This window comes from Athene noctua, chromosome 4 (genome assembly GCF_965140245.1).
Source record: "Athene noctua chromosome 4, bAthNoc1.hap1.1, whole genome shotgun sequence".
Classification (NCBI taxonomy): domain Eukaryota; kingdom Metazoa; phylum Chordata; class Aves; order Strigiformes; family Strigidae; genus Athene; species Athene noctua.
This window is the reverse complement of record NC_134040.1, coordinates 31,082,821-31,154,909: the sequence shown is the minus strand read 5'-3', so window position 1 is coordinate 31,154,909 and position 72,089 is coordinate 31,082,821. Positions and strand designations below refer to the sequence as shown.

At 43.6% G+C, this 72,089-nt stretch overlaps 1 protein-coding gene across 2 annotated transcripts; it reads right to left on the bottom strand.

Annotated features, from left to right (window-relative positions):
* Window positions 1-33,133: 33,133 nt before the first annotated feature.
* Window positions 33,134-68,859, bottom strand: PDGFRA (platelet derived growth factor receptor alpha). Of its 2 annotated transcripts, none has more exons than XM_074904829.1 (23): window positions 68,746-68,859; window positions 61,531-61,591; window positions 59,807-60,121; window positions 57,080-57,343; window positions 56,216-56,346; window positions 54,703-54,874; window positions 54,410-54,599; window positions 53,773-53,888; window positions 53,160-53,286; window positions 51,998-52,191; window positions 51,450-51,544; window positions 51,207-51,339; window positions 47,011-47,115; window positions 46,192-46,302; window positions 45,765-45,918; window positions 43,721-43,887; window positions 42,459-42,574; window positions 41,386-41,508; window positions 40,661-40,772; window positions 38,753-38,852; window positions 38,522-38,627; window positions 37,574-37,809; window positions 33,134-36,498 (listed from the first exon to the last, which is right to left on the bottom strand). In XM_074904829.1, the coding sequence occupies exons 2-23, from the start codon at window positions 61,577-61,579 to the stop codon at window positions 36,351-36,353; spliced, it is 3,264 nt and encodes a 1,087-aa protein (XP_074760930.1). In that variant the 5' UTR covers window positions 61,580-61,591; window positions 68,746-68,859; the 3' UTR covers window positions 33,134-36,350. The 2 variants fall into 2 exon arrangements, with proteins under 2 accessions (XP_074760930.1, XP_074760931.1); XM_074904830.1 differs by having other exon boundaries at window positions 68,739-68,843.
* Window positions 68,860-72,089: the final 3,230 nt, after the last annotated feature.

Below are 72,089 nucleotides of genomic sequence, written 5' to 3'. Positions count from 1 at the left end.
TCTGAGGAGCCTCAAAACCATCTCCTCCTGACCACCTCTTTGGATGTGGAATGGCAGTTTTCTGTTGCTGATCCCGGTAAATTTTCCAGTGGAAAAGCAGATCTTTTAGCAAGCTGTGCATGCCCAGATCAATATGCTACTTGCATGAGCTAGCTTTGCCTGCTCACCTTGGAAATATTTTGCTGTTATCCAGGGGTTCACAGACCGGAGCAAAATCTCACTGCCACAGAGTAAACTCTTTGGCACAGTAATGCACTTGGTTTGGGTTTGCCAGACAAGAGAGACTGTGATTTTGGCCATGTTCATCTGTAGATGGGCACCTGTACCCATCCCAGCACCACTGTTTGCCACTCACTCTGCAAAACTCTTTGTCCTCGTGAAAATAGAAACCCAGTGACATGTAATATAAATGGGCAAGGTGGGTTTTTAGGAGTTATTTATTTCCCAAACACTAGATGGAGCTGGGTAATTGAGGTTCATTTCCAGCCTCCCTGCATGCTGTGGGTCATGGAGGAGCTGAGGGAGGCGGTGGGGTTGGCAGTCATTCACCCTGCCACCTCCTAGAAGCTGGTTCCAGGGCTCCATAATAGGGTTTGCTTTTTTTATTAGGAACAATAGCGTTATACAGCAAGGCTAGCCTCATCCTGACATTACATGAAATAGATCAGTATTTGGATAGACAGATTTATTGTGCAGTTTGCATTTAGGCTTAACGGTTAAAATAAATAGTTCTTTTCTTCCCTTGGGAGCTGATGAGCCAGACTCACTTCCAAACAACTGAAGACTTCTGTACTTTTTGACAAACACAGTTCTCCAATTAAGAATAATAAATAGGATTATACAGTGTGAAAAGGCTCTTTATCACTATAAAGTTTGTATGTGGGAAGTGGGGGTCTCTCTTTAGTGTTCATTGTAATTCTTTTAAAATACAAACTAATGATTTTGTCACATCCAGAGTTCAGGTTTTTCAAAGGGAAAAGCTGCTTAAAGGCAGCCAGCCTTCTGAAGTAAGAGATCTGCATCTGTATGATTCCTTCTGTCTAATATATGCAGAATTAATATATATTTTTAATCAAAGTCTTTAAGATGTAATCTTTGCTTTAAGCCAGGAAAAGAAATGTCATATTTATTTTTCTTTCAGGAGAGATTTTTATTATGTAAGGTTGATATATATATATATATACACACATATTTGTCTTTAAACAAAGTGGAATAAATGACACAGGTCAGAAAAGGCCAAATAGTTTAGCACATCAGGAACTCAGTGTGACAGCTGTCTGCTAGCTGTTTTAAAAATACCACAAACCCAGTGCAGAGGAAATAAAAAATAACCTGTTGGTAAGAGAAGTTTGACCCAAAACTCCAACAGTGAGTACCTGAGTGATATCATAAAACATGAGGGCCTCCATCCTACATCACATGGCTGCAGATGTTCATATTATATATACAATCGTCTAATCTCTCTTGACTCTAGAACATCTGTGACAGATTAATTATGTATTGTGTAAAGAAAAAGCATGGTGATTTAATTAGTTTTTTGATTACAGATTTTCAGTTCCATTGGCTCCCTCTCTTGTCCTTGTAATATGAAACAGGATTTGCCAGTTTATTTTCCATATTTTTTTCCTTCCTCTACAACCCAGCTTTCTTACCAGAGCAGTTTTCCCTGTACTCTTCTCATTTTTGACACTTCTCTACAGCCCTTCCATTTCTGCTATGTTTCTTTGAGATTAAGTGTCTAGAAATGTAAATATTAATCTAGGTGGAGGGAATACCATCTGTTTCCAGTTTGGTATCCTTGGCTTTTTTGTATTCCAGATGCAGAATGATGACATGGATTGCAATATGCAGGGAATACAGTGATGATGATATTGTAAGACAGAAAAATGATGTCCTAGACTTGCTACAGTATAATTTGCACTGATATATATTGTATTTATGTCCTTTTTATCAGCATCAAGCATTTGTTTTCTTAAGAATTCCTTAAAAGCTCAAATAGTATTTGCAATTTTGTCATTTAGGTAAAATTTTGCAAGATTTCTTTTATCTCCTCGTTCTGTTTTTCTCCCAGGACAGGTACACCTCTTAGAGCCTGTTATTAGCTGATTTTGCAGCCTCCCACACTTCTAATTTACAGCCAAATCTGAACTGCTTTCTTCCACTTATGAGGTACCTCAGGTCTGCTGGGCATTGAGATGACACGGTAATTCCTATCTTTTCCTTACAGCTTGATGCTGAGCTGGCTCATCTGCTCTCCTGCTCCCAATTTCTCCTCTCAAATTGTTCTGGGGACCATCACTCTAGTCAAATGATGAGAAATAAAAAGTGAAAAATAAGATTTTAAAAAAATCTGAAATCTAGTCACAGTTTAGTTTTGGTATTTATATACTGCTCTTTGCCTTCTCTGCACTTCTGTATGAACAGAGAGTGATCTGATGAAAGATGCTCAGATCTAAGCACTTTCATGGCTCATCTCACGTGTGGTAATACACAGATTTTCAGTGCTGAACGAAGAATCTGCATATGCCATAAATGAGATTGCATTTTGCATTTTTACTGTAATTCCCCAACTTGCTTGTACTTGAAACATGCCCTCTTTCTTAGACAAAGGAGAAGCACACCAGCCAGGGCAGGAGAGTGGAGCAAGGCACGTTGCAGCTGCAGTTGTTGGAAATAGTCTTTTAACGTCCTGGCTTTATGCCCCTGTTTTCTTGGTGCCCAAGGCAGTTTCACACATTTCCTAGCAATCCATCTGTGAAAGATAGAAATGCAGCAACAATGCTCAATGCACAAGCATCAGTGAAGACAGAGGAAGAGCCTTTACTCTCAGTGGCTGAGCCCAGTAAGACACTGAGAAATTCATTCAGTTCACTTGACACATGCTGCAGAGCAAAAGGATGTTTAGGCAAAAAACCCTTTACAACACACTATAAAACACACATCTGCAAGTGGCTTTAATCACTAAGGTACCTCTGCACCAACACAGATGTGTAGAAAAACAGGGTCTTGAAAGGAAGGTTGAAGAAAAAGTGGTGGCTGACTTAAGGACAGGTTTTTATTTATAGGTATCATTTGGGATTAGAAAATTACAAATTTGTGTTTTGACACCATGAAAAGCCACTGGTACACTCTTGGAAGGTGAATTTTCAATACATATATCCTCAGTGAGTTTCAATTAGGGTATTTCAATTTTACCTAAAGTCTGCACAGTAAAATATTTATTATTACCCTCAGGAACATAGGATCTTGCTATTTTAAATAAATAAAAAATGTGGCCTGTTTGCTTAACATTCAATACTTACTTTTATAGATGAGATATATTCTTTAAATCTATAATTAATTCCTCCAGTGCCTTTCAGTTTTGAGAAGCATCATCTGTAGAAGAACTGGATATTTAGTTCAGCTGGGGGATTTTCATGGAAGCAGTGATTTAGACTAACCAGTACAAGAATGATTTGAAACTACATGTGTAGGCTATCCATATTTGAAGGCCAGTCTTTTGCTTTTTTTCCTATAGCAGCTTGGCCTTTTCAAGCTCTACCTCAAAAGTCACTCAGAGTACACTATCTTTTCAATGGTATTGACTATTTGTTGAGTATTTGGTGTATTTTAGTAGATGCCTACTGAGGCTAAGATGCTGTGTAAGAGAATCAGTGGTTACATTGAGTCTTTTTGCTATGTGCAACATGACACAACATCTGAAATCCATTGGCTACTTCTCCCAAAGGGAGGAGAGGTTTTCTGCGTGAATCACCAGGGCTGTTACTGTAAACGACTTTACAGTGGATAATGCACTATGGTGCAACCAGCAAAGAGGTGCCTTCTGGTGCAGCTCAGAAAGGACACAATATGCAGCTACTGAATCATTTCTCAAGGTACTTCCCCAGCCCTGCTAACCAGTGCAGGGCCCTGGCCTCCCACCCTCTCTGTCCTCCTTTGCAGGGTCTGGCTCCCTGGGCTCTGCAAGGACATGGTGTTTTTCCTATCCAGGGATGCAGGAGGGAGGTTTGTGATTGAGCAAAGGGATGCTCTGCTGCAGAACCACGGGCACCACCATCTCTTCTTGGCTCACACTACTACCTACATCAAGTTAAGCAAGATTCTTAATGGAAAGAGCTCACACAGTTGGACAGAAGTTGGAGAAGCAGCCCAGACAACCCAAAAGCAAGAGGATTTGCCAAAAGTCATGTGGCTGGTTTTGGGAATGCCAAAAAAACCCACCAAACCTTTTTGGCTGAAATAAGCCTGCTGCAATGCACTTCTAACTTCTGAGCTGAGTGGAATTGAATGCAAAGTGCCTCTCCCCAAAGGGATCCAGATACTGCCTCAAGCTCAAAGTCAGGGTGATGTCTGAGAGATGCTACTTGAGTTGAGTTTGATGTACTTCCAGGTAGGATTCAAGAAGTATCTGAATTTTGTGCATAAAATACACGGTTACATACATAAAGAAGATTTCTGAATAAACTTTTTAAGACTTTCACACTTCCATAAGCCCAAGGAAGCCTATTTTGTAGACAGAGAGAGAGATTCTCATGTGGGCTGCAGGTGGACCTTGGTTATTTTAGTGCAGTTTGGTGAAGAGTCTTGCTGGAAACAGGGCTAAGCTATACAACTCACATATATCATTTGGAAAAGCCTACCCTTGTTGATACAAGGATCATGCTCCGTAAACACTGTGTTTCCATAACCCAGAAAAGTTTAAGGCTGGAAGCACTTGAAGGTGGAGATGTAACCAAGGGTGTACTCTTACTCTTGCTACTTTTTCAAATCTGAGCAATGTTGCCACAGAGGCATATCAAAAGACTGACATTGTCAGGACAAACACTCAAAATTCACAAATGTTCATCTGTGTTAATTAAACCAAAAGCTGATCTGTAAGGAACACCTTCTGATACAGCTAGAAGGTTTGTGCTGAAGGAGTGTAGCAGTTCAGCCAGGGTGGAAAAAAGATTCTTATGCAATGTCCAGTGTGAAAACATGACTGACACTTTGGAGCCATAAATGAGAGATGGTATTAATATTGGTGCATAGAATGCGTTTTAATGTTGCTTCATGTCAAAGGGCCTTGGTTAGATATTTGCTACTTGACCATGAAGATCCAGGAATGAGCATAACATTCAAGATTATTAACTCCAGTGAACCCTGAAATGAGAAGCTATTACCTAGTTTACAATCTCTTTCTGAGATGGTAGCATGACTTTCCCTTATAAATCTTCCCTTATACTTTTCAATTTTCTTTTTTTTCCCTTTTTGTCCCTTCAGGTTTTCCTCATTTAAGCAATTCCATTGTGACAGTAATTAAAACTGTTCTTGACAAAGGTATTTCCTTATCAATGTGGTCTTGTTAATTGTAAATTTGTCTTCATTCATATTTTTATACTTGCTACGATAGGATGCTTTTAGGCAGAAGCAATAAAGTCATTAACATTACCACCTGGAGTTCCTGAAATATCTGCTTGTGTCCCATTTCAAAAACTCTTTGCCCTCTGGGGAAGGGGGATAAAGGAGGAACTTCTTTTTTCTTATTTGTATTTTTAATAGGCTGGAAAACCCAGTGGATTTATTATAATTACAATGCATTTGGTGTTCCACAGAATTGTAACTAATGCTACAAAGGACAAAGTTGATTTAAATTAGAGCTGTATGACTGGGTTTTGCATGCATTTCTGACCAGGACTGCATGCAGGTACAGGGCCCCCACCAGAGCTGCTAATATTAAAACCCTTTAAATTCAAAGTTGATTTGACTGTGAGTAGGAATACTGGACTATATTGTATCATATGGATTCCCTGAGACTGACTATGTGTTCTGAGTACATGTGTTGCTGGCTATCATTACAGACAGATCTGCCAATGAAGTCAGAGCAGGATGCCAAACTAACAGCTAACACTGTCATTAACTTGAGCATTTGCTGTGATTTCTTCATTGACAAACATGTTTGTTAGAACACATACCAGGCAGCAAAATCCTAGGAGGGAAGCAAGAACAAGAAAATTAAGCCAGTTTGCTTGACATGCAAATTATCATCTCAACTCTAACCAGCTTCTGAAAAAGATAACAGTCTATAAAAAAGACACATAAGAGAATACACAGAGGCCTCATTTTATTTTCAGGCAGCTACCATTCCATTTTTTCACAGTATATAAGGTAAACCCCTGCCTTTCCTAAGTATATTATTCTGGATTCTCCTTTAAAAACACAGGAGCTTTTCTCTCCATGGCTGCAAGTTTCTGTCTTATTCACCTTTTTTCTCTCGGTCTGTAATTGAACCTGTAAGGCATACTTCTTATGGTATCATGAACTGGTGCCATGGAAACTTTGGAGTTGGCCAAAAGAAAATGATTCAGAGGCTGGCAGTCATTAAATAGTGCAAAGAATATTTTATGAAAACAAAGGTTTTGAAATTTGGGACTTACATGATGATATAGAAACAAGTCTCTTTTAAGCAATGACCAGCACACACAGAGGTTCATATACTGACATCTTCCCTCAGTTTTGCAGTGATGAAGAACTGGATCAAATGGTATTAGAACTGGTAAAAGTGCTCCCATGAAGTGAAATATTGTATTATCTACATGAACTGAAATTTTGTATTATCTAACACTTAAGCAACCAGGACTATCCAGGGCTAACAAAACTTAGTCTAAAAATATTTGTTTGGGGCTAAACTCATCATTACTCAAAAAAAAAAAAAAAAAAAAGTGTGGAAGTTGAATTTCTAAAGTAAATCTATACCTTTTATGAAATGGAGCCGCAATGAAAATGCCATACATGTGTGTATAAAAGCTATTGTTTCACAAAGAAAGTGATTTGATTTGCATTAATACAATGGATGAGACTATGGCAGAAGAAAGGAGTCAGAAATGAATGGCTATGCTTTTCAACAAATTGAATCTTTCACAGCAGCACTTTTCATACATACGTATTAGGTGTAGAGACTTCCATATCAAGAAGCAAAACTGAACACAGGGAAGGAAAAATTCTATACCTTTGCACTATAATCTTAGTATTACATTGTTGCAATTGAATTTCACAAATAAAGCAACAAATATGTCCCTTTAAGAGTAAGAATAAGAAACACCAATTGCAGGTACGAAATTCATATGAAAGAAATATATTTTGTGATGAAAAAAGTCACTGAAAGTTAGTGTGTCAAAGATAGTTTTTCTGCAAGACTGATTTACACTGAATAAAATTTCCATTAAAGGCTTTGTCTAGCTAAAAAAAGCATTCTCATTTCTCTGTGTTCTGGAGGCAGCTGGACCCAACAACACAACTCAGAAATACATCTTAATGCAGGGTTTCAGCTGCTGAACCCAAGGTAACTTAGCAAAAAGCCTTTTACCAGTCTCACACTGAGGTAGTAGGGAGTGCGGGAGACTCAGACTGTGACAACGGCCTCATTTCCACCCATTTCCACCACACTGAGCCTCTGAAATGGTACCTTAGCCTAATAGCTGAGGACCATCAGGTCAAAGTGGGATTCTGGTGATTTTCCTGGTTTTTACTGTAGCTTTCAAGCAGCAATGGCACCAGACTCATCCCTGATTGCTGCCTGACCAGCCTGTGAGACATGATTCACCTCAACCCATTGACACTCTGGTGATGTGGAGAGGTCCTGGGAAAGGGAGAGGGACAGCAGCTGTGGCCTCAAGCTTGCCTAATACATCTCCCAAGTTCTCTACAGTCATCGCTCAGCTGAAGCAGAGAGGCCAAGATAAAGCACTGTTGACTTTTCCGTATTCATATTTTTAGAGAAGAAGAAAAAAAAAGAAGAGGAAAAAAACCCAATAAAAAACCCCCATGGGATCCTCCCTCATTTTCATTCAAAAGGATTTGTCAAGGGCAAAACCAAATTTTGTTTTTCTCACTTTGCCTTAAACAAAGGCTTTGCATTTAATAACTAAAAAAATATTGTAAATGGATGGAAAGCAAATCTGAACTGTCTGGTAGTGCTAAATACAGGCTACTGGAAAGCTTAGACTTACCCTTGTGGTTTTGGTTTTTAAAAAGCCTCATTTTGTTTGTGAGTGAAATGAGAAGGCCAGTTATTCAAACTGGTATTGCACAGGCCCTCTCATGGAAATGTGGCTAGTCCAACAGACGAGCAGAAGCTTACCTGATAATTATTGAGTAAGATCAGAGCCAGCCCTATCTGAACAAGGCTGGCACTCCCAGCTGGAAGTGAGGAGCATTCTGGGGAGCTGGAAAGCATCCCTAGATATAAGAGCTCACAACATTCAAATTGTTATACCTGTGGCCACAATTTCTGGATCCCATCATTCCCTTAGTGATCTTGGTGTGAGTTTTAACTGTATCTCAGTGGAAGCAGTAGGCTTTATGTGATGCTTCTGGCAGTAGATATCACTTTGAAACTCCAGATCACATTTGGGTGCTTCCATTTACAGTGTCCTCTTCTTGGTGATGATTTGACTCGAGTTCACTGCAAGCAAAAAACTGATGGGGTGTTTTTCACTTGGAACTCTTTGAAATAACTGTAGCATGCTATTGGAGCCACCCTGATGTCAGCATCTCTTTTGCTTTTGACATTTTAAATGCCAAGGTGTAATTTTCACAGCCAGTGCTTATGACCAGGTGTGATTGATATAAAGTAACCATCAATCATCTGGCAGTACCCGCATATTAAGCACTGAAGTGGCTAAATGGAATTAACTCTCCAATGCTTAATTGTGGACATAACATTTATGCCTGCAGTTTGTTTACCTGAAAATTCTGTGCAAGAGGTAGATTCTGGGACTTAAAGATCTGGCATTCAGGTTTTCTCTTTCCTAGTTTTTTCTTCTCTCAACTTGCATTTTTGCCTTTTCCTGTTCCTGTTTAGGAGTGTTTTCATAGAGGCAAAACTGGCTTTGCAATATTTACTCAAGCTAGTAGTTTCCATGCAGTGTCCCATTTATTTGAGTAAATATGACTTGCAGGTACAAGGCTTTGCTGGTTTGGACTCCTTTTCAACAGAGGAGAAGGTACAGCCAGCAGTAATCTTTTTACAGCACATGACAAGAACCAAGCACTGTCAGAAAGATTGCATTTACTTTGCAATATGAAAAACAACAAAATGAAATGAATAGGCATGAGGCATCCATGAGACAACAGCAGGCAAATGTTGTGTTTTTTTCCCCTCTTTCAAAACACAAAAATGATGTCCAGGAGAAACAAAATCGTGATGCCAAATGTTCTCTCAGGAAGCCATACTTGCCTGATGCTGTGGTCCGCATAAAGGGTGATCTGCTATAATAATGGTCTATGTTTTTCCCACTGATGTTTTATTATAAGCAGTCATATAAAAGAAGAAAAACATCTGTAGAGAAATTGTTAATAAAATAAGGGGTTATCTCTTTACCTACACTGTTAAAATTATTCTCTTTTTCTAAAAAATACCCAGTAGTGTGCTTTATATGTTTATCATAGATTGAATGTAAATATTTTCCTCAAATTGGCAGAGCTGTGTCACAGAGAAATGCTCTGTAAAGTTACCTTGCTTGTTAGTAGTTTCGCAGCTTCTTTTTAATTCCTTCTCTGCTGTGGCACTACACGCATCCTCTCTCATTTCTCTGGCAAGCAAACCAGGTCCTTAGCTCTTAGGGATGGTCCCAGTCCTATGAAATCTGGACTGACTTTCTTGACCTTCTGTGTTGACTTAAAGTCACTCTGATAATGTTACTGTGGAGAGTTTCTGTCAGAACAATGTCACCCTATTGCTGCATTTGAAAGTAATAGTATCTGCCAAGAGAAGACTGCACATGAAAGCTAAAGCGTACTTTATTTAATATACTTTCTCTAATTACTCTGCGTGGCCAAAACTCAGTTACAGATGCTGAAAAGTCCTGATTTGTTCCTACAGTCCATACACAAACAAAACTAACTGTTCACTGGTGAGGATAGAATTATTCAGTGCAAATAAATGTGCCGTGAGCAACTAATTCCAGTTTAAATGAATGAATAGATTGCAAACTGATTCCCTGCTTTTCTTGAAGACATGCTGGCACGTAAGGATTTGTCAGGAACAGCTGCCAGGCTGGCGGCAGCTCAGCCCCAGACCCCTTCCACCACCTACCAGCTCTGCCAAGTCACCAGCACTGCTTCTCCTGGGGTCTGGTGGGATGAAAGAGACAAGCTGATGTGAGAACTGCAAACAGCAAACCTCTCTCATCATCAGAAACCTTCAGTGCTTGCAAGTGCAAAGCATTCAGGGGTGGTAACCCTGCCACACACTCAGGCCCAAGCTGAAGGGGCTGCCCTCTGTACATCATAGTGTGGCAACTTTCACCTCTGTCCATGGAAAATATTCACAAATTGGCTCATTTTCTAAGCTACTGCTCCTATGTTTGTGTGGGGAGGCAGGGAGGGAAGGGACAGCAGGCATATCCCTGAGGAGGAGAAATTGATGAGAGCAAATTAGTCCCTGCAAAGATCTGCACTGCCATGGGTAGACCACAGTCATGTACTGCAGGCCAGTGCCTACCCCAGCACTAACCTGCCTTCTAGGTAATTAGAAACACTGTGTCACCTTTTCTATTAACTTGTCAGTCCCCAGTATAATACTAAAAGTAGCTTCCTGCCATTTTAAGAAGAAAGATTTCTCACCAGTTAATAACCAATGTCTGATACATTCAGATTTTCTTTTCGATCACCTGTAACCTGTCTTAAAGTAGCTGTTTGCTTTCTTTGGACTTGATGCTGTCCATGACATTCCTATATTATATGGGATAATGGCTTCAGGCTGACTGTGTTGGAGACAGAAGGGTTGCTGGGGACACTGGTGCAGGATGAATTTGTTTGTATTTTGTGTATGCTTGGAGCAATGGCTGAGAAATAAGCGATGAGTAACAAACTGCCTACTCAAGTCAGCCTCTCTGGATGTATCCACTTAACTTTCAATAATGCAGTGTGGAAAAAAAAGAAAGTTATTCACCAGATACTGTTTCCAAGTGAGTTTCTCTGGTGTATCTGCTTTTTTACATACACTAAATCATTTGAGGTTTGTTAGGCAGTATTATTTTTACTAAAATGATATTTTGCATTCCACAGCTTCCTGTTTCCTGTAAAGGAAAATAGTCTTAAAATATATAGCTAAGCCACAGGCAGACAGGAACAAGCTAACGCATAGACTGACTCCACCTGTATAAGCCAGAATTTTAAAAAATAACAGCAAACAATTAAAAAGTTGCAAAGGTGAAGTTTAAGCAGACTTCTTAAACTTGGAAATTATATTCACTTCCAAGTGTCAGAAAGCACAAGACCCTACTTTGTGTAGGCTTTCAAGCTTAGTCCTCACTAAAGGTAGCCTTTTATTCCTTCCACAGGCTTCCTGACTCTGAAATAATTTCTCCTGTAAAAGTAGTGTCTGGGGCAAGGATGCAGGGCTGAGGGAAGCTGCGAATCACAGAGTACCAGATGGCTGCTCTGGGGAAGTAACGTGCAGGGGTATAAGACTGACCTGGTCAGGCCAGCTTTGAACAAACACTACGAGTACCCTTGCTTCTCCTCAGCTTTTACAGGCTTTGCTTCTTCCACTGCTGCCACACATTTCTTACCTCCTCGGTGCCCTGCCAGCTTTGTGTGGGCATGGGCAAATAAGAAAGACTGAAAAAGACTTTTTAGCGGAGTGTGTAGTGACAGGACAAGGGGCAACAGTTTTAAACTAAAAGAGTGTAAGTTTAGATTGAGTATAAGGAAGAAAATTTTTACAATGAGAGACGTGAGACACTGGAACAGGTTGCCTAGAGAAGTCGTGGATGATCCCTCCCTGGAAGTGTTCACGTTGGATGGGGCTTTGAGCAACCTGGTCTAGTGAAAGATGTCCCTACCCATTGCAGGGGGTTGGACTAGCTGATCTTTGAAGGTCCCTTCTAACCCAATCCTTTCTATGTTTCTATGACTCTGTGAAGGACAAAGGACGAAGGCCATTCTGACAGTAAAACAAGTGAAGATGGCTCTCACCATCCTGACTATGTTGGGAGGCCCCTATCTCCCAGCTGGGTAGATACTTAGTGCAAAAAAAAGTTAAAAATCCTGCCTAAAATAAAAATCAAAGAAAATACTGCCACTGCAAGGCAATCTATAATTCCCTGGAAAAGATATGCACAAAGCCACATCAACCATGGCAGCCAGGGATCATATAAGGAAGGCCAAAGCCCTGATAGAATTAAATCTGGCCAGGGATGTCAAGGGCAAAAAGAAAAGCTTCTGTGGATACACTGGTGACCAAAGGAAGACTAGAGAAAAAGTAGGCCCTCTCTGAAAGGAAGCAGAAGACCTGGTTACCCAAGATATGGAGAAGCCTGAGGTACTCAACAACTTTTTTGTCTCAGTCTCCATCAGCAAAGGCTCCAGCCACACCACCCAAGATGCAGAAGGCAAAGGTGAGGACTGAGAGGATGAAGAACCACCCACTGTAGGAGAAGATCAGATTCAAGACCATCTAAAGAACCTGAAGGTGCATAAGTCCATATGACCTGATAAGATGCATCCACAGGTCCTGAGGAAACTGGCAGATGAAGTGGTTAAGCCTCTATCTATCATATTTGAGAAGTCAGGGCAGTCTGGTGAAGCTCTTACTGACTGGAAAGGGGAAATATAACCCCCATTTTTAAAAAGGGAAAAAAGGAAGACCCAAGGAACTACAGGCTAGATAGTCTCATCTCTGTGCACAGCAAGATCATGGAGCAGATCCTCCTGGAAACTATGCTAGGGGACATGGAAAATAAGGACATGATTAGTGACAGCCAACATGGCTTCACTAAGGGCAAATTATGCCTGACAAATCTGGTGGCCTTCTACGATGGGGTTACAGAGTTGGTGAATAAGAGAAGAGCAATTGATGTCATCTAGCTGGACTTGTGCAAAGCATTTGAGACTGCCTCGCATGGCATCCTTGTTTCTAAATTGAAGAGATATGGATTTCATGGATGGACCACTCAGTGGATAAGGAATTGGCTGGGTGGTCTCACTCAAATAGTTGCGGTCAGCAGCTCAATGTCCAAGTGGAGAACAGTTCCTTGGGTGTCGGTGTTGGGACTGGCGCTGTTCAACATCTTTGTTGGCGACATGGACAGTGGCATCGAGTGCACCCTCAGCAAGTTTGCCAACACCACCAAGCTGTGTGGTGTGGTCGACACGCTGGAGGGAAGGGATGTCACCCAGAGGGACCTGGACAGGCTGGAGAGGTGGGCCTGTGTGAACCTCATGAAGTTCAACAAGGCCAAGTGCAAGGTTCTGCACATGGGTCGAGACAATCCCAAGCACAAATACAGGCTGGGTGATGAGTGGGTTGAGAGCAGCCCTAAGGAGAAGGACTTGGGGGTATTAGTGGATGAAAAACTGACTATGAGCCAGCAGTGTGCACTCACAGCCTGGAAAACCAACTGTATCCTGGGATGCATCAGGAGAAGTGTGACCAGCAGGTCAAGGGAGGTGATTCTCCCCCTCTACTTTGCTCTCATGAGACCCCACCTGCAGCACTTTGTCCAGCTCTGGGTCCCCATAAGAAGAACATGGACCTGACTGATCAGGTCCAGAGAAGGGTCTTGAAGATGATCAGGGGGCTGGAGCACCTCCCCTATGAGAACAGGCTGAGAAAGTTGGGGCTGTTCAGCCTGGAGAAGAGAAGGCTCCGGGGATACCTTATAGTGGCCTTCCAGTACTTAAAGGGGGCTACAGGAAAGATGGGGAGGGACATTTTATCAGGGAGTATAGTGGTAGAATGAGGGACAATGGTTTTAAACAGAAAGAGGGTAGATCTAGATTAGATAAGGAACAAATTCCTTACTGTGAAGGTGGTGAGACACTGGAACAGGTTGCCCAGAGAATTAGCAAAAGAAAGACCAGGGAGAGTCTCCATCCCCTGCTAGATGCAGGAGGAAACATGGTAACAAGTGACAGGGAGAAGGCTGAGGTGCTTAATGCCTTCTTTGACTGTCTTTAATAACAAGACTAGTTGTATTGAGGGAATCCAGCCTCCTCAGCCAGAAGACAGAGACTGGGAGAACGACCCCCCCGCAACCCAGGAGGAGACAGTCAGTGACCTGCTGCATCACATGGACACACACAAGTCTATGGGACTAGATGGGATACACCTGAGGGTGCTGAAGGAGCTGGCTGGGGTGCTCGCCAAGCCGCTTTCCATCATTTACCAGCAGTCCTGGCTGACCGGGGAGGTCCTGACAGATTGGAAATTGGCCAATGTGACACCCATATATAAGAAGGATCTGAAGGATGATCCAGGAAATTACAGGCCTGTCAGCTTGACTTTGGTGCCCAGGAAGCTAATAGAGCAGCTTATCCTGAGTACCATCATACAACAGAGGTGGGACAACCAGATGATCAGGCCCAGTCAGCATGGGTTTATGAAAGGCAGGTCCTGCCTGACAAACCTGATCTCCTTCTACAATGGGGCGACCTGCTTATTGGATGAGGGAAAGGCTGTGGATGTTGTTTACCTTGACTTAGCAAGGCCTTTGACACCATTTTCCACAGCATTCTCCTGGCAAAACTGGCTGCTTGTGGCTTGGATGGTCACACGCTTCGCTGGGTAAAAAACTGTCTGGATGGCCGGGCCCAAAGAGTTGTGGTGAACGGAGTTAAACCCAGTTGGCAGCCGGTCATGAGTGGTGTCCCCCAGGGCTCGGATTTGGAGACACTCCTGTTTAACATCTTTATTGAAGATCTAGATGAGGGGATCGAGTGCACCCTCAGTCAGTTTGCAGATGACACCCAGTTGGGTGGGAGTGTTGATCTACTCGAGGGTAGGGAGGCTCTGCAGAGAGACCTGGACAGGCTGGAGCCATGGGCTGAGGCCAACTGGAGCAGTTTCAATAAGGCCAAATGCCGGGGGCTGCCCTTGGGCCACAACAACCCCCAGCAGCGCTACAGGCTTGGAGAGGAGTGGCTGGAGAGCTGCCAGTCAGAGAGGGACCTGGGGGTGCTGATTGACAGCAGGCTGAACAGGAGCCAGCAGTGTGCCCAGGTGGCCAAGAAGGCCAATGGCATCCTGGCTTGTGTCAGCAATAGCGTGGCCAGCAGGGACAGGGAAGGGATCTTACCCCTGTACTCGGCACTGGTGAGGCCGCACCTCGATTCCTGTGTTCAGTTTTGGGCCCCTCACTACAAAAAGGACATTGAATGACTCGATTGTGTCCAGAGAAGGGCAACGAAGCTGGTGCAGGGTCTGGAGCACAGGTCGTACGGGGAGCAGCTGAGGGAACTGGGGTTGTTTAGTCTGGAGAAGAGGAGGCTGAGGGGAGACCTCATCCCCTCTACAGTTACCTGAAAGGAGGTTGCTGAGAACTGGGGATGAGTCTCTTTAACCAAGTAAAAAGCGATAGGACAAGAGGGAATGGCCTCAAGTTGCACCAGGGAAGGTTTAGACTGGATATTAGGAAGCATTTCTTTACAGAACCGGTTGTTAGGGGTTGGAATGGGCTGCTCAGGGAGGTGGTGGAGTCCCCATCCCTGGAGGTGTTTAAGAGTCAGGTTGACATAGTGCTTAGGGATATGGTGTAGTTGGGAACTGTCAGGTTAATGGTTGGACTAGATGGTCTTCAAGGTCCTTTCCAACCTAGTTGATCCTGTGATTCTGAGAAGTTGTGGCTGCCCCCTCCCTGGCAATGTTCAAGGCCAGGTTGGGTCAGGATTTGAGCAACTTGCTCTAGTGGAAGGTGTCCCTGCCCAGGTCAGGGGGGTTGGAACTAGATTATCTTCAAGGTCCCTTCCAGCCCAAACCATTCTATGATTCTATGAAGCCATGGAGGAACTAGGCTGGTAAAGTGGAAAAGCCCTTGAAACTCCCTCCTTGCTGGAAGCCAGGCTGTGACTCCCAACACACTCAACAGAAGCTGGAGGATGCACATCAGGTAGTAGTGACATGTCCAAGCCTTTCTCTGCTGCACTGGGAGCAGCATTGTGGTCGGTGAGTCACACAAGTCCCTGGCTCCTGCAAACATCCAGTTACTGCTGGCACATGAGCTGCAACTGAAAAATCACTTCTGATTTCTGCTGGTGCTTGGATTTATTAATCTTGAATTGTAGGTCCTTAAAAGGCTGGGACTGGAGTACCTCAGACATCTCCCCATCTATGATAACTGAGATCATAGGCACTGTGGTAGGTGCTGCAGGTAACCAGGAGGGTGGTATTTGCAGTGCTAGAGTGTAAGCAAGGAGAAGTCCTATTAGAGAACCTGAGAAGCTAGAAGAAAGAATAAAAACTCAAGAACAAGCATATCCTAGAGCATGGAAGTCTGGTTTTGTCTTGTGCCTTTGACTTTGCTGCGCCTTCTATCTTCACCGATTATGGAATCAACCTCTTGATTTTTCTGACATTTAGATGTTGTTTTCTTTATTTGTGGCTTCTTACACATGGTTTCCAGTTCTGAGTTTGTCAAGCCAAGCATCTTAGAAATCTTTTTTAATGTCAGTTGCAATTCCTACTTTGCTGGCAATTCTCTTCCAGGTTTCCTTACTCACTCTTTTGCTCATGCCCCAGGATTACAAGAATCTGCAGTGTCCCAATTTTCCTTCTCTCAGATATTAATTTATGAAGGGTCTCCCTACTTGGAAAAAAACATTTTTGTCATAAAACCAAGATTAAAATGTATCGTTATGTTTTTCAGAAAGCAATGAATGCAACAAAAAAGCTTCCCTATGAATTGAACATACAGGCTGGTAGACCCCATGAGGTCTCCAAACTTTTCAGTGTGATGCTAGTTACCTCTGTAACTGCTGCGCTGGGACTGCAGATTGCATGAGGAGTGAGGTGAATGACTGAATTCCCTAGAAACATGTGAAACCTAAAAAAACCTACAACTGTTTATCCAGTGTCATCCGAAGTCAATGGGGGCTCTGCAAAATCAGCTGGCTTTGGATCAGGCCCCTGCTCCCTTCCTGCTGGTTTGTAAGACACAAGAATGGCCAAGTGACTACACAAAACCCAGCATTCATGGTGGTGGTCTACATACAAGAAGCAGAGCTACACACAGATGTGTGTGTGTGTGTGTGTGTGTGTGTGTGAATGAACTGTTCTGCTATGGGAAGTTAGCTTAAACTGGCTTTTTTAACAGAATTGAAACCAGAAGGTTTTTCCAACTTCAAATATTTATATGAACAGGAGTACTGTACTATATCAATCAAACACTTGTGGCCTGAAGACATGTTGAAATCTATGTACCTGATCTCTCAGAGTGTTCTGTGAGCTGCTTGGAGCTGGTTTATATTAAAAAAAACCTAGCCCGAATGACAATACCAGAGCTTGTTAGTTCTCTGTTTACACTGTGTGAACTTAAGTTGCCAACACGACAGGAGAGGATGTATATTTTAGATAACACAATCTGGTTTCTATCTTTTGTATTTTTAGATTTTAATCCTATCAGTCTCTTAGCCAAGCAACTGAGTATCAGGTTTAACTATTGTTGTATAGAGGGGAAAATCCCAGCTTATATTAAAAAACCAATAGGTTTGAGTATATAAAGAAAGTTTTAAAAAGTTAAACCTAATAATTCTACTTAGAAACTGAGTCAAATTGCTCAAACTTCTCTTTCAGTTCATGAACCCTTCTGTGAAAAAATAAAAGGAAATGGATTTGCAGAATTTTTGGTTCTGTTGTGTGACTTTTTGTCCCTCATGAACAGAAATAGACTGAGAACTGCCTTCTACAGGCATTATTTCTCAGTGATTTCCATAACATTTCAAGTAAAACATCCACTTTTCCTCCGCCTACCCTGTAAACACCAATCTGAGAGTCAAGCCAGACCCTCTGCTCTTCCTGTGCGGTCACAGAAACCGGCCTCATGCCCAGAGCAGCTCTAGGGGCTGCAGGACATTCTAGGAGCATCTGTGCTGCATGAATGGCCACCTTCATTTTCTACCTCACTTACTGCTGCCTTACCTCACTCTCCTGCTCTCTGAAATAGCATTTCAAGATAATAAGTCTGGTCTAGTGAGAAAAATTCAGGGCCTTGGAAGATTTATTAGTGGCAGATGAGGTAGTTGGGCAATGGTGCTGGAGTTGCAAACTCCAGTTTGGGGGTGGAATTTTTGCAAAGATCTGACTGGTTTTGGCAAGCAGCAAACAGAGATCATGAAGTTAATTTGCTGTGGAAACCCACTGGTACCATATGGCAGTAATTATGCCCTGAAACCCCTTGTCACCAAACATGAGGATAATAAGAAATCGACAAAGTGCTGTCTTCAGTTGGGACAATCTTACATATTCCTGAGGAAAGGTGTATCACTACATGAAGCTAAAGCCACCTCTGCACTCTTGAAAGCCATCCTGCTGTCCCAGAAGAATGAGCAGGTGCTCAAAATGACCTTACCCAGGTTGTGCCCAAGGTTCAGGAGCTGGCTGTGGCCAGGTGGTTTGCCCAAGCCCTCCCTCACTGGTACTTCCATACCCGTTGTGGTAACCACTGGCTCTGCTGGGCAAGCAAGGATGACTTGGTTAAAGAAAGTTACTATCACACTGTATGTGTAGGTCAAAATATTATGCAAGCTGATTTCCACCAAAGCAAGCAAAACCAGGACACAACAGAAGCCAGGAACCTGGTTAAAATAAATGGGAATTTTGCCTGAGTAAGGTTTGTAGATCAGGCCTTTAATACAAACCAATTCAAAAAAATTACGTTTGACTCAGCACTAGGCTACCTATTTTAAAAGCTTTGAACAACACCTCTGATGTGTCTGACCTTGAAGAAATTCGTTATTTATGGTGCCATCAGCCAAAAAGGTTTGAATTCCTACCAAGGCTTTGCAGGGTGCTTTCCTAGGAAATTTATAGCAGTGGTAGGAAAAGCAATTCAGATAAGCAAATAAGTAGATCCAGACCTGGATTTTTCAGTGGATGTAAAATGTAGAGCCAGAGAAACAGCAGAAAAATTCTGTTTTACCTAAAAGGATAGTACTTATTAATAGATAACATATCATTAAAATATGCTTAATTTCTGAGGGACAATAGATAGCTCATAACTATAGTGTATAACAACCATAGCGGCTTTTACTGATGGGCTTCAACTTGCCAGGAGAACAGACTACACCTGGGTGCTGTGTTGTCTCTCCCTCCGCCAGCACGTTCCTCAAGCAGGCTTCCTTCACTTCCTACAGCCACCCACACTCCTCCCCAGCTACACCCCCCATCCCACTGCAGGGTTCAGGCTTCTCTGCTCCTGCTTCTCACCCCCACCTCACAGCTCTGTTAATAAAGTCCCTGATGGAGCATCTTTCAGTCACTTCCCTTTCAAAACCGTGCATCAAACATACCTCTGTGTAAAGAAGAGCAAAGAAATATTTGGGATTGGTTCCACCTCCAAAGGAATTTTGGAAAAACACTGGCAGTGTCCCCTTCACAGGTTTCTTTACCCATACTCATTACTAACAACGTATTTATTCCTGTTACTCCTGCACAAGTGTGTCAAACTTTGGTAATGCCTTAGAAACCACAGGAAGATTTCTGAAGGTTTGCTTGGCCCCTGTCTTCCTCTCTTTCCTCTTGCAGCCACCCCTGGTGCCCCGCAAGCCCTGGCGCCCTCAGCACAACCACCGTCACTGCCTGATGGACAGATAGGCAGTGCAGAAAGCCTGAGGGAGGCTGAAGTCATAACGATTCTGGGACGTCTGGGCATTTCAGATAACCTCACCACAAGTCCGAGCTGACTTTTTCTTCAGTGGTGGCAAGGCTTTGCTGTCTCCATTGCCTGGCTGTTTTCAGCCCTGTAACTTAATCTGCAGAGTGATTTACGATCTTTGCTCTATTCAGCATGAGGAGCACTACTGATAAAAGGACAGGGGGAAGGGTCTTTCAAAGAGATAGATGATTACAGCCCTGTGACAAAAGTCTGAAAATGCTTGAAGACTTCTCTTGAGAACAAATGGGTATCATATGTCATCCTAGGAACACACTGACCTACTCATTTCAAAATACTCCGTCATAGAAAATAACTACATGATGCTTTTCCTTGTACAATGCTGTAAATGCTTCATATTCACGTTTCCATAGTTTCATATTTTCCTGTAACTGCATATACTTATACCTCCCTAGCTATAATAAATACAGTACTTGTCGCATGCACATTGACAGGGCTTCAAAGCATTATCCAAGACTGACATTTTTGTTGATCTTCAAAATCCTCTAGGTACAGGGTCTGCCTGTGGCATCCTTTAGTTTAATATGTCAAATGTAAGGTAGGAGGCGGGAGGCACTGGATGGAAGTTGGAACCACAAATATCTGGGTGCCCCATTCCCCTTTCAGCATTTAAACACCTCTTGAAGTCTTGGCACTGCTACATCACCTCTCTGCAAAACCTGGACATGGAAGCATGCCTGCAGTGGGGCAGTGTGTGGGGCTTGGAGAGGGCCATCTCCTCGGGAGGCTCAGCTCATGCCTTCTAATGGGAGAAAAGGGGCTTCTCTTCAGTATTCTTAATTTTTTTAATGCCAGCTTTTGTGCACATTGCTCCTAGTGGGTGCCATGGCCTCTCCCCCAACTGCAGCAGGGCCCAAGGGCCAGCACATCCCTGACACTGTGCTCAGGGAGATGCTCAAAGCCAGCCTGGACGTATCTGAGTGCAGGTATGCCCAAGGCATGGGATGGAGAAAGCCAGGAGAAATGCCCAAGACACAGGCAACAGAAACAGAAGGGGGTTAAAAGAGGAGGAACACAAGACAGATGAATCATTAAATGAACAGCAGCACACTGTCTCTCTTTTCATATTCCACTTACAAAAGGATGTGATTTTCTGATGAGAGATCATGGGACAGCTGAGAGGCTAGCCAACAAGTGGCTTATGTAATAAGCTTACACTAAAGGATGTGATGCCAAAACACTCTGTACAAGGATAGTAGAGAACAGTTTTAATAACATATTCCAAACTTCCTGAGGTTGTTTATACCTTACTTCAGACTGATGAAAAGCTTTTTCTTACATGTGAACTGGTGTGAAATACCTCTTAGCCAGTGCTAAAAGATCTGGAGGTAGAACACAACTTATACTTTCTCAGCTAAGGACAGAAGAATTGCTTATGTATCTCAAGAAAAAAGTCACATAATTACAAGATTTGGGGTTTATTCCAAAGCCTTTCCTTCTATAAATTAAAATTTCAAACAAGAGATTAACTGTTGTCTTTAGAGTAATTTTATGGTGTAGATGTTTTTCTGCAGCTTTTTCTTTCTCAGACATTACAAGGGCTCTGGGAATCAATGAAGAGCTGTGAAACATCACATGAGAATCATTAGTCAGACCAGAAAGAGGGCCAGATTCACTTCTGCACCCCAGAATTTCATTCAAACCCCACGGACAATGGCACAAAGCTCAAAAGTTACAACCATGAATCAGACCCAAAGTCATTACAGATTGAAACTAGTTACTAATGAATGGCTTGTTTGGTGAGCCATATGAAAAAAGATGGTGTTTTCAGTACAGATCCTAGAAGACAGATGTCCACATTTCAGAAATTACTTCCAAACTGGCACTACTTGGCACTCTCCAAAGAGAGAAAAAAAGATTTAAAAGAACACTCTTCATCAAAAAACATATTTATGTCTGAACTATATTTATCCACTATGGCCTGTGAGGTTTTGAAAGAAAGAGTCGATTCTGCAGTTGTGTTGTGATTGTGGCAGTCTTTAGACCTCTGAAATACTGTAATGCATCTCACCTGAGTTAATAAAAGCCAACGAAGCACACGTATTTCTAGTTCATCTTCTTCTATCAGCTGTTGCACCTCTTAACCCAAGCAACTCCTCCACTTGTTTCCAGCTATTCTGATTTACTGAAATCCCCCAAAGTTGCCAGGTAGAGACCCTAGTACAAAGGTTTAAAATCTCCCTGAAGGCCCAGGCTTCTTAAACACCTTTTATGTTCCTTTGCATAGTTCACAGACTGGAGAAGTCTCCATACCCAAAGGCAATCCCACAGAGCCTCAGACTCAGCACATATTAAGGTTGAATGAAACCCCAATTCTGCCTTGTTTTTCTCTGTACAAGGAGAATCATACCTCTATCCCTTCCCCAGGAGACTGTCTCAGCCTTGCAAACTGTTGTGTAGCACCAAAAGGCTTCTGCAGTCTCTCCCCTTGATGTAGTCTCACTTTGCACATTACATTTGAACATGAATTGCTCCAGAGGGAGCATTTAAGTGCAGGGACTAGGGCACCCAGGTGGGAGCCAGGACACCCAGGACCATCAGCACTAATAAATATTTAATCTTTGCATGCAAAGTGTAACAGCTTCAGTGAGAGAGACTCTGAACCTGCCAGCCCCGCTCAACCCAGTGCCTGCTCAACCAGGACTGCAGGAAAACAAGGCTTCAAGCAGATGGTGGACTTGAACTTGGATCTCCCAAACCATAAGCATGTGCTTTAGTCAATCTGCACATTCAGCCCAATTAGTGAATAATGCCAGATCCACCAAAGCCACATTTTTCTCACACTAAACGACTGATCAAAACAAAAGAAAACATCTCACCCAGGCTCACCAGTTAGTCTTGCTGCTGATCAGGACCCCACAGGCAGTGCCAGTGTTTCACAACAGTCGCTTTCTTCAGCTGTCAGTGTGCATCCTTTAGACACGAGCAGGAAATAAAGTACGAAACTGGAGACAAGAAGTTATTTAGTGACAGAAATTGGCAAAGACAGTTGTAATCCTCAAGCTACTTCTAACTCATTTTAGGAAATAAGCAGGTATCATTTTGACAGCATGCCTTTAGCCAACAAAGGTAGAGATTCCCACCGTAAACTGTGGTCTTCCTAGGGGACCCAGTCCTCTTTCTGTTGGTAAATAGAGAGTGCCAGCTTTATCACAGCTGGGATAGGAGTTTTTGTGAAATCAGTCTAGAAAAGTACATTTTAAATTCAGCTTTCAGTGGCATTTAGTGTTACTGTTAAATGATGGCTATGGTGTGATACAAATTGAAGGAAGGCTATTACTGTCTGCCCTTGATTTCACAGCTGCTATATAAACACCAGCTTTGTCTCTGACATGGCCCTTTCCTTACCTACAGCTCCTTTGCGGCAAACTGAACCAGGTTTAACTCATTTGGTTCATTTAATCTCTAGCACCTTCCCTATTTGTGAACTTGTCTCTGCTCTTTTCTCATTAGTCTAAAACACGCAAATTTTCTTCTCAGTTCTCCATTCCTCATTAATTTATTTTCCAAGAAACAATAAGTGAAAATAATTACACATCTAAAACCCCAGGAAGTGTGAAATTTAAACCAGGGAGATGATTTGTTTCATGGGAAGAGTTTGAAGTCACACACACCTACTGCTCCTCATTGCAACCAAGAGCCCTGCAGCCTTCTTGACAGCTTCCACGCACACAGACAGGGTAGGAAAAAAAAAGGACAAACACCACTTCTCTCCAGCTGTGTCTTCCTGCTAGGAAATGACAAGGAGCAGCTAAAGGAAATGGACTTCAGAGATATGAAATGCTCATCGCTGCCTCCTTAGGAATGGATGAGATAAAAGAGGAAGTGTCAAATCCAAACCAGACCCTGCACGTACACCTGTGACTGTACCCACAGCCATCTGAACCTGCAGAAGACAAAAGCAGATGAACAGTTCAACTTTGAAAGGGAATATATGTTATTACATGTTAATAACTGCATGTAAGCCAGAGTATAAACCTGAACTTTGTGAAAATAAGGGAGATAAATAAAAGTTAATCATGGTTTTCTTGCAGTGATATTTTATGAATGTGAATACTTGAGATTGAAGGCAGTGCCTGCATCTCCTACTGAGTATAACCCTTGAACTTTCTTTCAGTTTTGTTAAATTACTGCTAATTATTAAAGCTTATCTAGGCAAACTCTAGCACTGTTTAGCAACAGCTTTTAGGATTCTCATTTTTAAAGAGTTACTAGCAAATTGAAAAAGACAAGAGGAAAGGATTTTTTTTCCTACCAAAGTGAGAAACTGTGCACATAATACTACTTAATCAGCTGAATGCTGGTGGTTTTCCCAGAGAATAAAGTTCTGGTGAAAGAGCCCTAAAATCTTCTGTGGACTTCTTGCACTAGCAGGAGTGCTGGACTGGCATCTCAGATTGCTTTGCCATGTCTTTGCAATGGATGGTGAAGTCCCAGCTGCTGGAGTCACAGCTTCTTCATTTTCATTTGTACACAGTGCATTGTTAGCTCTCATCACTGCAGATAAACATCATTGTGTGAAGCAAGCATAACTTTAAAGTTCACCAAGTGCAACTGAAAGAACCCAGCATGTTTTGCCTTGGTTTTAAATCATACCTTAGAGGATCAGCCTATGATTTTTTGTTACTGAGTACAGCAATGCTTCAGGTTTGTTACTGAGCACCATCATCTTTTGCCCCCTAGATATCTATCAGGGCTAATAAAGTCAGCCAGCAAGAAGCATATTGCACACTATGTAACCAAGACAGATTTTGAGTCAAAACCCTTCCACATCAATAGGAATGTATGCAGACTTATACCAGAAGATGAATAGGGATGAAACAGAATGTGAGTATATTTTGGATAGCTCTTTGATAATATGTTGGGAGCAGAACCATGAATGGACTTTCATTTACAAAGGACTGAAGAGTCATGAATTCAGGATTTGGAGATGGTATTGGGGGACTGGTGCATATTGTCCATTTATTGTTTTGATAATACTGTTTCTCTGTTTTTTCTTTCTCTTCTCCAGTGGGCAGCTCTTGCATCAAAATACTTATTTTTTAAAGAGACAATCTAGGTGGACAGTCATTCACATGTATGTCCCCTCAAAATCTGTAGGTTTTAAACCCAGGACTGAGTCATGATTCAAAGTATTGAAATGAGCATGGAGCAAAGTACTCCAGCGAGTACTGAGCATCTGTGTCCTCCAAAGCAATGTTCAGGCAAATGAGTCATACCACATGCAGTGAGGGAAGAAGGAGTCAAACTCATTTTCCAAAGTACTGACCACTGACATATCATGGGGACAATGTGGCCTTAAGGGAGAGGAAGAACAAAAAGGGCAATAGTATTGCTAGTTTGTGACTTCCATAACGATATGTTCGCAGAATTAAGAGGGAGGGAAGTAGGAAAGGCAAGTATTTATCAGTTGCCACTTTCTGGTTTTTGCACGCTAAAGGACCTTTCTGCCAATTTTTTTGCAAAAAGTGCTGAGCGTGCCGAAGTCTAAGATGAGAAGGTTATATTGGGACAGAATACATTGGTGACAGGGCACAGACAAGCCCAGCCACTGCATAGACAGTCCCTGCCCCTCCTGTTCCCCTGGGACCCTCTTATTACCTAACATCCTTTACTTTCATTACTCCACCCAAAACAATAACTCATTTTCATGCAAAGTTTTCTCTGCAGAGAGAAACTCTGAGCAGATGGCCCTTTTGAGCAGATGTATAGCTGTACATCTACGTATTTAGCAGAATTTATTCTACAGGATTACTGACAACTAAGGTTGCATGCAAAGGTTGATAAATTGAAATTGCATGTCTAAATTCAAGACAAGATTTCAACAAACCCTTTTGATGTAGTCAAGTTAACTTAATGAAAAGTTTGAAATATGTATAACTTCTGCAATAAACTAATACTCTTTTGCTTTGAGGTATTAGTACTTGTGTCCAACCTTTGAGCATTTCCAATCTCAGAGCTACTAAAGCCAGAAGAATTCAGATGGTTAGCAAAAATAGTATGTCTTCAAGATGTGTCTTCTCCACTAAAAAGATTTTATCTCAGCCTAGGCTGTGGGTCATGTGAGATAGATAATGATTGGTTTTCTATTGCTACTGTTAAAATGTTTTATATAAACAGGGTTTTATTTGACTAAATTAAACCTCTTCTCCTCCTGTTTTTTCCAGATTCATAAAAAATTTAAAAACTTCAAAATGTTCTCCAAACTTTCTGGTAGGTACTTCAATGAAACAACAAAATAAGCACAATGTTTATTTTCATATCATGAAAGATGCGGAAGATACATTACAATGTACCAATGACCGATATTTGGAGTGCTTGAACATTCAAAGAGAAAAGAATGTACAGTTATGTATATATAAATATAAACAATCCAATCTCATGACATCACATCAAAGAATATTGTAAATCCTAATTTCTCAGTATTTTAGCTACTGCATGGCTACTTGGTGTAAAACTAGCTAAAAAGAATGGGTGGTCTGGGGAGTTGACAGGAGGATCAGCTGTCAGCTGTTCAAGTCCAGCCCAGGTTGCTAACAGAAATAATGACAGTAATGGAACTACCATGGCTATTACCTTCTGGCAGCTGTTTGACTTAAGTAAAATGAGTCAGTGGACTATTAGGATATTTTTAGGGTACCCATCCCTCCAGTTTCTAGATAGTGCCATAAAAGCCCTCAGACCACTCCCTAGAAGAGAGGTGTCAATGTACAAAATTCAGTGAGAGTGTCTTGAGTGATGCTAAGCACACCTAGAAGTAAGAAACTTCAAGCCAGAACCACAAAATCCTCTGAGCCCCAAAAGAGCCTCCATCAGTACAGGGCTGGGACAAAGTGGCTGCTTTTATGGTTTTCTGAAGTCCTCCTGGTGATTTCTTCAAGACTAAATTCTTAATTGTCCCTCCAGGTGGTCCAGGAGTGTCACACTTTTGAACTTACTGCTCTGGGCCAGATCCTTGCTCAATGCTCCTGTGTGAATGAGAAGAGAGGTGCTTTTTCCTGACCAATGGTGAAAGCATTTGATCCTTGCTAGGACTTAAGGTGTGTTATATGATGACATTTATCCTGTCTTAGTGCTTAAATGGTCTCTTTCCTTCTCCCACCACATACAACTGTACAGGAGTCCTTCTACCTCCCTCACCAACAGCTGATCCAGTGCCACCTCCTGTTGTTGGAGGGGTCTCCTGGGCCAGAGCTACTGTTCCGCTACCCCCCCAACACCAGTCAGACAGGTGTCAGCAGTAGGGCCAGCAGTACACATGTGGCTGAGGGACCTTAGCAGGAGCCTGGGGACAGCAATGGACAAGATGCTCAGGTGAGACACACAGTGTTGGAGGCAGAAGACAGGGAGGGAGGTTTGCCATGAGCTACATCACCAGTAGATATGTAAGAAAACTCTTCCTTTCTTCTGGCTTAGCACTATCACAAGGCCCCTGCTCAGTCTTGGGTGCAGGAGAAAATGACCTGAGCAGCATCATGACAAAATTCAGCACTGGTGCAGCAGAACCCCCCTAGCTAAAATGATCTCAAGATTAACACGAGTCAGGTTTGCAGACACAGGTGATGTCTTTTATGAGCCCTAACAAAACTCAGGCAGCACCAGCAGTGTCTCTGACCAGTGTGAAGTTGCAGAGCCATGGTGGGGCTCAGACTGCTCCTTCATATTGCTCCTGGGCCATAAAGGTGAGCGCCTCGTGGGCAGGCAGGCAGGCATGTATGTGCCTTCACACAAGCACTGCTGTGTTCTAGCTCACGTGTGTGACCCCTTGCGTCAGCGATGCTCTCGGGAAAGGAGACTCTCACCAGCTCCCAGAGCCAACTGCCACAGGGCAGAGCAGGGTAACAAAATGCATCTTTCATGCCCAGGAAGGCACTGCCGGTCCCCTGCCCACAGCCGGAGCAGCAACCTGGCATGGGCAGCTCTCGCATCCTGATTCTCTGCAGGGATTTTTTTTTGGAAGCTGCCAGGATAAGGAATCCTGATAACTACTTCCCTGGAGTTGCAAGGCAACTTCTAACAGCTGTTCCTATGAAATGTCCTTGTAGTAGCGCAGTCAGTCTCAGCACAATATGTCATAACACGCAGGATGGGAAGGGTGGTCCTTTTTGGGAGGGAGGAGGTAGAAGTGGATTTCAACAGGGGAAAAAAACCCTAAAGCTTGCTTTCTACATTCTCTGTAGTGAACATGGCATTTTCAGGAGAAAATTTGAATACCAAAATATTCAAGCCAAAAAATAAAGTTTTTAATTTTTGGCAGCTCAGGACAGGTTTAGGCTGCTCAGTTTTTGACAGTAAAGCAACATATATTCGCACCATTTTTTTTTCTTCTTTTACAGAATGCTGACATTTTGAAATGCATTTTCTCTCAAAATGCAGTTTCTCTTGAACATATTCAACAACGCTTTTTCACGGTATTTAATTCTGAGGATTTCTCACTGCCAGGGGAACAGCCGAGGATCCAGGGAGGAGCTGTTGGAAACACGTTAGCTATGCAGACTCTCGGGAGTGGCTTGGAGCGGCTCTGGACCCCTTCGACCCTGGCCTTTGGCAGCAACTGGTGTCATCTGAGTCTCAAGTGAGTCTGGGATGCGGCAGAGCTCCCATCCCGTATCTCAAGGGAAAAAGCTGAAAAGGGTGGGTGGGAGGAAAAAGAGCCAAGCCAAATGCATCTTTGAACAAATTGTGCAGTTTTAGCAAGACAGAAGAAAAAAGCAGAATGTGCAATGCCCCAGCATTGTCTCACCACTTGTGCCAATCCCTGCAGTCAGGGAGAGCAACTCCCAACCAGCCCACAGCTGTAACAGAGCATGGACAGTCCCCTGTGCTTGCAGCCACAGGCAGCAGCCTGAACCTCTATTACTACGTTATGTCATAGCCGGGATTGGTATAGAGGGTCCTCTGTCCATTCCTGCTTTTGCATACATAAAAGCCAAGAGTAGGCAGAACCGAAGCACTGGTGGGGTCAGCAGTGGCACCCCTCCTGCTCTGCTCAGAGTAATATCCCTGGGTCATCCAATGGGGAGGCACAGCTCAGAAAATCATGAGAAGGTCTTGGGACAGAGAGGGAAAATACGTTTAACTAAATTCACCCATGTTTTCTTACTGGGTACAAATGTTATACCCTTTTTCTTGGCTGCAGACATTTTTTGTCTTTCAGGCCTGTCCACCTCCTCTACCTTACAGCCAGAGGAACTCCCATTTCATACACAGAACATCAGAGTATTGTACACACAGAACCAAAACTGCCAAAGGCAGCACCAGAAACTACACTGAAAGTGACTGAAATATGTTGATGAAATCCCACTCCCCTGCTCACCCAGCCGATCAGACTAGAAATGATGACTAATCAGTTTCTGAGTTCCTCTGAGCAAACAGGGTGGAAATATAAGTCTTGGTTTGGTGCATGCCCAGAGTGTTGAACTAATAACACTTGTCTCACGTGTAAGCAGCTGCAAAACCTGATATTTACACAAGGATTCACAGAGATGAGAAAAGACTGCTTTTTTTTTTTTTTTTTTTTCTAGATGACAGGCTTTGGTTCAAATGGGAATTAATTTGGGAAAACCCTCTGGTCTGTGTCATACAGCATGCCAGGCTAAATGATGGCAGTATACTCTTTTTTTATAATTGAAGATTGGCTTTAAAGCATTGACATTTTTCCTACATCAAGATAGCAGCATTTTTACCTACCAAAACACCCATCATTTTACATGTCAAAGAGATTGTGAGCAAAACAAAATTCTACCTTTGAAAGCAATCAATCAACGAGCTCACAAATGCACTTAGTATAAATACAAATACACCCAGATACACTTGCTGGTGGGAGCCTCTCTTTTGCAGAGCTGTTGCTGGTAACGCACACATGCTTGGCTTACCTTTGACAAGGTGGCTCCAATTTCAAAGCCTGGAGCTGCCTTTAAATAAGCACTTCTGAGACTCAGGCATCAGCTGGCACATGCTACTGCTGGCAACACAACAGATGTTGTCTCAGCCACCCAGAACTAATATGCAGATGTCTTTTATAAGGGCAGTTAGTAGAGCTGGAAAACACAGCCCAGTTTTTAGATACCCAAGCCCTACCTCAACTCCTGACAGCAGTTACTTCTCTTTTTTTCATTTTTTTCAGCTGGGCTCACATCCCCCTTCTTTCAAAGGTTGCATCACTTTTATGGAGAAGTTATAAAGCAGGTGATGCTCCTGCTGGCAAAGTGCAGCAGTGCTAATGGCAGGGTGAATACTGCAACGTCTGATATGTCAGATCGCTGCAAGATTAGGAATAGTTTACAAAGTTCGGGTGTCTGGCTATGTACATTAGACTGGTCCCAACCCTTTAATTTTCTTTTGAATACCACAAAGGCATGTGAATCTGGCCCGCAGCTCAGGAGTGCTTCTGGCTTCTCCATCTAACATCAGCACAACACTAAAGCAACAAAAGAATGAATGTAGAGGAGACAGACACAGCCTCGTCTGAGTTTGGGATATCTAAAGCCGTATATAATATATTTTATTCTAAATCCCTCCCTCTCTCCACTAGGGGTAAGTTTTTTGACGCAAAAGGCAGAGTATCCGTCAACATCATCAGGGATAGCATGGCAGCTGCCAGTGAAGTTTCCAGCTTTGCAGAATTTGGGCTGTATGCTGTAACACAAAATGGATGGCTCAGAAAAATCCCAAGCAACTTCCCTGATGCTGTTTCAGTTTTCCCTTTGGTAAGAGTAGACTTCAATACATATTTCATTCTTTAAAAGGAATGTCTACCACAGGTCTCATCCTCTGGAAAACGATGGTTATCATAACAGGCTCAAAGTCCTTCCAAAAAAAACATTTGGAGCTGATGAATACCGTATGTATTCTTTTACCTTCTATTGCTGTTAAGGCTCCAGCTGCTCTGCCTCTGCAGTGGTAGCACACCTGTGCAGCTGTGGGAAAAAAAAAAAAAAAAAAGGCAAAAAAAAAAAAGCAGCCAAACAGGAAAGGGATGAGGAAAAGAACAATTTAACAGATTTTTGTCTAATGCCTCCATCTTGTGGCCAACTTGAAAAACAAAAGTTTGGTTCTTTATTTCAGTAAAGGTATTAACAAATGTAAGAAAACATTAGAATTTTTAAAAGTGCCCCAAATCCTTAGCTCCAGTCATATGGATGGGGATGAACTGGGGTTGGAAGTTAAATGAATTTCCCTTTGAGAGGCACTGAACATCAGTGCTGGCAGAAGAAAGGGCTGGTGACTCCTCCAGCACCCGCTGTGTTTCAGTCTCACGTGAGCTGGCTGTGCCAAGGGGTGCAGGACAGAGCTGGGGCCAGATGGACAAGCCCACGAGTGCTGAGCCCAACCTTTCACCTTGCTGTAGGTCGGATTCCTATGGCTTATGGACTCTGCTTCAGCTACTGGCTTCATGGGCCAGCCCAGGTCCATGAGGTGACTTTACCTCTTCTTTTTTTTTTTTTTTTTTGAGCATATGAAAGGCTTTCCGTTGCTTTCCTCTATCTTTCTCAAGAATTATGCCAGCACATAGCTCCTGTACAACATAGCCTCTAATGATGGGGGTGAGGTGATGGAACATGGCATCTTGATGAAACAGTTGCAAGGGCACCATGCCTCAGGTTCCCAGAGCCACCATGAGAATCTCAGGGTGGCTGGATGACTTGCTTCTGGATGATGAATCTGCTGCTCCCCTTTTACACCATTCATAGCAATCCAGAAGCTTAGCCAAATGTCTGTTTACCTGCATAAACTGACGTCTCCTTCATAGGCACCACATGGAAAGCCATTCCCTACATTTCTCCTCCTGTGCTGACCAGGAACTTGCCTGTCTCAGCTGCTCCAGACACAGTGCTACTCTACCCACAACTCCTCTCTCCTAGGCAGACTGCCTCTGCTGTGTGCCAGTGTGCTCCCTCCATGCATTTCCAGCCAAATACTTGCAGAGGCCTTGAAGCAGGGAGCAAGGTGATGAGCAGGGCTCCCACCATCCACCCAGACGGTGGTTATCAGTGGAGTGAGGGGTTAGGCCTTTCCCAAATGGATCTACTTCAGTGAGAGGGCAAGACACTCACTGTTCATGCTCCTCAACATGGACACACATGCTCACAGGCACACACAACCATACCCTACACACAGGAGATTGCATTCTCACTCTGCAAAGGGGACAAAGAGGATGGAGAAATTAATCTGAGCTCTGTACCCTGTTGTAGTCTCTTGCATAAAGAGGAATTTTGGTACCACCACCCTTTACCATGCACGAACAGGAATAACGAGTCCATCAGTCCTTATGTCTCACACAGCTGCTGAACTTCTGGGGGAAAAGGTGCATTGCCAGGCAGGACAGATGTAAAGACACAAGCCATGACTCTTTCCCAAAGCCCTAGGGTTGCAGGAAGTGTTGGATGTCCATGCAGTGTTGTAGGCTAAAGACTCCTCTTTGGCAAGGGCACAAAGGAGAAGGAACCTGCTCTAAGGCAAGGTCCCAGGCTGCTGCACCCAGTTTGAAGGGAGGAGGGGTTTTTTGTGCTTTGCAAGGAAGTGGTGAAGCAAAGGGAGATGTTAGATAGAGAGTTCATCTCCAAGAATGTTTCAACAGCAATGACCACTCTATGGACAGGAGGTTGCTAACCTGCCTGTTCACAGGGCTTTCCCACGGCCAGCCTTGCCTTGTTTCCCCAGGCAAACCAGCACAGGCTCCAGTACAGGAAGTGCAGCTGACAAGTTTAACTCTGTTTTCTGGTTGAAATCTTGCAACTCTTCTGAAATTCACATTCAGTTACATTCAGTGTGTAAAATTAATTACTGCGGGAGCAAGAACCATAGGACAAAATCTGATTTGATTAATAAAGAAAGTGAGCTCAGCATAGCTTTAAAAAAACCCTTCAGCCAGAGGCAGAGAAATCATGACCATTTCAAGGTGGGGCTATCTAATCCTCTGTAATCATCAAAAGCTTTAGGCTAAAGACTGACACAAGGCACTTTTAGTTCCTTGTTAAAAGCAACCTTTGCATAAAACCCTTTATTATACACCAGTGCTGAAAGCAGCAGAGAGTGTACATTGCAGACACACACAGCATGTCTTGTTTTCATCCATGTCCCCCAGCTTCCTCCATGTGTGCCAACCAGCTGGTATTGAACCCCTCAGCATGCACAGTGACAAGGTCAAGAAGGGTTTGAATCTCATACGGGGAGCCCAGTGTCCACCTCAGGGCTGCTTTGCTCCAGGCACCAGTCACTGGAGACCTGTACTTGCCATGTTTCGGGGCACTGGCCATGGATGCCACTCACTACCCAGGTAATTTGTCACAAGCACTTCCCCACTATGCGCACTGGAAGGGCTCAAGAGATCTACCTGTCATTGCTGCCCAATGGCTTTGTAAAGCATTCAATTAACCAAAAAACCTTTTTTGGGGAAAAAAAAAAAGCGCAAGACTGATTCTTTATAACCATCTTTCAATAAGTGAGTATAGACCCCTCACATATCCTTAAATTATATATCATTTATTGAAATATAGAGATCTTAATTTACAGGATTTTTTTCAAAGACAAAATATCAACAGGGGTATTTTTGAAATACATTTTGTGCCTACCATCACTCAGGCTAGTTCGCCCTTCTTCAAACATTTCACAACAGCCACATTTTGGAAACACTTCCTTTTTTATTATTCTAAAATATAAATTTTGGACATTCAAAGTGCAACAGTTAACGTGCCTGTGGAATATATCACAGTAAAAAAAAATATAAACAAAGGCAGTGATATAGCTGTCATAAATGTTTTGGCGGTATTCTAAAAGTCTATATAAAAATACTTATATACATATTGATGTATAACATCACCATATCTCACGTCCTTCATCATGTAATAGGACCATTTTGTACAAGTTGTAGACCACACTGTAAGGAATTGGTTGGCTATTCCAAATCAAAAACTGTGTTTCGTAGGCTAATGCTGATTGTCATTATACAATTACTGTAGCAAAAGGTTTGGGAATATCTCTTCGAGTGGCTTCTCAAAAATTAAGCCATAAAAGAAAAAGTCTGTAATACTGACAATATGGTAAAACTAAACAAATCATCCTCTCACACTTCTCCTTCTCTAGTTGATCCACTCTTCCTCTGTTTCTCATTCCAGTTTCCAGGCCAGCTTATCTCATTCCAAGCCTGCAGTGAGCTGGGTTTGGTTAGACCCCTGCCACAGATGCAGTTCATCTACTTGATACTCATGACAGGATGCAGAATCAACATTACCATGCATCAGGAAAGTGAGCCCGCTCTGGTTCACATCCACCATTTGGGTCTGGCCCCAAGATGTGCTGCAAGATACAGAATGAAACTAGTGAGGGGAAGGGGAGACTTCACAAAAATGTCCTTAGATTCCAGTAACTGGTATAATAAAACATGCTAGGGCTGATTTTCAAACCCTGAAGAACGCCAGGCCATGTGCAAAAATGCAGGTGAAATTGCTTTGCCTAAATTGAATGTGTAGCTGTAATGACTACACATGCAAATTAAGGCACGTGTGGTCTCAAGTGGCCGTTCAGATATCTGGGATATCCAACAAACAATTTGTGTTTCCTCAATTCATAGTTGGAGGGACACTTTACATCATCTCATCTGTCCTGGCTATATCGAGAGTCTTTATGTTTCACAGTTGTCCCCATACAGAGCTCAGTGACATGTGTTTGGCTAAAGAACAGCTCCCAAGGAAGACATTCGGTCTTGATCTGTTGACTGAAAGAAATAGAGGATGCACCATCACTCAAGGTTCCTTCTGATTGTCAGTATCCATCAGAGCAGAAAATGTGGGTGCCTCGCTTCAGGTCCTGTTTTCAGATTTGCAGTACACTTGTAAGTGGCCTTAGCCAGGTGACATTTTGAAACCCAGACTCAGAATTATTTGCCTGTAACACTGACAGTGTTACATTTGCTTTCATTTGATTCACAGCTGTCCACAACAAGTGAAGCCAAGGGGACTTGTGTAGCTTTTCTTAGGGCAATTTCAAGTTAAACTGTAATTTAACATGACAGTATGTTCTGTTGGTCACTGCTGGTCTGTCTTTCACACTTTCTAGGAAAAATACTGCAACACAGGATGAGTTTGGACTGTGTTTGCATTGGCTGTGTCATGCCAGAGGCTGAGCACATCCTGCGAGGCACTCATCACACTGAATTAAAGTTAAGTTTGAAAGTTGAGCACCAGAAAGGATGGGGCCCTTAGCAGTGATGTACCTTTTTTCACATGTAAGTCTTCCAAACCATCATATCTCAATAACACATTGTACAGTGATAGCAGTAATTGTAATACTTTCTTCATATAAGTAGTGTCAAAAAGCAACCATTGCAGACTGAGAGCAGGTTCATTTTCATGCACCTTCCAAAAAACACTCTTGGAAGCAATTACCATTTGTAGTTACAGTCTGCAAAGAAAATAGTCAGAGTTTTCTGTTCCTGTTTAAACCTGAAAACTAAGACAAGAATATTTGCTGCAGAATTATTTCTGCTTATTTAAATTTGATTTCCAGGCTGAGAGAGATGTCTTTGTTCCTTGAGCAGTTCAAATATCAAATTCATTCTTCACAGCTAACCCCAGGACAGGATCTCTTTTGAGTACCCATGAAACACTAATAATGGGATGTTGCTGGTGGTTTATCATAATCTTCTATTCTCCAGCATCTTGGAAATCGGGCTTTTTTTTTTTTTTCTTAATTTAAAATTTTGGAACCTCAGTTAATCAGAGGACAACAATGTCTTCTAAAATATCTTATTAGAAAAGCTGCTCAGCTCTTGATAGAAAACAAAATTATAATTATTTCTCCATGTTAAAGTAGTTTTAGCTAACCAGAGCAGTTACCATACTGTGTAGAGCCAAAAAAAGAATTGCTTCATAAAAATTTTCATGTCATAATTTTTTTCCTTGTACTTAAAAAAGTTTCTTGAGACTGTGCTTTTACTGAAGGACAATGAATTGTAAAATATACATTTAGTGTTACTGAAAACAGTAGTAGTATTATCCTGAAAACAGCTATTTTCTATAGTTAATAAAGACTTACTAGGTTTCTAACACCTATTATAGACTGGTTTCTTCTTCTTATTATTATTCCCCTTTACTTGCATTAATGGTAAAAAGTAACATGTTTTGTAGTACTGGTCAGTTCCTTGTGGTTTTAGACCCTTTTGGTCCAAAAGTGGTTTTTTCATGTTCTTTAATTCACATGATAGTTCAACAGCAGCTGACACTGAGATTGAGGGAGGAAGTACACAAAATTAATGAGTGATCTCTTCTAAAATCCATGACATATGTTTAATGTGCACCTCAAAAAATCCTTAAGTAGACAGTTATTTACATAATTACAATAGTGAAGTATTGCTGCAGTGGAAATTCAATCCATCAATGTCATATGAATGCCCTTGAAACACAAAACTGGTCTGTTTGTGGCCTTTTCCTTCGTCCTCCTACCAGTTCAAATGGCAAACAACACTGAGATGCTACTGAAGTACTGCAAGAAGCAACACTAAAAAAACCCTTCTTTGACAGGTCTCTTTCATTCATACTCAGGCTGATTCCTCTGCCCATCTCTGGGAGTTTCTCTGTACAAATCCACCTCTTCTTCACATCCTTGACATTGTAATAAAGTGGTTTTCTCTGTGGAGCAAAAGTCTGTAGATGACAAAGCAAGCTTCTCCATGTGCAGAGCTGGAAGGTGTCCATAGGGTTACAGGAAGCTGTCCTCCACTAGGTCTGAGGAGTCAATCCCAATGTCATCCATCATGTCAATGTCCTCAATGGTCTCGTCCTCTCTCTTGATGAAAGTAGAGCTACTGGAACCAGTTTCAATAGCACTTTCTTCAGATGTCTGGGAACTGGAAGAGACAAACATCTCAGAGACAAAAGACATGGCAAATGTGGCTGGATAAGTATTCCCAGAATTGAACACTGCCAGAACTCTAGCAGAACTGAACACTGCCTCCCCACATGCTTTCTGACCCACAGTGCAATCTTAGGTGACTCTGACTGCCTGGGTTTTGGGACATAACATATCTTGTATCTCAAGAGTAATGAACCACCTTGGAATTCAAAGGAGCGGATTGTTCATATGTTCTTCCAGGCTCTTTCTGCCAGAGACTTATTAGAGAAATAGCTTTATGACACCACTCTGATGATAGGTCACTTAGGTAAATCTAGGGAGGTCAGGAGAAAATAAGATAACAGTAACAGACAATAAGATAAGAATAACAGAGGTAATAAATCTTAATGTGGGTAGTGCTTCTTAGAGTCTTCATTCACCCCTCTCTTGAAAATTGCACAAAAATATATATATATATAAAAAGAAGTTTGTAGGTTGCTAATTCTATATTCTATGAATTAAGTGCTGAATTAAACCCCCACCATTCACAGTAAGGGTAACACAGTGTAGTGCTGTAATGGAATCAGTCATGCAAACTGACAAGGGAGCAGTAAAAAGTCCTGGATACTCTGCTGTCAATAAAAAGAATACCATAGAAGATATTAAAAACAATTGTCCCAAATTTTGGAGCTGATCTCAAAAAGAATAAATCAACCCCTTGAAATCTCATATGCAGCTCCAAGGCACTGAGCTGTAGGGGCAAGATATGTTGCCAAATGTGCCCACAGAGCCACCAGATAGCCAGTGTGACTTGGACAAACTAACAAGGGAGTCCTAGTGACACACAGGAGCACTCTACCAGCAGTTGCCTTCCCCTGGCAGTCACAAAAGAGACAAAACCAGGGGTTTTCCCATTGAAAACACTGTGGCCAGTACTACTACTATATTTACGTGGGACCTTTCCAATAAGTAGTTTCAACAGAGGTAAGGAAACCATTTGCAGAATAGGATGCTAAAAAGTGTTAATGCACATTGCCAAACATGACCCAGCACGGTGACTATGGACTACATGATCTGTAAACTGCACCTACCTGTGCCTGTTTCTTTTGCCAAGCTCATCTTCAGAAACAGGGTCAATGTCAGGCAGGGGGATGATGTACCCACTGTCAGCACTCAGCCTCTGCTCATCAAATCCACTCTCCCTGTCCTTTAGCTTGTCTTCATTCTTGTAGGTGACACCAATGTAAGCATTGTCACAGTCCCCTCTCATGCGTGTGACAGCTGGGTGATCACTTTTCAGGAAGTCCAAGTGAATCTTCTCATAGCTCTGAAAATAGTAATTTTGAACGCCTCATTAGAAGTTATTCACTCAGGCTGCCTTTCTTCAGATGGGTGACTGTGATTCATTAACCCAGCAAATATTCTGCCCTATGAGCCAGCAACACTGGATAGAGAAGCCCAGCATCTTCAAATGGCTTGAAGGGAGAAGTGACACATAAATTTTAGACGATGCAGGAGTGAATGTGGCAGCACAGATCAGAGAAATAGATGTGAAAGACGGGTAGGGAGAGGGGGAAGAGAGTGAAGGTAGGTGGGAAAATGAAACACTGAATGATGGGGCAGGCAGAACTTGTCCAGCACTATCAGAAGTATGAGGATAAAACCTGCTGGTGTCAGGGTCCAAAGAGGGAGACAGGGAAGTTATACATGTGGGCCAGGTAGTCCCTTTTCTAGAATTCTTTCACTGCCTAGAAAATCCCTTGAAAATATGTAAAAGACATTCTCCAGTATAAAAACTGATTTGGCAGGATTTCATTAGAAATGCTGAATTCTTCTCCCCAGCTAATACTACAGAACTGCTTCTCTCAGTAAGCTTGCACTGCAGAAACTGAACATGCAGTTGTCCCTGTCTGAATCACATAATTCACATAGGGTGGGATGTACCAGTTCAGTGCTAGTGGCTATGGTGGCTGGAACAACAGTATAATTCCCTCTAAAACAGTATCTAGAAAACACGGAGAAAAATCCAAAGTGCAAACCTTTTTGTACTCTCCAGGCAACAAACTCTCCACAATTTCACTTAAATGGTAAAAAGAAGGTCTTTTCTCTGGTTCACTGTTCCAGCACTTCACCATGATCTCATACCTGCAGATAAGATAGAAAACATTTTAACCAACCAACTGGTAAAGGAAAATGAGTAACTGAACAGAAACTAAAGCCAAAATTGTCTGGAGACTGGCCAGGTGTGGAAAAGCCAAATGCACACATACACTTCATTGGTAGCATGATCGGGTTTGGCCATTCGGTATCCACTCTTGATCTTATTGTAGAAAGTAGAATCGACCATCATGCCAGGATATGGTGTGCCACCTGCAGATAAAAGAGAAGAAATAATACTACTCTGTACTTGACTATCTATGCAGAGCTCCCAAATACTGTCTTGCTGTTCATGTCAAAAAGTGTTAATGGTATAATTTGACATGCCATCCATCTCTACTAGACAATGTTTCACATCAGAGCTATTGTTTTGACCATATTGAGCCCTGATCTAAAACATTGGCTAGGAAAGTTTGAAGTAGGTATTATTTAGAAAAAAATCCCCTAACAGTGTTTATAGAATGTATTGTCTGAACACAAGAGGTTGGATGATACATGGATCAGATCATCAGCCTCAATTTGGCAGATCTGAGGTCATGGGTCTGCTCTACCACTGACTTTCTATGCAACCTTAGGCAAGTCACTTGCTCTGTCTGGTTTTACTGCCTTTGTCACTTGCAAGACAGCTGAGAGTGACATTGCCTGAGTTATTTGCCTCATCCCAGCTGTAAGGGCAAAGACGCAGTGTGAGCCAGTCTCCTCCACATCCAAGTCTTCCCACCTGGGCAGCTAGCTTTAGACAACTGCTAACGTGCTGGGTGCGTGGGTTGTCAAAAAGTTTGGATTTGGCCCCTTAGCTGACACATTTAAGTGATCATTTGGGGCCACAGCATACAGACATCATTGCACTCATGCTCAGTTATCACTGATGTGTAAAAAGATTATTAAAGCTGAAGTCGGTGTTGCAGCAAGATATCAAAGTTGACCTTCTCACCAAATGCTGCCAAGAATGTATTGCTTTCTGAGAAAGACCATCTTCCACAGGTGGAGAAGGCATACTGTAATATTAATGCAGAAACCTCAGCCCTTTCAAGAGCAGGATTTTCACCTAAAACGGGGCTTCAGAACCTTCCCTACAGGTAGGGCAGTGAAGCACAGGCTTAGCTGTGCTTCTAGTTCCGGAGCTATTCAACAGCACTCCCATGCCTCCCAGGGATGCTGGGGAATGGATATTTACAGGATCCTATAATGCCCAGAGATTACAGTAATCAATACCATAAATAGTGGTGCAACTGCTGTTTTCTGAGAAGCAGCTATATGACAACTTATTCTAGAAAATAGCATTAGCTTTGGGGTTGCCGTGAGGCACTAGTAAATACCACACAAGCATGATTAATTCTGCTGAGAGTAAATCTGGGCAATGCATGCTTACTGAAGCAGGCCAGCCACCCGTCCAGAGGCTAATTAATGAGGCTGAGGAAAGAGCCAGGCTGTTCCCAGCTGGGAACTGTACATTGTCTGTAACTGCTATACGTTGTCATAACCACTTTACACTGCCATAAACCAACTGTGTGAACAGCGCTGACCTGGAAATGAGAAATCAGCATCTCAGAAGATTGACATTTGTTTTCATTCTGTAATGGGACTAAGACAGGCCCTTTTGAAATGTGTATGAAGAGACTGTTTCAAACCAGCCACTGGGCTGGGCTGCAGCCCCAGGCATCCCGTTGCAAGGGGGAAGCATGTTCCTTCTCATATTAGGCAGAAAGTCCATCCTGGCCTGGAACACCAATACTTTTCCACAAAAGCTTTTCACTCAGTGCTTTCAGTATTCTAGTGAAAAAAAAAAAAACCACAAGTATCTTGCAAAAAAAAAACCCAAAAACCTAAACAGAACTTTGGGAGAGTATGGACATTTCATTTCACACCTAACACTGGGATCTGAAACCCCATATAGAAGAATAACTAACAGTTGATTTCACACATATATTTTTACTGGAAAACTTGAAATACTTTGCATAGAACAGCTTGAACTGAAAAAGCTTAATTACGACACATAAGAAAGTGTTCACAGTACATACCAAGAGAAAATATTTCCCACAGCAGAATGCCATAAGACCAGACATCACTTAATGTTGTGTACAGATTGTCAAAAATGCTTTCAGGTGCCATCCATTTTACTGGGAGGAAAGTCTGTAGCAAAAAGAAAGAAACCCCAGACCACACAGATTAGCCATTAAAGAAATGCTTCCCATTACAATTATTATTTGATAACCAGGACTAACTTCTTTCTAATAAGAAAAGTTGCATTAACCTGGCTAGTGTTTATTTTTAATTCCGTATAACACAGGAGTGCCAGGATCATAAACAATGCTGCTGTTTGCTCCCCACAAAGACTAATTAAGCCATAACTGTATTCATTTTATCACTAGCAGATGACCAGGCTGATTGAAGGTATGATACAAAAGCTGTCACTGCTGATCTAGATCTGATATGTCATTGATTGATGAGTCACTTCTCTCCATATTATAGTGACAGTTCCTTAATAATTTATCCAGACACAAAACTTGCCAGTTAAAATGTAAACCTGTGAAGTACCAAGTGTGGCCAAGTGCTTTTTGGCTTTAAAGCAGAATTAGGAAAGTTACAGGAATTAATGAACTGAGGAAAAAATGTTCTCAGGAGTGTTCATCCCAATGGTCAATTCATGTAACCAACACTGAATGGCAAGAACATTAAACAGTGTTTAAAATTGACACTTCTCATTTCAGTTAAAGCAGAGCTCAGGAGATTAAGAAGCACATACACTGCCCTTGGAGACATAGTTGGAATCATGCATGATGTCTCTAGCCAGCCCAAAGTCACAGATCTTCACAATTTTTCCTTGAGCCAGGAGGACATTACGAGCTGCCAAGTCACGGTGCACACACTATATGGAGAGAAATTAAGATGTTCAAGGACATGCTAATTCCACGAGGATCATCTCCTTGCAAAGAACCCTGAAAAAGATCTGTTGACTTTCTGGGCACAGTCTTAACAAGACCATCTACTGAACAGGCACCTGCACTTCCCCACTAACAGGGACAGGGAGGCACCAGTCCTCAGAACCAGCAAGGGCTCATGTGGACGCATTACAGTGGGAAGGAGACAAAAGTGATGCCGCCCTTCCCTCTTCTACCCATCATGTACTGAAGATATGTCTATGCTTCTGGCCATGCTGGTCTGTGGCTGCATGGGCCCTCCACCCAGACCCTGCCTATATCCACCATCTCTGACACCCTGACTCCATGAATGTTGTGGGCTGCAACAGGAGAAGAGGACTGACTACTGCTTTGATTTTTCCAACTATGGTGATCTCAGTTGCCAGGTAAGAAAGCTGTTGTGATAGTTTTAAGCCCTACCAGGACCAGAGACCACATTGCTGTTGTCCCTCCCCCACCCTCGGACACAAGTAGGGCACAAACCCCAAGTTAAAATAAGAAGAAATTTAATACAACAGTGTAATAAACAATCCGAACAACAACAATAGCGATAGTAACAACAACAAACAGTAATAACAGTAAACAAGACAAAAGATATACAGAGAAATACCGCAAGGATACATCCCGCCCGCCGTGCGTGCTTTCTGCGCCCAAAGCCACCAAGGAAAGCTTCGCTGCAGCCAGACCTGACCTCAGCATGGTATGAATAACCCGGCTGGAGATCCCTTCCCCCTCTCTGCTGGGGAAACTTAACACTATCCTAGCTGAACCAGGACAGCTGTCTATAGTCCCAGAAAGAGTACTGTATTTTGTTTTCAAAATCTAAATTGAAACCCATAGTTGCATATGAAGATGTTTTTACTCTTTCTTCACTTTACTTACTTTTTAATTTACTTACATTTTTAGAAGCCAAGAATTCCATTCCTCGTGCAACCTGATAGGTGAAGCTCAGCAAATCCAGTAGGCTGAGGCCCTCTGAACTGTCATCTGAAAGAAGGTTTTTGACTTCTGATTCTATTGAAAAAGAGAGAAAACTGTGTTTGTCCTGTGGAGTGTGAAAGTAGCATCCATTTCTCCCACCTATCATGATTCTGAGATGATGATTTTAACAGAGTACCATGACCAAACCAGTCTTTTCATAATAACTACTTTTAATGTCTGTATCAGCCACTGACACATACTGAATTCTTAAAATCATCCGGTATTAAATATAGGTTTTGTTTTTTCTCCTGTCTGTATTTTTTTCCCCAGAGAACTGCAGGAAAAGGTGAAGTTAAAAAGGCTCACTGAAGTGTTATGCAGGTTGTTTACAATACTCAGCGTGTGGTACAAAAACATTTATTTAGAGGTGGTGCCTTCATTAGGTTTTTGTGCATGCGTGTACATTCTTATCCGTTTACTTTTGCTGAACACTGTTATGTTTCCCAGCAAATATTCACCGGGACTAATCCAATACCAGCAGAAAGGGTCAGGAATTCTATGGCAACAGTTCTTATTTTTTTATGAAATATGTCAGAAAAAAAACAGTCAAAATTCAGTGATTCATTTACCCCGACTGTCCTAGAGTGTGATATGAGTACATTAGTTTGTAAATGTGGGACTGGATATGGTTCAGTTTCTGAGGGCTAGAGACAGAAGTGGCAGTGCCTATTTTTAAAGCAAAGCATATTTAGTTTCTAAGAACAGGGACAGGGAATGGGATGCATTCATTATCTTCATTACATAATCCAGGAAAGTATTTGGGAGTGTTCTGCATTTGCTAAGTGTCAGTTAATGTGAAATGTAAGTGAAAACAGAGCAATATAAATTACTGTTTTTATTATTTATTGCTATTGCTCAAAATCTTGCAGACTACAAGACTGATAAAATCACTGCCTCCAAAGAGTGCCTATAGCCCCATTGCAGAGCACAGCTGCTCAGCGCTTCAGCATAGAAGCAAATAAACAACTGGACCCCTTCTGTTCCAGGAGCATGCACCCATATCCCCAGAGCATAACAAAGAACACAAACGTAAGCTTTTAGTTTATAGCTTATACTCACACACTTGCAGAACTCAGCTGAGTAGTTTAACAACCATAGAGAGGGCAAAAAACCCCTATGCATTTATGCAAGAATTATTTGTATTAATGATGTATGTAGAAGGGACAATTCTACCATTACCTGACATAGATTTCTTCTTATATGAAGCAGGCCGATCATACACAGATCTCTGAATATCAGAGTATTTAGATCCCTCCTTCCTTTCTAGCATTGGCACATACTGAGTGGTATCAGCTTGTTTCATGTCCATGTATTCTCCAGTGTTTTCAAATGATAATATCACATAACTGAAATTGGACAAAAATACAAGTGTATTAGCCAGGATTTCTCACATGACTTCCCTGCCACTGCATCCTGTAGATCTATCAGTTCTCCTATGGTGTACAGTTTTATATTGCTGTGAAATATAAGAGGTGACTTCTTAGATAAGTTTATGTATTGTAACATAACCATGTATTATCACACATTAGTACCTGTTACCGTGTATCACTGTAGTCAAAAACAAATGCTTCAAACTTATCCTTTTGTCAATACTCAGGTATGTAAACATATATTCTTATATTCTAAATTCCCGAAATCCCAGTGAATTTAAATATTACTATCTAGAGCTTTTAGTTCAAGGTATTCCACATGATAGATGTAATATATTCACCCAAACAGTTTGCATCAATCCAGTCCTGCTGAACTAACCCCTGCTCAGATGAACAGTCCTGCCTGTCCCAGCTACTGAGTCAGTTGATCTATTTGCCTGAGTGATTTTTTGAAAGAATCTCTGTTCACTTTCTAAATTCTGGCTAATTTTATGACACCACTTTATTGCTGAATGTATGATGGCAAGCTTCCTCCACCATCAGCTGGAAAAGCTATGGGATGAAATTTATCTATAAGGGAACTAATGCGACTAAGCCATTGGTAGAAAAAGGAGAGTGCTTGAACTTGGAGAACTCTGCCAGAATGTTTGAAGAGGACTTCTAGACAGTGAAAATTCCCCAAGCAGAGAAAAAAGGAAACCAGGTAGTTGCACTTTACTTTTAAAACTTGGGTGGGTAAAGGCAAAAAAATGTTTTTACATGAAAGAGGAACACTGGGCCATGCTTTATTAATAGAAATGTTCTTTGGGACCTCAGGATGTCAACTGTAGGAGTTTCAATGAGGCCAAATGCCGGGGGCTGCCCTTGGGCCACAACAACCCCCAGCAGCGCTACAGGCTTGGGGAGGAGTGGCTGGAGAGCTGCCAGTCAGAGAGGGACCTGGGCGTGCTGAGTGACAGCTGGCTGAACAGGAGCCATCAGTGTGCCCAGGTGGCCAAGAAGGCCAATGACATCCTAGCTTGTGTCAGCAATGGCGTGGCCAGCAGGGACAGGGAAGGGATCTTACCCCTGTACTCGGCACTGGTGAGGCCGCACCTCGATTCCTGTGTTCAGTTTTGGGCCCCTCACTACAAAAAGGACATTGAATGACTCGAGCGTGTCCAGAGAAGGGCAACGAAGCTGGTGCAGGGTCTGGAGCACAGGTCGTACGGGGAGTGGCTGAGGAAACTGGGGTTGTTTAGTCTGGAGAAGAGGAGGCTGAGGGGAGACCTCATCGCCCTCTACGGCTGCTTGAAAGGAGGTTGCAGAGAGCTGGGGATGAGTCTCTTTAACCAAGTAATAAGTGATAGGACAAGAGGTAATGGCCTCAAATTGCACCAGGGAAGATTTAGACTGGATATTAGGAAGCATTTCTTTACAGAACCGGTTGTTAGGGGTTGGAATGGGCTGCCCAGGGAGGTGGTGGAGTCCCCATCCCTGGAGGTGTTTAAGAGTTGGGTTGACATAGCGCTGAGGGATATGGTGTAATTGGGAACTGTCAGTGTTAGGTTAATAGTTGGACTGGATGGTCTTCAAGGTCTTTTCCAACCTAGATAATTCTGCCTGTGGAGAACCCCCGGTGGTTCTGGGACTGCAGACATCTCTACACAGGGGAAACATGGATCTAGGACACATGTCAGGGAGACTGAACAAAAAGTGCTGAAACTTCCCCAGATCTATGAAACCTGATAAATAAAAATCTAATGAAAAGAATTAGGGAGGGCTCTAAAGCAATGAATGAGAGGAATGAAGTAAGGGTTAGTAATGACATTTCCTTGAGTTGTAGGTCACACATTTTTTTCCTTTTTTCCCACCTTCTTGTGCTTTCATCAGCTGGGTTCATCCCAAAGATATCCAAATCTTTCTTTGGCTTCTCTGGGTGTCGGTTCAGGAAATTGTCCCTGTTCTTATGCAGATAGTTCACCAAATCACCATAAAAACAGTATTCAGTGATGATGTAAATAGGACCTGATAAAATAAAGCAAAATGATCAGTGGGGTCTTTAAAAAAAACAAACCACCAAACACTCCAAAAATAATAGAAAATAATAGAATATAAAACATAAAAAATATTGTGGGTTAATACATTTTTATTTACTAAGTTATGACTGCAACTACTACCAAATAATATCAGGTAGGTTTGATTATATTTATTGTTAGATCCTTTACTTTTAATTTGTGTGCTTGTTAAACAGTGAATGATGACTCCATAGCAAACTTCCATTTTGTCAGTCAAACCCACCTGATTTTGTACAAGCTCCAAGCAGATTCACAATATTCAGGTGGGGGCCAAGATGTGTCATTATCTTCAGTTCAGACATGAGTGCCTGTTTTTCACTGGATCTAGCTGTAGCTGTTGAAAAAACATACCAGCCACTCAATGAGAGCAATCACCTTTGTCACAACAACAAATGATTTCTCTTTGCTTGCCTCATTAGAGCATTCTATCATGGCGTCTTGAAGAAGACTGGGTCCTTTACTTGACAAGGGGCTTTCTTAAGACTTAGAGAGGAGTCACAAATCACTAATAAAGGACTCACTTAATGCAGCTCAGTAGCTGACCCAGACTGTTTGTTCCTCTCCAGGGGTACAGTGGATTGCCCAGGTGGCACAGAGGCACTTTACAAGCTGTTCATTTCAACACAAGCAAGCTCCTCATGGTTCCTTTAGAATCACTGCATCATTCTCAGCAATCATGAACTGGGAAATCTTCAGTGAACTTAAGATTCTCACATGAGACCTGCCTATTTGTCCTTTGTTGGGTAGCTTTCATTTATTCACAGACTTTCATGATTTTTTTATCTTTTTCTGAACTTGCTGAGTTACTGTGACTGCTAGGGTCCATACAGCTAAAATCAAACTTTGGATGCTTTCAGAAGCCTGGACACTTTCAGTCTTGAAACACCATGAAGCAATCTAAAGTATAATTTTAAACTTCAGTCATTCAACAGTTCATTTTCAACTTCAGATATGGAGAATCTATTTATACACAAGCAATGCTTAAATAACCCTGTGGGAACATGCCCTACCTACCTTGGGAAATGGAACCACGACAACTTACGTTTCAGCATTTTCACAGCTACTTTCATCACTGGTTGAGAGCGACTCAATCCATACGCAGTCCCTTCGACTACTTTTCCAAAAGCACCAGAACCAAGGATTCGACCTGAACAAAAGGGAAAATGTTATTTATTTCAGAAAGTAAGAGCAATTCACCTCATTTCCTGCTGCCGTTCTTCTACAGGTGGTGATTCTTGTGCGGAAAGAGCACGCTCACTAAGCCAGACCGCTGGTATTATTGTTATTACTGTTGTTGTTAAGCATAAAAGGCAAATATGAAATGCTGTCATTAAGTACAATTCTTAAATATAAACAAGCAAGCAAACATCAGGAGCACATCTTCATGTGGGAGCTCAACTCATTCAAATTCATCTCCTACTGTGCCCTGCAAACCTCACTTTATCTTTTCTAACCATTGATTCTCCTATGTTTAAGCTGACCTCTGCCTCAGTCAGCACCTGACTACAGTACAGTTGTGTCCTTTATTTAAAATTCTCAGTTAGACTCCTTAGCTGTATTGACAGGCTGTTATATCAGTGCTGGATACATCTAGCAGTAAGACAGACTGAAGCAACACATTTAGAAATAGACAGTCAGGACCATTAGTGATCTGCAAGAAGCTGAAATACATGTTGATCACATATGAGTGGAAAATTCTCTGAAGTTTAATGTACAAGTGTGCTTCATATGCTTGAAAAAATTTTATTGCAAATTTCCAAGTGCTGTAATGAAATGGCTAATGTTTATACACACTTTACTCTTCCCACAAATCAATTTAGACAAAAATTTTGGATTATCATATCCTGTCTCCTGATATGGATACAGTGTGCAGAATTGTGTACAGATTGGGTGAAATTTTAGAGAAATGTGAACTGCACAAACGTACTACAAAATACTATATTTCATAGTTTCCGTATTGAAATCAAGTTCATCAAGTCAATGCTTACTCAATGAAAAAAAAACATTTATGAGCTCCAGACTCCAGGATATTTTCATATTATTGAGAAGGTCTCTATTTTATTTTATGTCACTTTTCTTAACTTCCAGTACAGAAAGAATAAGTAGTGTCTTTCACTATGGAGATATATGGCATTATGTCTTTGACATTTGTTTGCAGTTTGAACTTGCTGTCTTTTATGCTTGTGAAGGTGTATCTGGCATGAAATGCCATATGTTTGCTATTCTCTAGCTACAGCCCTCACTTTTATTGCACACGTGGCTTTAAAAGAAAATTTCCAGCCAAATGATATCTACATCATTAACAAGCACAAGAAATGGTTAAAGAACACTTAGCTGAGTTACCACTGAAGAACCTCTCCAAGACTATGACAGTGTAGTTTGTCATGCACATAAAAACCATGTGATTTCTTTTCAAGATTCCTGTGCTCCAAAGGTTATTCTTCCCAATCAGGATGTGAGAAAGCTTCTCACTAAATTTCAGACTAATTCAAACAACCTGAGTCAGAAATTTGGCCCCTGAAACTTTTCAGACTGAAGGTCTGGGAGCCATATGGCAGGATGCAACCCTTCAGAACGCAATGGCATTTGCTGATGCTCCTTGATCTTCTTGTCTTCACAAGCCAATTCCTCCCCAGACCATATTGTTGGCTGAGCACGAGGTGCACATCTCCCTCTCCATCACCTCTGCTGAGCTGGGGTGCACGTGGAGACGGTGAGAGTGCTTCCGGAGTGGTGGGGAGCAATCACTGCTATTTCCCCTTTTCAGCCCTCTCTGCAGACGTAGCCCAAGCCTCATGTGTTTTACACTTGAAATTTGGAGACAGGTGGGAGCTGAGTGCTCAAGAGCTGAAGGCATCTGTAATGCCATCACATTCTTGATGTCGAGGCTTTCAGTGGAGCCCAAAATTATAGCATGTGCTTTACTTTTCTTAGTATAAAGGCACCCTGTGTTCTGCTCACCAGAGGAGCAACACTGCTTCTCCACCACAGAGGGACTGTGCAGACACAGCAGCAGCTCAAGGCTCCTCAAACAAAGGGAGGAACTGGGGTGCCTGGGAGTGAGAGCTATTTTAGCCTCTGTACCCATCCATAGGGCTTATCCCATGAGCCTGTTAGAGAGGTGCTGTTTTTCTGCTCAGGGGGACACAAACATGAAGGTAAAGTCTGTGAATTTGTTCCAGACACAACCTTCTCAATCAGATGCTTCTTTAGCTAAAAACTGAAGTGGGATCATCCGTCCACCCCACATTAAACCATAACTCTCTTGGTTTATATCAGAAGCCAAACAAATGACAAGCTTTAAAATCTACATCCACTTTTCAAACTCATGAGAAATTACATACCGCATCCCTAGATGCTGTGAGATTTGAATCTTAACTTGCCTTTTGCAAATGGGGATGGGTCAGAGCAGCATTTCATTTTATTAAGGCCACCACAACAAATGGGTGGCTTGCTGGGAAGTGGTAGGAGCAATTCTGCCACTTCTCTCAGCCACCCCAAGATCCTGAGAAACAGCAGCACTCAGATTCCTTCCTCAAAAGGCCCTGCCCTCTGCCAGCTGAAGGAGGAGGTCTGGGTCCTGCTGGGACCTCGGCACTTCTCAGTAAAGCCAGGCGAAGGCAGTGGCATTCAAACAGCTCACTGCATTATCACATTTCTCATTTGTTACACATCTCCCAGTCTTGTGCTGGCTGCTGAATGCTTTAAACAGCAGCACACTACGTACATTGTGGAGGGGTGATAGCAAAGGGAAATTTGCAGTGCAACCCAAATTTATCAACTGAATCAACTGAAGCTCCATCCAGCCAATGTTCAGAATTGGCATTTAATGCAGCACTGCACTCCAGGCACTACTAGTTAGAAAAACAAATAAATGCCAGCTGGCTTACACAGCTAGGATGGGAAATGCTCATCTGGCTGAGCCAAAATTGGTTTGTATCCTGTTTCAGAGTCTCTCCAAGCTAAAGGTATAATTGCTTTGCTGTCATCACCCACTTCAATAGGAGAAAACCTGCACAAACCAAAATTATCAGCCCCAGAAACAAAATACCTCTCCACCAGCAAGAATTTCATATGGCAAAACTGCCAGCAGGTAAATGTTAGCTGTGTCAAGAAGAATGCTTGTGCAATCCAGATCACTAAAAGGACATGTAGCATTAGTTTTTAAAGCACTGACTATTCTGAATATACTTGTAAACAGGAGGGCACTGAAGTAGGCTGGTGCTCATGACTCCGAGACAAAGTCACAGTGGTGGTCTGTTAACAACTCAGATCTGACAGATCCTATTTAAGCATGTAATTAAAGTCTGGGTTGTAATAAAATAATTCATTAAACAGCCACCCTTCTCTAGTTTTCAATTAGCAACATGAATTGAAGGACTTCATTCCTGAACCAGAAACACTTTTGCTGCTTCTTTCAAGAATTAACACCAACTTTTCTCCATGATGGGGAAGAAGAGCTACACCATGAGAGTATGTTTCTTAAAATATATCAGACAAAAAACATATTTCATCTTCTCCTGTATTTTGTGATACAACTTGGTGCACATATACCACCAAAAAAGGTATCTCTATCTATCTGGATAGAATATTAAAATTGTCTATAATCATTACACTTTAAATTGACATAAATGTCAGATTTGGCCAGACTTGAAGAAGTAACTACAACTGAATTCCATATGAACCCCAATGCAGGAATAACAAAGCAAGGAAGCAGAAGGGGAAGGAAGAAGGACAGTAGCCACAAAAATAAGTTATGCAGTTACTCAGCATGGATTGTGCACAGTGTGGATTAATAATTTTAAAAATATTTTTAATAAAACTACATAACTACTTGCAGATTACCCTTGGCCTCTGCACATAAGTATATAAATGTCTTGTAAATAAAAAACACTGATGCACTTCTTGGGGGTGCTCAGCAGAAATGAGTGTTGAAGAGGGTATTTAATGCTGTAAGAGACCCCCTAAGTCATGGAGGTCAGCACTGCACACGGGGCATCTGGGGGGGAGCTGGAACAGAGGCACAGGAGACTAAAACAAGGACCTCAAGACTGACACCACTGTAAGAGAAGAGGATGATGCAGGAGAACTGAGGAGAACAGACAGGTACAGAGAGGCTCATGGCGACTTCATGGCCATAACTTACATAGCAAATCCTGGTAGCAGAAACCTCAAAGTTGTCCTTAATCATCCTTGTCCCCAGAGAAGGATGAGATTAGTCCCTTAGAGGAAACTTACCAAGCACTAACCCATCTCGAGGAAACTCCCATCTGGAGTCATAAGGCAGTTGCATTGGGTCCACATAAATGTATTCATGGCCATCAGGGCTAATAGACTCAATGACTCTCCATCTTATCTCATACCTCGGCTTCTGCAAAGCACATTGAATGCAAAAGCAACCATTAGACCTCTGCCTGACTTCAGAGCAGATCAAAACCCAGCAAAGCTCAGCTTCCAAACCAAAATGCTCTTCTACATTACCTGTTTCCATATGATGACCAGGACAATCAGTGAAATTATCACAATCACTAACAGCACTAAGACTGCAGCAGCCACTGTCAGTTCTGATCGCAGGGCTATGGAGTAAAAATACAGACCATATTTTTCTCCTGAGCCACGAGGAACATGACACACACATAAAACATCCACCTCCCCTACCACGCAGTTCCCGTGTCCTGCAGATGCGGCAGGAGCAGTTCCTGAGGCTGGTGACTGTAAAGTCTTTCCAAGCCCTGAGATGCTTTGCCTTCCTGTTTCAAAACCAAACGCAATGAATGTCTAGAAGAACATCCCATAGCCAGTGGCCATAAAATGATAAAATGAATCATAGAACCACATAATAAGCAAAAACCAGATGCACCATAAAGACCTGTAGAATGCCACATCCTCAGATGTCCCAGAGTAGAAAAAAACCATTTTCATTTATTTTTGTCTGCAAAAATTCATATTGTTAGCTATTAAGACTGAAATGGGGTGTGTTAGAGAGGAGACAAACTGGCTGCTGTAAATTCTCAGGACAAAAAACTTACTGGGAGCCACAAGCTTCAGTTCCCGAGTGACAGCACCAAGATCATTCCTTGCCACGCATCTCACAGCCAGGGTTTCCTCTACCTTCTGGAAGGTCACCTGGCTTTCTACCATGTTTTTCTCATCCAGATGGGCTTCCATGTGTATATCAGAGATATTGTTAGTCAAAAGAGTCCATGAGGTGTCATTGCTGCACCTGCAGTGAAGAATAACAGGGGTAATAGGCCTTAGGCATAGGTATGGATAAAGAAGAGTAAACAGAACAAGAATCACCTTTCCCTATAACTTTCTTCTGACAATGATCCTTTCAAAGACCAGAAAAGCTTAAGCTTGCATCTTTCTTCCCTCAGAATAATTTGTCTTCTGATCCTTTGGTGCTTTGATGGCCTGACAATGCAGCCAAGCAGGTCTGGTATAGATAGACCTTGGTGTCGCTATGTTTTCTATAGAGTTATAGTACTGGATGAATCTCTGTTTTAATCTGAATCCTTAGCGCTGTACAAGGTTTTCAGTGGCAGGGCTAGGAGGACAATCATCCCACCAGGCAGTAGGAGGTTTTAGCACAATGAGAGCAGAACACAGCTGGGAGGTGCCCAGGGCTCCTAACCTTCTTCCATGCATGGTCTCCCTCTTCCTGGTGATAACCTTCCAAGGCAAAAGAGTCTCCCAGTAGTCACAGACAGACCCAGTCTAGAACTAGCAAAAATGTGAGTAATTACTCCACATGTCTAAAATATTTTGAAGGTGAAAGTTAAAATTAGCAGGGAAATAATTACAAGTGAAAATGTAGAAGCACACAGGAGTGTTCATGAGGCAGACTGAACTATGTGTGAAATAAGAACTCCCTGAATGGAAGGACAGCTGCTTCTCAAGATCCTTACTCAAACCAGGACTGTGAAATCTGCTGAGTTCACTTGTTGAACACAAAGCTTTTATGAGAGAAACCTCCTGAATTAATGCATTGTGTCTTCTCCTACAGGATACAATAGGAAAGGCACTGACAACTTCTCTTGAAATATAAACAACGTGCCTCTAAAAATAAAAAAATGGTCTAGAGTTTACTGTTCCTAGATGAGGAAAACATGGTACAGTAACTAAATATGTTAAGCTAATCAAGGACAGAACAAGTTATATTTTATATAAGAAAGAACCCACTCCTCTTACTTCTTAATGTCCTTGCAAACCAGCCATTCCACATCAGGAAGTGGTGTCCCCTCCGCCAAGCACCTCACTGTCTGCCCACCTGCAGAGCCATGGTGATCATCCACAAGGTCTAAGATCAAGGCTGGAACTGAGAAGGAGTCAAGAGTTTGTTAAAATATTCATCAGGGTCTGCACAAAAAAAAAGTCTGAAATTTCAAATAAAGTAGGACAGGTGTTGTTTGGCCAACAGTTTAAGCAACAGCTAGAGACCCAGACTTGTCCAGGAGGTCCTTATCTCCTATAGGACAGAGCAGATCTTAGGCTAGAGGCATAGAAAAGGAAGTGCTGTGGTTATGCCACGTCCTCATATCATAGCAAATGAACTATCGTCCCCGCTGTCAGCTGGAATAATTTAGGCAGGAGGATAAAGTTTCTTTTTGGCTCAAGGCCAGCGCAGAAGTGAAAGCCAGGATCAGCCTAGGAGAGCTCCAAGGACTCAGCATGCACGCACTCCTCCAGGCACCCCAGTTCACACCTTTCTTATCTCCATACTCCAGGCAATCCCATGTGTAAGTGGATCAAGTCTTTGCTGTGTGTCATCAGTTCTGGTGGGCAAGGATTTGGGGGTCCTTACCTTGTATTAGCAAGGAGAAGGTGTATCTTTTAATCTCATCTTCATTTTCAGCAACCAAAGTATAGTATCCACTGTCTTCTTCCTTGGCCCTGATCAATTTTAATATACTCTGAAACCTGCAGAAATTAGATGTTTTGTTTGTGTTTTTAAAGCAGGCATAAAAAAAAATTCACTTTGGTGCAACATGCAATCTGGGTATGTACAGATTATAATGTAGTGACATTTAGCATTTCTAGCATGCCTTTAACTAAAGTCATTACTCAAGCAGTAAATAACTACCAACATACAACTGAGAAACAAGTGGACATAGTTAGTCTGCAGGGATCTGATAAAGCCCCTTGTATTACTAAACACAGCTAGAAATTATTGGTGTGGAGACATGTTGGAGGGACAGAAGAGGTTTAGTGCTCAGAAATCAAGATTTCTACATTTTGGAGAGACTGATGTTAAGAAGGGAATAAGAAGAGGCAGATTAGGCATCACCCTTCAGAGCAGAAAACAAATAAATTATTGTTAAATGCCACTGAGGAAGAAACAACAAACTGAGGTAGAAAACGAGAACAGGAGCAATGCCCAGGTTTCTGGGGGAGAAACTCAAGTCAACATGGCAAAATAAGGGTCAGAAGAATATTTTTACCTTGTCTCCTGGAGTCTGCTGGAACTAGTAACAATCTCAGTAAGATTTTCAATCAGAGTCACGTTATCCTTCAACCAGTACATTTTTGGTGCTGGGTATGCCTGCACATCAGCAACAAAGTTTTTGACTTCATGTAGATTGACAGCTTCCAGAGGGCTAAACTGAGGCTCCAGGTGAACAAAGCCTTTCTCTGTAAATGAAAAAGCCTTGAGTAAACAACACTGTGCAGTTTTTTTCAAGAATGGTGTTTTCCAATGTGTTAATAATTTTTGGATACTAAAATCAGACTATACCATGAACTGTAATGACTACTTTCTTATTTTCCTTAACCTCCTTGGTTGCATGTCGAGCTGTACATTCATAATCCCCTGTGTCTTTCACTGATGCCTCAGGAATGGTCAGAGTGTAAACCAGCTTCTGCGATGGGACCTTGATATCATCAAGTTTTATCAGACCTTTTTCTTTCTGTAGTTTGAAGGAGGAAAAAAAAACCTTACTTAAGTAACTGAGCTGAAAGAAAACCACTGAGAATCTATGATACTACGGAGTGAGAGCAACCATCTAAACCCTCTATGGTAGAAGACCTGTTTACTCAGTCAGGGATGTATTTTTCAGCCACAGGCACAAAAGATGTGTCTGTAAAAATACACCCTTTTGGCAGGAAACACAGAAGGGTGAGGAGGCTGAGAGTTCATATTTTGTTCACTTAAAACAAATATCAACCAAAATTTGAGTGAGCAGCCTGAAAGAGCATTTTACTGCTTATGTGCTACCTTCTCCTCAGACACAAAAGCCGTTTGACTTTTCTTTGTTCAGTTCCCATGAAGGAGGGTGAATTTTTATCCCATCCATCATTCAAAAAGTAACCAGTTGCTAGATGCTATGTTCTGCCTGCTCTCAAAACAAGAATAATTCTAGGCAAGAAGACTCCTGCAAATAAAAGGATGATGAAAATTGTAGACCATGTTACCATGAGAGGCTGGAACAAAAGATATGCTCGGGCTAGTTTTGAAAGGTGGCATATTGCAGAGATTATGATGTGTAACATGGAAAATACAACAAATCATTTTTCCTCTTGCACTCCTAACTTAAATAAAAGCTAGGATTTGAGATCACAACTAAGTACACTTCAACTACTCCATTCCTTCAGTGACTAGCCTTTTTACATGGGATACTCTGAAATTCTTCCTTGGCTGAGACTAGTTCTAACCAAGTTTCATTGAATAATAATTTTCACTGCAGAAGGATGTTACACCAGTTTGAAAATTTCCAAGATTCTCCAAAAGTTTTAAGTGTTTTTTTACTAGACTTTTCTCATTAGTGAGTGTAAGAGTCATTTTAATTTACACCTGCATAATGAGCAACAATTAAGACTATGGACTTGATTCTTCATCATCCTTTATTATGCCCAAGAACCCAGAGTTTAAGAGACCTATTTTAGAGGTTCAGACCTTCAGCAGCAGAGCTCTGTGCAGATGTCCAACACATTCCTAGATCTTCCTATTTCCACATTTATTTTTCTGAATCAGCACAAGACCTGAGAGACAGCATTCCTCCCTCAGAGGATGAACTCCTAGTCATACCTCACCTTCTTCTCATGCTTTGCATACTTACTGACACCAAACTCTAACTTTTGGGACTGTCTGTCTTTTGTAGTAAACTAAATGTAAAAGAAATTACTTCGTTTTCTCTCCTCAGCTGTCCCCATTCAGAGAAGAGAAAAATATTTTACAACCCCACCTTCTTCCCCAATAAGTAACTACAAACATTCAAACAACAACAACAACAACAAAAAGAGAGATTTACCACTTTTCCAGGATAATTCCACTGTAAATTAACCACCTCATTGTCAAAGACCACACAAGTTACTACGATGGTCTCTCCTGTTTTGTAGACAGTTTTAAGAGCTTCAATTTCAACTGGCAGCTGTGAAGTAGCTAAGAGAAGAGAGAGCACGCAGATTTAGTTTTTAAAAGCATGCAATTTTCACAAGGTGCAATTTCAGGGGGAGATTTCCATTTCACTTCCTTTACTGAGGAATTACCTAGAAAATTCTGTGAAAGTGCTGCTGATGTATACTGATATAAATGATTTGTATTTAAAGCATGAAGTGTACAAACACTGAATTCAATCCCACAAAGAAATGATCCATGCATAACATTTCAGTTAGAAGTTCCTATCTCAAATGCCCCCATGAAAAGGCACTCAGTATAAAAGCAGTTTCCCATTTTGCTAATCAGTGACTATCTTTGAAAATCTCTTTCTGGCCAATAAAAACCTTGTTTCAAAATATTTTAATCATGCTGTTTTTCAGACTACCCAAAGACCTACAGTTTGAAGCCACAGGGAAACACCAGTCCTTTAAGTTACGTTCCATTTCAGCAAACAGGATGAAAACAGATGGATTATGGAAGATTTTTCTTGCAACCATTTGGGAGAGGAGATAAAGTTAAGGACGCTTTATTCTCATCAAAGCTGTGTGCAACTGCTAAGTAAACCAGCAACTAAGCACCTGGCAACACTGCCAGAGGAGCAAGGAGCTCATCCTTGGTGAAATATCTGATATAACTGTGATGCTGGTGCTAATATGACTCTTACAGTGTGAGGAAAGAACTGGGCTGAACATTCTCACTTTTTTTTTTTTTTTTTTTAATGAACAGAAATAAATACCTCTTAAAATATAGATGAGGAACTCATCGGACTTGAACTCCACACCTTTAACCGTTGTTCTGCATGTATATGAGCCCGCAGGGAAATTCCCTATGAAGCCTTGTTTGCTGTCATAGAAAGCATAGACAGCCTTGTCTAAACTGTTAATTAAAGTCACTTGAGCATTTGGGTGGCTCGTCCGACAAGGGATAATGGTGGGATCACCTTCTTCTACTAGGATGAACTGGTCTTCTGGTATAGAAGGAACAAAAGGCATGTCTGGGTCTGTAAAAAACAAGAGGTAATTTTACACTGTCTTGTTTGTAGTAAGCCCATGTACAAGAACTGGGTACCAATGACCACTTACAGATTGTAACTGAAACTAGTACAGTATATTACCCCACTTTTTCAGAGATTGCATGTAGGGCATGATACAAAAATCAAAAAATAAAAATGAAAAAAAAATTCAAACCCTTTCCATGTGAAAAAGTAGAAATCAGTTTCATGTTGTTTATGTTGAACACATTAAAGCCACATTTCATCAAAAATAGTTCAAGGTACTTATCTTCTTGCATTTCTAACATGTCCAACATTACAGTTATGAGACATAGTTAATTATGGTCACAGCATGTGGTTTTCAAAATAATGGCATTCAACCAGAAAAAGCAAACAAACACCTGGTAGTTTTACTTCTTTTAAAGTCAACAAAAAACATGCCAAATTTCCTACCCAGCCAACCCAAAGTCTGAGTTTAAAACATAATTGCATAACATAGCCAACTTAAGAAGCATAGCCCTCAAATTATCTCCATTTGGCCATTTGGAATAAACAAATAATCCCCACTAGCCTGAAGCTTCTGTGCAAAGCTTTATAATAAAATTTAATAAATAGCAATCCAAATCCCTCCAACAATAGACTTTCTGCTGCACTGGCAGGCTCTTTGTAGAAATATTCCAAACACAGCACTCCATCCCAAAGATGCTGCCAACTCCATGTATTCATTTTCCCACTGTAATTTAAAACAGAAATGGGATTCACCTAGTTTGGGTTTCTGTGTGTTGTTAGTGAAAATAGGATATTGTGTGAAGTCTCAACGTAATCCTCCTTGGCTAAAGAGGGTTGCTGCCACCCATTGCCCTCCTAATTCACTGCAGGAAAAACAATTGTAAAGACAAAGTTTATAGTGGAAACAGAAACAGAAACTGTAATTTGGAGAAAAGGATATGTTTCTGCATTTATGACATCTTGATGGTTAGCAAGTGGAAAAAATTACAGGGTGTCTCTGCCCTGCAAATCTGGTAGGCTGATGTCTAGAGGCTTTTAAAAAACAAACCAAAAAGCCCACTTGAAGAAATCTTACATCTCTTGCCTTTATATTCCTTCACTGAGTGAGTTAGAAGACTGCTTAACACCAACATCTTCTGATGATTTGGTTAAGGCTGTTTGAAAATTGAGATACATGTGCCAAAGCCTGCAGCCTCTGCTGAAACATCTTGCTTCAAGAATGAAAGCAAACGTTTTACATTTGTTGTGGGAAATGGAGAAAAAGTCTTGGAAGAATCAGTGTCCTTGAATCACACATCGTGAACTGCAAAATCTTAATACCACTGCAAAATAGCCATTAAAACAAGTCCCGTTTTTTCTTCCCTACTTTTTCTACTTCCACGGTCTTCCTTGCAGTTTTGCAGGATGATTTGCAATGTCTTCTCTCTTTTGTTTCCTGTTCTAAATATTTACAACAAATCTACTGATTTGATCTTCCTGGCCCTGCAGTTGTACCACTCATTCCCTGAACCCAGCCAACGCTGAAGAAACATCCAGACAGGACTTTACAAAGGCAGTCAGTTGTGTCTCAGCTTCTGGTGCCTATCTCAGCTATGACAATAAAGATCTTCATCCCATGGATAATGTGGAAAGCCTTTAAACAGATTTTCAGTTGGAACAAGGGGGTCGGAGGGCAAAGCTGGGAATAGATACTTCCAGAAAGAAGGGATGCCATTTTTTCTGGGTCCAACAGGTTTTCTACCACCAAAGAGAAAGGTAGCGCAGGGTCTAGGAAGGCTGTGTTTGCTTTGAAAATTACAAGGCACTGCATGGTAGCACCATATTTTTAATCATATGTCAGACTGGCCAGCAAGAACCCTTCTTATTTGACCCTCCCTTGTGGCAGCCACCCCCAAGACATCTCTCTTGCTTTATGTTTCCCAGGTCCTGTGCACACAGGAGCTTTTTCCAGTTTTCAGTTCATGCTTAATTCAGGTTAAAAATGAGATATGGCCTTCCTCATCTGGCAAAGTCTTTAGTGTGACATGACACTGGTTTCAACAGTGCACATCCCAAAACATCCACCCAAGTCACTGCTGAAAGGACTGACATTGATGTTAATCTCCACTTGGGGGCCAGGCAAACCTGAAGGCTGGACATACTCCGACAGCTGAGCTGACCTGGCCAGCAAGGTCTACCACCCAGCCCCTGGCAGTCAGAAGACCTCAGCTCTGAAGTTGCAAATTCATCCCTCATCTTGAGAACTAAAACTCGTACCAAAAAAGTTAAAACCAACTGAAAGAAAGAGGAATATATCCGTAGACTCACAGGGATTGGTCTTGATTTACACATTAGGAAATGGCCCTGGAGTAATTTATCTTCCTCTGACAGCAAACTGTCACCAGCAATATGCCTCTTCTGAACATCCACCGTTCAGGTCTCCCATCCAAACCTCTGGGTACGGCTGTGGCATCCCCCACTTACCAGGCACATAGATGTAGATGTCCTTCCCTTCCACTTCCCCATCCTCCACTTGAGTGTGGTTATAATAGCAAACATACAAGCCCGTATGTGCAGCTGAGGCATTTCGTACTTCGAGCACTGTCACGAAAAGGCCACTGTTGTTTTCTTCATGTCTAATGTCTATCCTGTGGCTTCCCTCGGTCACTGGGTACTGCCAGCTCACTTCGCTGTCTCCAGAGCATCTGAGTGTGAAATTGGAATTCAGCTGTACCACCATTTCATTCCTATTAGGAACAATAGTTGGCAGAGGAAGCTGGCAAAATGTTAGGAACGGTCCTGCAGAAAGACATCAATAAATACCATATGAACACACAGAACAGTCTCAGCACAGGGATGTGAAAGAAAGCAGAGTGGATCCAGAGCAGCTGTTTTTCTGACTGTTTCAGATATAATGATGTCCCAGGAAATTTGCTCTCGTTGAAAGCCAGAGCTTTGTTCAATGAATGGCAAACGGCTTCCCTTTGAAATGCTAAGCGTTTGCTTGCTGACTTCTATTTGTCAAATCAAGAGGTGAAAGACAGAGGTGAAGTTAGAGATGGCTCCAAATCCACACCTCAACTTCCCAGACCCAAGTGTGGGGAAGGCTCTGCTGCAGACCAGTGAAACCCACACCCTGTCTGCTGGGTCACGGGCATCTTACAGCTCCTTACAGCAATGGGCAGGAAACCAGCAGTTCTGTCAGCCTTTGAGTAAGCTCACAACTGAAAGTTAGAAACCACTTCCCAAGACCAACACCTGCATTTTACATCTGTCTTCTGTTTTTGCAAAGGGACAGAGCAGGGGCTTAGACTGAAAATTCGTGCATCAGGTCTACCTCTAGCCAAAATGTACGGAAGGTTTATAGCCAAATAAAACTATAATTTGCTGAACTCTATGTTGTAGATGTCACTGGTTTGCAGATGCAGTCTCCAGTTACAGGCTCAGATTTGCAAGTCTAGGTAATTTGTAGGTGTCCTTGTGCAGATCCAACTCCCAGAAGGAAAATTAGAGGATCCACACCCTAGAACAACGGGGAATTCACCAGGAAAACAGATTGGCTGTTTCAGCCTATCAAATGACCTGCACAAAATGGATAAGGTAGTGAACAGTAAACAAGCACTTAGGCCCATGACGTGTAAGTGGGCTCTGTGCAATAAACCAGCAACAGGAATCCAGACTGTCTTTGAAACCAGTTTCTCACTCCTGCACATGTTATCTCAGTCTATGGGCCCTTTCTATATTTGGTACCCTGTGGCAAACCCTGCCCTCCCCTCCCAGCACCATTCACTCAGCAGATGTTGGGAGGCTCAGCAGGCAGCCCCGGCAAGTGCGGTTAGGTGGTGTGGCGTGGGAGGACATGGGGAGCCCACACAGGCAGCCTTGCCTGCACCACGGTGCTGGAGAAACCCCAGCAGGGCAGGGCTGGGACAGCTGGAGGTAAGCAGGCTCACTTTCCCTGCACAGGCAGACAGCCCAGGCGGGAGGTTACAGCAGCTGTAGGGGTGCCAAAGTGGCCGGCACAGGCCAGCAGAAGTGCTGACTTCTTGGTAGGTCTTAGCCTACCAAAGGGAAGGGCAGAAAAACTGAGTCAGTAGTCAGCTGGCAACTATTTGGCATTTATTGTCATGGGCAGAATGAAAGCAAGCTTAAATGTGAATTTAGAAAGGAATAGGGGTGGAGAGGCTTAGAGGACTGAGGAACATTACCTGTGAGAAAACATCCCAGGATCAGGAACATCCGGGGGGAAGTACCCATATCTACCAACAACTGAAACAGAAAGAAGGTGAGAAGGAGCCAGTTAATGGACTGACAACGGTATGAGAGTTTGCAGGACCCCTCTCCTGCAGTGCTCTAGCACAGCTTTCTGGCACAGTGCCAGGCCAGGGACCCCATCTCGCACCCGCAGCCCATTGGGACTCATGTCACCACCTCACACGAGGTATACGGGACTACATGACCTGCATGGGGAATACAGCTAAGGCACCATAAGCCCTCATCTCCACTGGCAGTGTAAGAAGTCAAATCCTGGCACACACCCCTTTCAAACAGCCTGCAAGCGGCTCTGCTGCCCACTGCTGCCTCCGGGACTGAGCCCACAGAAACACCCTGCACAGAGGGTACCCTCACAGGCATCAGTGAGAATGCAATGGCTTTATGCAGTGAGTTCTGACCTTTTAGCTGTAAGCAGCTTTTATGGGAGAAAAAGCATATTTTAAAGCTACTTTTATTACAAATAGTACAATCCTGAATGATATTTTTGTTTTGCCATTGTACATATGCATATATATAGCTTCCTGAATACAATGCAATACAATAGTGTTTATTGCTTATTTAGCAAGAATTCCCTTGATCGAGAGACAGGCTATTTAAAACATATGCTGAAATTTTCTAATGGAATAAATCCACGACAGGCTGTAGGCCAGCACTGCCATTCTCAAAGCATCTCTTCTCCCCAACAGTGTGGAGAGTCATAGATCACATGCAGTAATTTCAGCTTTCAAACACATAATCGTAAGGCATCAATCTTAAAGAGGCAACAATGGCGGTAAGCATCTATGTATTTTTTGTGCCATCTAATGATATTTCTACTTAAAAACTTTGAGCACTCTACTAGATAATTTCCAGAGGAGAAGCTCCTGCAAACCCTGCTCCCATTGAAATCAAAGGACATTTTGCTGGTGACTTTAATAGTAACTGAATTTGGCCCCAAACCAATATAGATTAAAAAAAAAGACTGCATGGAAGAGCCCCTAATCTGAAACACAGACCAAGGAGTGAAATAAAGGATGATGTGCCAAGACAGGGACTACTTTTCAAACGTTCTGGAGAGTTTCTATTCACCCTCCAGTATTCAGTTCCTGATGCTGAGATAGGAAAGCACGTAGGTCCATATAGTTATTACGACTATGGCAGTGCCATATGGGAGTTAAATGCTTACAATATGCCAAGGAGTGTTTCTGAAGTAGTCTTGCTTTCCTCTCCCAATGTGCAGAGCATACAGCATGCTTTGCATAGCATGATACTTGAATCAAACATAAAGGTCTCAGAACCAGGATTAAATTTACAAACTACCAGCCTCAAAAAAATGTACAAATAAAAAAAAAAAAACTTCAGAAATTTAGCTGACAACATTCCAGCAGAAGCAAGGCATTTTGCATGAGTCTTCAATTAGCAATAATTGCCATGTGTTTATCTATCTGTCTCCTATTGATAACAGACTCTCGGATATCAAAGAAGTCCCTTGGTTTCAGCCTCCTTACTCATTTCTATTACATTTATATTCTGTATTTTTTTCTCATAAAGTAACCCACTGTAAATCTTTAAAGACTTACCCTGCTCTGCTTTACTGATCTGACTCCTAGCCTCCCAAGATTCACAAGACGTTACCCCACTGTATGCCAAATTTCCTCGCCCTTTTGTGTTGTTTTTCCAGACTATTCAATGCAAGTGATGCAGCACAGAAGGAGAAAAAACCAAACCTAGCTCATCTCTTGTACACCAGTCTGCAGCAGCTCTGCTGAAGTGGACCTGTGCTGTTGCAGAGCTGTGTGTGTAAGTGAGGACTGAAGCCCCATGACTATACTACTGTAAGTACAGGTAATGGCATTTCCACAGTGCTACTTTGAATTTGCTCTCTTTAATGGGCTGCCGTAGAAATCAGTAAGAGCTGAGTCCCTCAATCTACAGCTGCAGTCTAAAAACACAAGAACTTAACTAAATTTGCATTTTCTTTCACAACCCAGAGCTTTGATCTTTCCTCAATGCCCCGTTAATCTCATCAAGACCCAGAGCAACACTTCCTCACTGTGAAAGACAGAATAAGGTACGAAGGATTCACCATCATCTGTATTCAAAATCTATTTGAACTGGATTTAGTTACATCATGCATTTGACTTAAGCAAGCTGGAGTCCCATCACCAGCATATCCTCCCACGTCAGTGCTGGAGTCAAGGTTTAACACAGGTAAAATTTCACACTTCTGGACAAGAGAGAGTTTAGTCATTTCCACAACACCGAGTAGGTACACTTATGTTTTTGTTTATTTACAGTCGCCTAGTTTTTTGTACACACTTATTTGGCGTTTTTACCTTCCTTATGGTAAAGCAGTCCACTTTATCCTAAAACATCCCAAATCTCAGCCCCGAGCAAATCCATCAGGTTCAGCTCCTAACACTGCTCCATCAAACCATAGATTGATGTAACCTCACTGAAGCCAGTAGATTTATGCACCACTCATACACAGTAAGTTTGAGCCAACCTTAATTCCTTGCATACCTTAAACATTCTTAGCTAAAATAGAAGCATGGGCATGTATAGTGAAAGCTAGATGATGCCATGAGGGGTTTGTCAAACTTTCTGCAGGGGAGGCTGATTGCCCAGCGTAAAACAGTCATTGCATCAACTTTAACCCCTGGGTTTTGAAAGGATCTGACAAATCCTGGTATCTCTCTTGTGTGCTTTAGTGATAAAAAAAATCAGGAAAATAACATCTGAAGAACTGTTATCAGCGAGGAGTCAATCTTCCAGACACTCACTGCCAAGAGCTGACTTCCTACCAAGAAGGATTTCATTGACTGCGCCGCAGAAAATAAAATCAATATCCAGAAAGCCAATGGAAATATGTTTAGAAAATGGTGATATGCCTAGGTGACAGCTCTACATGACCTAGAGAGAAAGCATGGTGGTGAACCAAGAAGAGTCAACGGTATATATTTTTTCATACTCCTGTAAATCAAACAAGGACGTTTTTCAAGACAGAAAACTAGCCCGTCTACCAGAAGACTGAAGACTACCAGACTGATTTCCCTCCAGCTACCCAATCACTACAGTTCATCCTCTTGGCCACAGGATGGCAATGTTGATCCACGTTAATGAGCCAAATTGCTTGTCTAGCAGAAGGCAACGCTAATCTTCAATGTAGCAGACGGAATTTAAACTGGGTCTCATGGACCAACTTAAATTTCAAATTTCTTATATTTTGATTTCATGCGAGTTCACGGATTTAAAAACAAACAAACAAAACCAAAAACCAAACTGGTCTCTATTGCTCTGTATTTATATAACTGATAGGACAGTAGTTGGATTGCTAATCTTGGCACATAATGATGTGATTATCCTTGTTATGAGAGGGCTGGATAAGTTCAATGGTGATTTTGTCAGAGTGGCAGTCTGTCCTTCTGGGAAGACTGATCTTTTCCAGGAAGACCTAAGGCCAGCCCAAGAAAGGAGGGACACATTTCCTCCTTGTGGTATATGCCACTAGCCAAATGTAAGTGTTCAGACAGGACATCCTTAAACATTTCTTGGTTCTCAATTCCCAAACTGCAAACTCAGTTCTCCACAAGAGCAGAGCTGCCCTGTAGCACTAGCAAGTAGGTCCAACGGTTTCACTGGGGAAAGGCTCAAACAACAAAAGAAAATTTCTTCAGTGGAAAAGACTGACAAATATTCTCCTGAAACGAGGCGTGTTCCACATCCCTTTACAACTATTTGCATCCAGTATAGCCTGTACACAGGAATAACTATGCACCAAGACTAGCCCAGTGCTGGGCTCCTGCAGAGCGCTTCAGGTTCTGCAGGACACACGGTGAAGACTGCTACCCGACGAGCCTTTTAGTCAACCCAGTTCTTCAGTCTAACCCTCAAGAACAGACTCCACCAGTCTAGAAACTAAAGGCGGGAGGAAATTTGCAGTCGAAATTTCCTCACCCGGTCCAAAGAGGATTTTCCAGACTGTCTCAGCAAACAGACAAAAAGATGGACACTTCCAAAGAATACATATCACTCAGGTTTTCAGGAACAAATCAAACACCTCAGATCCCAACTCAAGTGCTCAGAAGCGTTGCATGGAGAAACCAATCCATCTCTGTTGACCACAAGAGCTAGGAATCCCAGCTGTTGCAAACTTTTCCCTTGGGTGCCCATGCAAAGCTTTATTGGCTTGAAAGAGATGAGTCAAGCAGGAGAGCAAGGCAAGAGGGAGAGAAAGGATTGTTTGCTTACTTGTTTGCTTTTTTAAAATTATCAGCAATTCTTGCCACCACCAGGAAAAATAACCTCTCAGAAGTCATTCCTTAGTCTTTAAAACAAGAGAAGCAAGCATCTTCTATTGAAATTTTCAGAGTTCCATACAGAAGTAACACCATTGTAGCCATGATGATCCAAGGATGCAAGCGAGGAGAGGTTTGTGTAAAGTTATATATTTCATGCTCAGTTTCAGACCAACTGGAAATAACCAGCAAGGTCTGGGGTCTGCAAGACTTTTTCTGTCTATATACATTGTACTCGAATCCTAGCTCAATACTGTAGTACTGCAGAGAGGTATTTTATTAAAATATTACTTCCTGCTTGCTTGAAACCTAATACCTATATATTACTCTCACAGCCGCATGAAGATTTCCCATACATCCATGGGCAAATAAGAGCAAAGATGGCCCCAGTGCTCGATGGCAGCCAGACTGGCACACCTCCCGCCCTGTGGTGCCTGGAGAGGAGCACCAGAACAAGGGGGCTCATTTTAAAGCAGCGGGAGAGCGCCTGCAGGCTGGGAGAGCTGGTTTGCTTGTGGACTCCTAAATCCCAGTGCTTTGTGAGGTCTCATTTTTCTTCAAACTTTTTTTTTTTTTTTTCCAAGCTTTGAGGTTGGCTAAACCACTGTGTAGCTGAGGGCCTTTCTAAAATGCTCTTTGTTAACTAGAAGCTAAAACAGAAGTCCCTTGCTGGGAGATCTTTCCCTAGCGTTTCCAGACCGAGAGTTAAAAGTCGCATCTCCACAGTTTCAGATTTTGATCAGCCGATAACAGAGGAACCTTTGATGCCCGTCTCCTTGCTTTGATCCCGCCTCTTGCTCCATCCAGGGACACGGAGTTAAGGCAGTCGAGCTGGGACCCCAGCTGGGCTCTGTATCGGTCCTGGGAGATGCTGAGGCCGCCCCCCTTCCCCCGGTGCGCCCCGTCGGGGAGACAGCGGGTCGCCTACAGCCAGCCGGGACTGGGGTGGGGATGGCGGCGGGGGAAGGGTTACATTCACACTCTCCAGCCCCCATCAGACTGCGGGCGCTTGCCAGACCCTGCCTGCCCGCGGTGAGCCCGAGCGACAGCCCCCAGGGAGCGGGGAAGCGGCGCTGCCGCGGCTGCCCCTCGCTCCGCGGCACCTCGGCGGAGCCGGACGACTAGAGCTGCTGCGGATCAAAGGGTGCCCGGGACACCGAGAGAACCTAGCAGAGATGGCAACTCCCAGCCACTTCGCTGTTTGTCTGGGAAACAATAGGAAAGTCTTTGCCAAGCTGGAGCGATTTTTTTTTTTTTTTTTTTTTTTTTTTTATTAATAAGAGGTATCCAAGAAAAAAGAAAAGCGGGGTAGGGGAGACGGAGAGGGGCAGAACGAAGCCGTATTTTCCTCCGGGGCTGGCTAATTCTGCTGGCGCTGAGACCCGGAGCCTCTTCTTCAGCCCTTCCCCTCGGGCGAGGCGCGGACCCCGAGGGGTCGGGGTCCGGAGGGGAGGCGGGACTCCCGGAGGGGGGGACAGACGTTGTGCCCAGGCTCGGAGCTGTGGGACCAAGGGAGAGCGATGTCCCCGCAGCCCTGCGGACCGGTCCGTCTGTCCGATCCGGGCCGAGGCGTTGCCCTGCCCGCCCCGGGCCTGCAGCCTTGTCCCCGGGGAAGCGCCAGGGAGCTGGAACATTTGCAAAAGACGCGCCGAAAATGCCGTCGAGGGGCGCTGGAAACGTGCCCCCGGCGCGGGCGGGGGCCAGGGCATCGCCCCCGTCTCTGCCCCGCGGCCGCCTCCCCGCCGGGATGCGAGCAAGCCCCGGAGGCTGGCGGCTGCGCCCCGGGGCTGCTGCTGCCGCCTCGCTAGAGCTGTCTCTGCCGGCTCCAGAAAAAGTTGTCCAAGTCCTGTTCTCTGGAACGGCTCCTGGGCTGCGGGATCCGCGTCCAAAAATGTTGAGCAATGCCGCGGACAGCCAAAAAACCATTTCCTACTTGCTCCTAGGACTTTTCCAGGGAACTCCAGCCTGGCAGAGGCTGGCAAGTTTGCAACCTCCGCACTTGACAAAATCCAAACGGTGGCCGCGAAGACGTTGCCCTCCCCCGAGGTAGGAGGCGGTGGGCTCCAGCAGTCCGGCGGGGCGTGCAGCGGGGCTGGCGCTTCCCTTGCAAGAGGGGGCTGTAAACTGGAAAGGCTCCAGGTACCAGTCCTGCCTAAATTCAGCATCTTCCCTTCCGCTGAGACGTGTAAAAAAAAGACGGGGCGCGCAGGGATGAAGAACGGGTTGCCTTGGGGTGGCGAGGGGTGCGGGTGTGCGTGTCCCCGCCCGGGATCTCGGGGCATTTTAGGCTACCCGGTCAGAGGGAGTGAGGTGGGAAGGGGGATCTGAAGAAGGGAAGGTGGTGAAAAACAAAGGGTGGGGGAAGGGACGAGAGAGCAGCGGGGTTCTGAAGGAAGTAAGGGATGCGAGAAGAGGGGAGCCGCTTACTTTGTCGGTGCTCGTCCCCCCGTCCCCCCCGGGCGGGCACCGCCACTGCCCGCGAAGCCCCGGCGGGTCGCTCCCGCCCGCGCGGCAGGAATGCGGCGCGGTGGCCCCTGCCGTCCCAATGTGTTTGTCATTAGCGGTGCCCGCGCTGCTCCGCCGCCGCGCCCCGACGGCCCGCGGAGCGCCCGCTCTCCGCTCCTCTCCGCGGGGGCCGCCAGCGCCCGCGCCCCCCGCCGTCTGCGCCCCGCAGGAAAGCGCCCCCCACCCCGCTCGGAGCATCGGGGAAAAAGGAACACACATACACACAAAACCCCCACTTAAAACAGTAACAAATAAATAAAAGAGAAAAAAAAAAAAAGCAAGAGAAAAGAGAAAAGAAAAAAAAAAAAAAGCGGGAGAAAAGATGAAAAAAATTAAAAGATGGGGGAAATGCCCCTCACCTCTTACCTTCTCCTTTATAGTCCGCAGCCCAAATCCTGCAGATTGTAAAATATCCAAAATATGTCCACGTCTTTTGTGACTCTCCCCACTCAGCCGCGCTTTTTCCCTCCCTCTCGCCCTCCCTCCCGATCCGACTGTAATGGTCTCACAAACCGCGTCCCGTAATTGATTCAATGTTATAGTCCATCCTTCCAAAACTAATCATTTGCTTTAAGTAAATAGCTGTCAGGAAATGAAGCCCCCCTCCTGCCCCTTCAGAATAAGAGCCGCCCTGGCTCCCCCGGCGCCCCCAGCCCCGCGGCCGGAGGCGAGCGCGCCGGCGGGAGGCTCTTACGCAGGCAGGGGGGCCAGTCTCTGCCTCCAGATTTCACCAGCCTTGCAGGGGAGGGGGAGGTTAGCCATATGGCAGGGGCGAGGGGGAGGAAGGGGGGAAGAGGGGAGTTTTGCACTGCAGGGGGAGAACATTTAAAAAAAAAAAAAAAAAAAACAACCAAAAAAACCCAAACAACTTTCATGAAAACTCCCAATTTCATGAATGAGCCTTCCCTCCTCAGACCCAACAGGACGGTGGGTCGGGCGCCGGGCTCGGCGTCCACGGTCACAATGTGAGTTTATGGATGGGGAGTTTGATCTGGAAACGAATTTGCGGCTTCCTCGTGTCCTTTGTACACCACTGAGCCTGGGCTTGGGCTAGCGAGCTGGATGGACGGCCGTGAGCCTGCCAGGAGCAGGAGGCACTGAGAGAGAGGGAGAGAGAAGACTCACTAACTTTTATGAATGAAAGACACAACGAAAGGTAACCATCGCCAGGACCCAGCCCCCCCGAACCCCGCTGCTCCGACGGGACCGGGAAAGCTCGTCTCTTCCTCTCTGCCTTTGCTTTGCCCAGAGCAAACAAACCCCAGTAATGACCAAGCAGGGGGGCACGGCGAGGGTCGGAGGTGCCTGTGGAGTCGAGGGCAGCGCACGTCCGAGCCCGTCCTGTTTGAACACACTCCAGACGGAGCTTTGATCCCCGCCGGGGAGACAGCACCGGGTATCTCTGCTTTGTTGGCCGTCGCTATCTGCTGGCGATAAGGGGTGGCCAAGGGAGCTGCCGGGGCGCTGCCCTTGCAGCCCTTCTGCCGCAGACTCCCTGCGGGAAGAGGCGAGCGGGGCCGGCGGGGCGATGCGGCGGCTGCGGGAGAGGGGGCAGTGCAGCCTCAGGAAAGGAGCGGCCAAGGAGGCCTGCCCGCCTGCCTGCCCGCCTGCCTGCCCTCCTGCCTGCCCTCCTGCCTGCCCGCCTCCTGGGGAGGTCACCAGCCCGAGAGCGGCGCCCCGGAGTCCTCCTGTCCTCCCGCACTTCTTTCTTTCTTTTAGTATTAAAAAAAAAGAAACGTTTGTTCGCAAAGTCAAGGGCCAGGATCTGGTGGGGTTTTTCCTCTGTTCCGAGTGAATGAGAATTAAGCCTCTAAAGCAAAGATGCCCCGAAGGGAATGGGGGCACAAACGAGAAGGGTCTCCCGTGGGAAGGGCGCTGAGACTGAGGTGCCCCTGGCTGGGCTGGCAGGGCCCCCGGCGGCGCGCCCGCCTCTAGTCCATCCTCGGCTCGGGTGAGCGCTCAGCCCCGCTATTGCTTCCACATGTTCCTCCAGGAAATCATCGGAGTCAGATCTGTGAGCAGCCCCTGGTCGGAATGCTAACAGGATACCGTAATGCTTGTGAATAAACAACAGACTCCCAGTGAGTCAAAAGCAAAGAAAAAAAAAAAAAACAACAACCCCAAACCAAAGAAAAAACCGAAAACAACCCAGAGGGAAAACAAAAGCACCCAAAACCAAAACACACCGCACCCTGGACCTCTCTACCTGGGGGGGCGAGCGCACCCCGGCAGCCTGAACCCCTCGATTTGTGGAGGGAAAAGTCCTTGGGGAAACATCCTCCGACTTGGGTCGGAGCTGCGGGCTCTGGCAGATTTAAGCCCCACGAAGATGTGCGGTTCAGACCGGCGGCGGCAACCGCCTGTGAGCCCCGAGGCGATCGGGCCGCGATCTACCGGCCTGAACTTACGTGGTTTTAACGTGCGGGGGGGTGGAGGTGATTCTGTCGAAGTACCGTCAGGGTGGGATGTAATGCGAGAGTTACTCTTGCAAAAAGAAAGGAGCAAAAGGAAAGGGGAGGAGGCGCCTTCTGGTTGCAATTACCTGCCTCATTTGAATAATGCCTTTGTCATGATCATTATCGAGCGGTCGTTAACGGCTTCCACGTGGGATCTCACAAGACCCAGCGAAAAATAAAAATTGCAAATTGAGGACTGGCAAATCTGCCTGCCAGGCCAGGCTGGCGCTGCGGACGCGGAGCCTGACGGCCCCTGCGGGGGCCGGGACAGCGGTGTCCCGGCGCCCAGGGCTCCTCCGGTGGAGCGGAGACACTTTCCCCGACGTGGCTCCCCGCTCCCCCGCGCTAAGGGCCGGGTCTGACCGGCCCCACTCCCGCGGCCACGGTTGGATAGCCGCGGAGCCTGTCTCCCCCTCCCCGAAGTGCGAGGGTGCCTATGGATGTGTCCCGCGCGAAGGAGGTGGTAGTTAAAATAAATCCTCCGGGACGGCTGCTGAGCTCTACCCCCCGCCCCGTGCGGCGCAGGGGGGTCCCGTCCATGGAGGCTCGAGGGCCTCGGGGTTAGCGAGAGGACAGCCGGGGGGGGGGGAGGGGGCGGGGTGGATTTTTGCCACGGCGGTCCCCTCTCCCCTCCCCTCCCCCGAAGGGCTGGAGCATAAGGCATCCCGCTAGCGTGTGTTTATGTGGCAACAGATGGAAGCTGCACATCTTAAACAAAACTGCGGCGCCGGGCTAGAGCCGCTCTCGCCTGTTTATGCTCCCAACCTGCCCCCCCGGGGGGGGTGTGGGTGTGTGTGTCTCCTCCCGAGGCCCGCAGCTCCGGCAGGGTCCGGGCAGCGGGCACCGACAGGGCGGTTTTTTTCAGGGCTGCTCGCTCCGCTCTCGGACGCTTCCAGGGGGGCTGGGAGCTACGAGCCGCCCCGCTCAGCATCCCCTTCCCCTGGAGGAGTCCCAATTTGCTGCAAGTAATGAGCCCTTTCCTGCGGCTCTCTCCCAAGGGTGAGCCAGGCAGCATTTAGCTGGCTGAGGTTATTAGGCAGCCTAATAGGTGGTTCATGGGGGGTCCGAGCGGCCTCCTGCGGGGCGGGCGAGGGGGGGCCCGGCTCGGGCCCCGCTGGAAGCCCCGCCGTGGGGCCGCAGCCTTTTGTCTCGGTGGGAAGGCGGCTCTGGGTTTGATTATCGTTACCCGCGTTGCAGCGCTGCGAGGTGCGGGGGTCAGCCGCAGCCTGCTCACCCTTTTTTGCCTTTTGGAGC

What these genes read in the sequence shown, in the direction of transcription:
- PDGFRA (XM_074904829.1), bottom strand. Translation starts at nt 61,579, where the DNA reads ATGGGTACTTCCCCCCGGATGTTCCTGATCCTGGGATGTTTTCTCACA. An exon ending in CCTGGGATGTTTTCTCACAG is followed by an intron (nt 60,122 to 61,530) that starts GTAATGTTCCTC and finishes GTCTTTCTGCAG; the next exon opens with GACCGTTCCTAACATTTTGC. An exon ending in TGCCTGGAGAGTACAAAAAG is followed by an intron (nt 37,810 to 38,521) that starts GTTTGCACTTTG and finishes TACTATTTTCAG; the next exon opens with AGCTATGAGAAGATTCACTT.